The sequence below is a fragment of the Emys orbicularis genome, chromosome 2, assembly GCF_028017835.1.
Source record: "Emys orbicularis isolate rEmyOrb1 chromosome 2, rEmyOrb1.hap1, whole genome shotgun sequence".
Classification (NCBI taxonomy): domain Eukaryota; kingdom Metazoa; phylum Chordata; order Testudines; family Emydidae; genus Emys; species Emys orbicularis.
In genome coordinates this window covers 184658813-184730901 of record NC_088684.1, presented here as the reverse complement: position 1 = coordinate 184730901, position 72089 = coordinate 184658813, and the positions used below count along the sequence as shown (strand labels likewise).

The following is a 72089-nucleotide window of genomic DNA, read 5'->3' as shown; positions in this document are numbered from 1 at the left end:
CAAAAGTTTGAGAACCACTGCCCTAGATTATGCAATGGGTGCATTCAGTAACGCGGATATATACTTTGAGCTTTAGCAAAGCATTGCCCAAACTAATTATATTGCAGTACTGTCAAATCACAAGAGATGCTACATATACAGCAAAGAACTTCCTTGTATCTTGTTTTTCAGCACCTTGACCTTCATTGTTCACTTCTAATACTAATGCACTATTACTTTTGTTATCCGAAGAAGTGAGGTTTTTACCCACGAAAGCTTATGCCCAAATAAATCTGTTAGTCTTTAAGGTGCCACCAGACTCCTTGTTGTTTTTGTAGATACAGACTAACACGGCTACCCCCTGATACTATTACTTTTGTTATGCCTCTTCTAAAAATACTTAAAATCATGGCATTCTCAATATGTGATTTTAAAGAATTTTATTAGTGCATGACCTTCAGCACTGCACAGAAATTCACCCATGTCCAAAAAACAAGAATATGCAGCTTTAGAAAATCACTACATCCAAATTAATTCAATTTAAATGTCAACTGGCTAATCAAAAGCTTGACAGACACATTTTGATCACACAAAGATGTACACTGTAGGCATACATTTCAAAGATTTAATAAAAAAAAGTCTCCCTCAAAATGTCAGTTTAAAATCATTTGTCCTCAACTTTTAAAATACGCATAGAAACCTCTATTTTGCCTAACCTCTCGTGCTTTCTCTAAGGTCTAGTGCTTCAAACTGCTGAGTGCCTTCTTCAAGGGGCTCAACGGCCTTAACTCCACTAAAGTGAGTGGGAAATGAGTGCAAAATGCCTCACAGGATCCTGCCCACTCTATAACAGCCCTCAGAACTCACTTAATTGGTAAAGACAGTGTGTCACTGCCGATTAATGCACTTCCTTTCACTTTGAGCACCTGAGCTGAATCTAATCTACATGAATGACCAAAACTCAATCTAATCTGACAGTGGTGAAATTATTAGGCATTTTATGTGCATTCTCAGTTCCTTTGCTAGTGTATAGATCCCTTCCAAGCTTTCCAAAGTAGAGTTCAAACGATATTCACTTGTTCTTTAGCAAAATTATACAGAAAGCACTTGTAATAATAGGGTGAAAGGTGATGAAGCCAATTATATCTTCTGTGTTTATACTGGCATTTAACTTAATTTTTGCTAGAGGAAATAATCTATCATTCTGCCAAAAGTGTGCTGGAGGAAGGAAGGAATGGGGGGAGAGGAAGAATGTTTAGACAGTACCAAAAAAGACCTTCTCTAATCTTTAATAATGGGCTCCCTTTTGCTAAGTAGGGGTACAATCCTGCTCACGAGATGAAATCATTTGCAGAAGTCCACATTTGTAAGGTGCTGCTGTGCATATAAAGCCAGTGCAAGTAAGCAGTTTCAGCTTCTCTCCCCCAGGCTGCTCTAACTTCACCAAGGAATTGGCCTTGCCCAGAGCAGCCTTTCAAGTCAAGGCAGCACCACTCTGACAAAGTTACCCTTTCTCTCCTCCCTGCTCAGCTTTGCTGAGTTATCGTCAGTCGCAGATGAAGATCTGGGACATTAACTTTATCCAGTATAAAGAAATGAGTATTTCGTCACACCACAACAATCCCAAATAAATATTACTCTTTCCACTAGTAATCTCAATATACAACACAACAATATTTTGAAAGAGAAACAGTATTTACATAGATACATATTAATTACTCATATTGATCAGATTCAAATGCAATGCCACATTTGCATGTAATTGTACCATAAAATCAATCCTATCCCACTTTCTTATTAAACTACATGTACATCATACCCATTAGAAGTACTTCACTGAAACTTCCAGCGGAGCAGGGGCGGGAAGAGGCGGGGTTGGGGGCGGAGCAGTTGCGTGGAGCCCCCCCTGCGGGAACTCCCAGCCCTGCGGCACCCCCCCCCTGAGGCAGCTCCCCGCCCTCCCCTCCGCCCGGGGAGCCCCCCCTGCGGCAGCTTCCAGCCCTGCGGCAGCTCCCCGCCCCCCATCCACTCTGCAGTGCCCCCCCCACGGCAGCTCCCCACCCCCCCTCCACCCGGGCAGCCCCCCCGTGGCAGCTCCCCGCCCCAGCTCACCTCCACTCCGCCTTCTCCCCTGAGCACGCCGGTGTCGCTCCACTTCTCCCACCTCACAGGCTTGCTGCGCCAAACAGCTGATTAGTGCGGCAAGCCTGGGAGGGGAGGAGAATTAGAGCGGGGGCGGCGTACTCAGGGGAGAAGGCGGAGCAGAGGTGAGCTGGGGTGGGGAGCGGTTCCCCTGCATGCCCCCCATTACTTGCTGCGGGCAGCCGTCCCCGCACCCTCCTGCCCCAGCTCACCTCCACTCCACCGCCTCCCCTGAGCGCGCTTTTTGGTGCCCCCAACCACTTGGTACCCTAGGCGGCCGCCTAGTTCGCCTAGTGGTTGCATCGGCCCTGCTTCTGGCTCATAGTGTGGAGAAACCTCTCAGAGTCCAAGTGAGCACATGGCAGGCAAATCAGGCAGAAATGCCAAAGCTGAAGAAAATGAAATGGCTACCAAAGCAGACATTCTGGAGATGACCTCTGAGTTTAAGGCCATGAGAGATGATCTGATGACCAAGCTTCTCACAGTACAGAAGGAAGTTGCTGACTTGGAAGACAGTCTCACGATGCTAGAGACTGGCCTAAGAGAAGCAAGTGATCAATAAACAGAGCTGCAGAGCTGCACGGTACTGATGGAGCAAAGAGAGAGAGGGAGAGAGAAATGCATCTTAAACTAGATGATTTAGAAAACAGATCAGGAAGAAACAACATCAGAATTAAGGAGCTGCCTGAAAATGCTGAAGGAGGAAACCCAATCTGGTATGTAAAACCTGTAACTGTGGAGTTGCTACAGCTGGGCTCTCTGGAAGAGGTAAAAGTGGAGAGAGCACATAGAGCGCTGCTCCCCCAACCTGGGCCTCAAAATAATAAACCCAGAGACCTAATTGTAAAATTGCATGATTATCAAAAGAAAAAAATGTAATTATGAAAAAAGCCAGAGAGCATTCAGAGCTCATACTCAAAGGCCACAAGCTGCGAATTTTCCATGACCTTTCTGCCCTAACTTTAAAAAAAGAGAAAAGAGCTGGGGGAAATTTCAGCAGCACTCAGGAGGGCAGATATCCACTACAGGTGGGGATTCCCATTTAAACTCTCATTCAGCTTTCAAAATCAGTATTATAAAATAAGAGACTGTAGGAAAAAGGGAAAAATACACTCCTGTCACTTGGGCTAGAAATCCAAATCCCAGATGTACAAGAAGACTCTCCAGAGGTAGTAACTAGAGATAAGCTGTTGAAAAACTGCTGGCAAATGGTGAAAACCTGAAAAAAGAAGACAGGAAAAGAAAAGACAAAGACTCTAGAAACCATACTGGCAATGGCAGAGGTGAAGCTGACCAAGAGAACTCAGATACCTGAGTAGTAATCCAAATACTAATCAGAAGGGACTTCTTGGGAGTCACCAGGAATGAACAACTAGACAGTAGTATGACCTTTACTGTAATTGGTGTGATCATTTATGTGCACCCACCTACTGACAAGGGAGCACTTCCGCCGGACAACCTGCCGCCAAGGAGTGCGGCCGCCAGACAACCAGCCGCCGAAAAGCGGCAACGCCAAGAAGCATCGCTGCCAAAATGCCTCTGCTTCTTGGCGGCATTTCAGCGGTGACGCTTCTTGATGACGCCGGTTCTTGGCGGCATTTTGGCGTCGATGCTTCTCGATGACGCCACTTCTCGGCGGCATTTCGGCGGCTGGTCGTCCAGCGCCCGCCACACTCTTCTGGGAACATGAATATGCTATTGCAACAGAAAGGTTGGGGACCGCTGACCTTTCCTAGAGGAAATCAAGGACTATAAGAGTGGAGTGGGGGAATGATTTCAAGGTTGGAGGGGACTGGAGAAAGAGAGGGAGAGGAAGGAGCATTTAGGATGTCTGTGTAAACCCTCCCTATAACTCAAATGACCAGATGGCAATCCATCCCTTAGGGGGAGGGTCAAGGTCCCATAGGTAGAGAACATACCTCCTTTGGATTGCAAGAAAAGCAGTCCAAGTGCTTATGGGGAGAAAACAAGGGTTTAGAGTTGAGCAAAGCAGAGTTGTTTGGGTACTGTTTTACGTGTTATGTTAGTACTTCATTTGTGGAGTTAGACTAAGGGGAATGCAGAAGAGTGGAGGAAACTGGGGAGGCAGGGGTGAAATAACACAAGTAGCAGCTATGGAAGTTTACAAACAGAAACCAGCCATATTCAGGCACCCATAGTGCATGCAGCATAATTAGAAACAAGAGAGACATGGGCAACACAAGCGTTCATGTAATCAAACATCTAAAGAATCACAATAATTTCAGGTTTTTCAATAAGATAAATAGTTTCTCTGAATGTCTCTTTCTTTAAAAGTAATACCTTTGAATGTCAAAGGGCTAAATAATGTCATCAAAAGGGGGGGGGGGAAATCCCTGGTAGAATTAAAAAAAAACATTCCCAGATTATTCTACTTCACAAAACTCATTTTCAGCAGGGGCAAATTATGCACATGAAAGGTAACTGATTTCAACAGACATATTTTGCTTCAGTTAAAGAAAAGAAAAGAGGAGTGGGCATAATATTTGCTAAGCATGAACCTTTTCAGATTAAAGGTCAAATTAAGGATGAGGACGATTTAAATTGCTGAAAGGCACAATTTCTGGTTTATTAATAAAAGTGAGATCAGTGTATGCTTGTAACCCAAAGCAAAAAAAACCCACTTTTTTAAAGGAATTCTTTAAAACACTGCAACACTTTGGGGAAAGGGAAATTATACTTGGAGGAGACTTCAATTGGATACCAACTCCTTATGGGGACTGATCTGATAAAGACATGGGGCATAAGGAAGCAGGCACAGCATTGACTTCCTGTGCCAACAATTCAGTCTTTCAGATTGCTGGAGAAAATGGCACACAGGGGAAAGAGATTACATATTTTATTCACACCCTCATCAGTTATATATTAGAATAGATTTACTGTTAATCTCTGAATCCTTAATGAAGCAGACAAGATCTGCAGAAATTGGCAACATTATGCACCACTGGAAATATTTGATGACTGGGTTGGGTCCCAAAGATTATTTTATTGGAAAATGAACTGCTTGCTTCTCCATTTAGGGGTCAGTTAATAAGCAAAGCCTTCAATTGAAGGGGGGGGGGGGAGAAAGCTCAAGAAAAAACAAGACTAGAACAGGAGACAAAGATTACAAGACATTCATAAAAACACAGGTTCAGAAAAAATATAACAGTTAACTAGTATTAGAGGGAAGTTGAATATGTTGATGACAGATGCCACTGAAAAAGATATACAAAGCAAAAGTTTTATGAAAAAGCAAATAAAAGTGATAGGATATTGGCTCAAAAGCTTAAAGGGATTCAAGAGCAACATATTATTCAGCAAAAGGTAGTTACACACCCTCATGAAATATGTGCTACTTTTTCTGCTTCTTATAAAAATCTTTGGCAATATTAACTTGTTTAAAGTTCTACACTAGTTGCAATAAAAATACCACAATCATAATATGAAAGCAATTGACAAAGTAGTGTAATGATAGCAGAACCCATGTAACAAGTAAAGCTGGGTGAACTACTCAAGTGAACAATTTATTCAGTAAATGTAATCGTTTTTCTGTTAGGGAACTATCTAAGAACATTTAGATTTTTATCAATTTATTCCTTATTCAGAATTATTCAACAATTGGTTTATATGAACATTTCAGTGTATGGATTGCTTGCAAAGTATTCACGATCACTTAAAGAATCTGATGTTCAAAGTAACTATAATTTGCAGTGTGACTGGTTAGCTACTTTATTTTTTCCCCCTCACAGAGCTTTCACAATGGCTATGTAAACATGTCTAGCATGAAAAAATGAATAGCACACTTCTTTCTACAAAATAATTTGCAACTAAATATTTGTTTGTATGAATGTTTGCAGAAAGCAAATTCATAGTTATTAGAATGCAGATAAAATTCTAGATGGGGAATATAGAAAATATTAGCTTATGAGAAAGTTAAAATAATTATATAGACTTTCCATATTAAATTGACCAGTAAATAATTGATTTAATATAGGGTTCCACCAGGGCAGTGGCAGGGTGGTAGCTGCATCATTACCCAGTATGCATTAGACATGCATCTCATTTAAGATGACGTTTTACCCTTACACTTTTATTTTTTAAGCAAGGGAGAAACTCAATTTCTTCTTAACAGATTTTAATTTTTTTATGTATTTTAAATGTAGTTTAATTTTGTTGACATAGTATTTTGGTGAAACTTGCTGGGCATACTGTCCATACAATTTCTACAAGCAAAAGGCAACCATTACAGAACATTTTCATTAACTGTATTGATAAAGAGGAAATAGGCTAAATCGTCTTAGTTAGAAAAGTAAAGTCACAACTTTAGTAGGTTAATAGTAGACAAGTAATTCTACTAACCACTACATAGTATCTACATAGAACAAGCTTTTCGAATTCTTTCTTGTTAGTCAACTTTGATGTGCCAAAGTTGTCAAATTTTAAAATACATTCAAAATAGGACATAGACTACTATGAAAATGGTACAAAAAGCTTTTCTAGTGAACTCATTTTCTATACTATTTTTTCTGAAAGTCTAGAGATGGAGTTTTCAAAGCTTATAACATGAAGCTTGCATTGAAAAGTAGATATTATGTGGATGTACTTTTATAATGTTAAAGGCATTTCAGTAGTCATCTATAATCCAAAATTCAAATACCTATTTTAAAAGTACTTGTCACTATATTAAACAAAGGTACTACAATGCTTGCAGCGAACAAATTGCAGGAGTTTGCACTGCCGGCTCTGCAAAGTAATCAAAGCCACTAAGTATTTGTAAGGAATGATGTACAAAATACCACAAGATCTCACAAGCTGCACTGCAGGAATCCAATGCTTTTTAGTTGATAGTGCTGTAAATTTAAGAACTTCAATCTTTTCTCCTTTTGCAGAGCCCATATAAAAATGTGTTGAATATTGTAGTCTAACCATATACACATTTTAAAAAAAGAATGTTTAGCATTTTATATCTTGCACCATCCCATTAAAAAACACAACAGTACATCCTACTTCAGCATGTTATCAGGGACTGACAAATTAATGAAAATTAGTTGTCTGATGCCAGCTCCTGTAAATTGTAGATGTGAAATAACGACATATAGTTATGATTTCTTTTATAGGCATTCCTATGGTATTCATCACTTTAAATTCTGAACATGTCATCTAGTGAATTAGTCCAACAAAATCCCTATGAGATAGGGAAATATTATCCCCATTTAAAAGATATGGAAAGAAAGGTGGAAAGATGTTGGGGTTATAGTCACAGCTCCCAGTCAAGCACCCCCTCTTGGCCACTCACCAGACTGCTGTGAGGGAATCCAGCTGCTGGATCTAGTGTGTTTAACCTCCGGAGTCTGAACAGAGTCCATACACTATCCCTACCTTGGGGCCTCTAGGCACACTCTTGGGGTGCAGATTGTTTGTCTAGCACCCCATACAGAGTTGCAACCATGCAGCTCGCTGCCCAGCCCCTAGAACTAGTGGTGACTCTCCCCAGAGTTTAAAAACTCCCTTTGCCAGAACTCCAGCCAAGTGAGTATTCTGGGCCCAGAGTTTACCTCTGGGGCACATGGTAGTTGCAATACATGGAATGCACAGACACTTTGCACAGGATTCTAGCACCGTTGCTCTTAACTTAATCACACAAGAAACACACAATCTATATAAAATAATAAACCCTATATGCACTTCCCTGCCTCAGTTTCTTCACCACTCTAGAACATTCTTTGAGCTGGGGTGAGGGTCCTCTGGGGCCATCCAACGACCTTCTGCTGAACGGCATGGATTGTGTTCTAAAACATGGAGCCTTCTCTGAGCTTAGCTGGTCCATTCCTGCTCCTGCCCAAAACTTTCTGCATAGCTCTCTGTGTTCCACCATAAGTCTTTTTTTAACTCCTCGTTTGTCATCACCTCTGCCCAGTTTGGGAATTTTCCACCCTTTTCAACTTCCCTCTTTCCGGCAGACAAGTTGGGGGAAGTATCGTCTCCAGGCTCCACCAACCCATTGTCATTCTGGTATTTCCACCTGAAAACTGAACAGGTGGACACTGTGTTCTAAAACCTCACCACTGTCCTTGGTCTGCAGGGATGTGACTTGCCAGAAGTGGTAGGATACACAGACCTGGAAGCATTCCATGAAATGGCAATTTTCATAGTAACAATGGAATGTCATAATAACAATCAGAGTTCATACGTTGTACAATCAGGTGCCCCAAATCATCACAGTTATAAAGCCAGAAACAGAACTAGATCTCCTGAATACAGTCCAGGACCTTAACCACAAAGCTGCTCTTTCATCTTTTGTGGCAAATTTGTAAAGATGTAACACCAACAAATACGTTGAAAGTGTGTAACTAAGGCCTTGTCTAAACACAAAAATTGTACCAATTTAACTAAAACCATTTAAAAAAATCAACTTAACCAGGTGGAAATTCCCTTGTGGTCACATTACATCAGTTTATCACATTACACCTGGTTTATCAATTAAACTTAATTCAGTAATCAATACCAAAACCAATCAACTGCTCAGAGGCACCACTGAATGTTGCAACACTGGCCCATCAGGAAGAGTGTGGTGTGAATGTTAAATGCCAGTTCATAAACAAATTATCATCTACTGGACAGAGGTGATCTGCTACTGCCAAAAAAACAGCTGAGGCACCAATAAAGAGCCAACAGAAGACTTCCTCCTTCTGGGAGTAGCAGGTATTAGGAGTTAATGGAACTAAGCTCCACTTATAATGTCTCAACTGTATAGTGTGGCTTGATCTATGGGAGGATGCATACCACCTGATGCCACTGAAGGAGTCCTGGAGGTGCTCCAGTCATTGGAGATTGCAGTACTCATGTCTACAAGGATTTCTGGCCCTGTAACATGCAGATTGCCGGCAGCAGAGGGAGAAGCTACGGCGCAGGGAATACAAAATTATGTGGGGCTATTTCTGTTCTGCTCCACAGAGAGGTTGCACATAGGACTGTCTGCACATGCTTCTTGTAACCTTCAGCCCCCAAAGTTCATGTAGCATACATATGGAGAATGTACACAGCAGGGTTTCTTCTGTGGGTTTATTTCAGATCAGATGCACATGCTTCCTCTTACACTGCTTTCCATCTAGCAAGAAGTATGTAAGAAGCACCTCCAAGCCTGGTGCTAGTGGACAACAGGTAGGAGGAGAAAGCGTTTTGAGTCTGGAAATTGGTTATCTGAACCTGTTTGGTTTGTGTATTCTGAGCCTGAGACTTTGCTACACTACCAAGTTTTGTTGCCAAAAACTGCCTTTTGGCAACAAAACAATGAGAGCGTGCACACTGCAATGCTACTTTTGTCGGGAAAACGCCCGGTTTCGGCGACAAAAAACGTCCACCCCTATGAGAGACTTTTTTCTTTTCCCCTCCCTTTATTGTTGACAAAGAGCCAGTGTAGACACTGCTGTTTGTTTTGTCGACAGAACTGGCTTCCTCCAGTATCCCACAATGCCTGCCCTGATTGCTCTGCTCAGTGTTTTGATCTCTGCTGCCCTGCAGGCCTGTGCCCCTCCCCTTTCAAAGCTCCAAGAAGTATCTGACAGCTGAGTGTGCTGCTAGGTTTGGTGAACAAAGAGCAAATAATTGGAATGCTCCTGTTCTGCCCTGCGCTAGAAACACAGCGGCAGGCAGACTGCTGTGGCAGGGAGAGGGGTGGAGAGACTGCTGCGCTGCTTTGACATTCCTCAGCATGGGGAGCTACTCATGATGCCTCTCCCGGCAGCTGAGGAGCCTGTGGGAGAACCTGAAGGGAATCCTGCCATGATGCACAGCGATCAGCTCTGCCTTCCCACAATACTGCACTGTGGGATACATACCCACAGTGCATTGCTCACACTGTCGATGATGGTGCCCACAATGTGGACATGATCTGTCGACATGAACACCCTTTGGCGATTTTTGATTTGTCGACTTTTGGGCATCGACATAAGTTTTGTGGACAAAACTTGGTAGTATAGACAAAGCCGGAGAGTGCTGGGTGCAAGAGGGTTCATAGCTATGTGTATGTGGAGAGGTGGTTCTGAGCTTTGGAGAGGTTAAGTAGCAAGGGGGAAGCAGGGCTGGCCTTACCATGAGGTGAACTGAGGTGGCCGCCTCAGGTGCCAGACTGTGGGGGAGTACCACTAGGACCCAGGGTGTAGAAAATTGTGTCTGCTGCTGGTGCATATGTATTCTCTGTGCTCTAGATGCACAGAGATGGTGGAGTGCTGTGCTGGAGGAAGGAGGGCACAAGAGACATAACAGGCAGACAGGAGAAAAGGTGAGAGGGAATAACAGAAAGGTGCAGAAGCTGCAGGGAGAGAGAGGAGGAGGAGCCTCTTATGTACCTTTCTAGCACCCCCAGAAGCCTGGACTGATTAACACCAGCTTCTCAGGGAGCTTCCTGTTTCCTGCTGCTTCCCTGAACCCATTTGAGGAGAACAGGCAGTCAACTGAAGTAGTAGGAGCCAGTTAGGCCCTTAAGACACTGATATCTTCCCTCACTCAGGCTCTGCTACCAGCCTGCTTATTTGTCCTCTTCAACTGAGTGTTGAGAGCCACTATAGCTGGCACAGAAGAGCAGTCATGAGTGAAAGAAGAAAACGCCCCTCTGGGGCAGCATTCAGAAAAAGAAAGAAAACAAAGGAAGCTTTTCTATCTAAGCAGGAAGGAGCTCTCCTGAGATACATAGACACAAATGTTCACGGTGAGCCTTCCGACCCAGTGAGGATGTGAGTGGTGAGGAGATGCCTGATCTTCCAGTTAGTCAGAGTGCAGGTGACCTGGCAGCTACTGCAGCATCCATATCTCCATCTCAAATGGATGTAACCATGCACATTCCTGAAGAAAAGTGTAGATCAGAGAAGAGTGTGGTGGAGGCGCACGAAACAGCTGCTGCTGAGTTCCTTAAGTCAAGATGATCCAGGACCATGGACCCACTTGAGCTGTAGCCTGAGGGACTTCCTTGTACTGCACAGGCCACAGCAAGTGAAACACTTCATGTTCCCCAGAGACAATGAAAATAGAAGTTTCCATCCAACGCATTACTGGTGTGAAATCCCCAATGGTGACAAAGTGGAGAGGCCATGGCTTCTGTACTCAAAAACCCAGAATGCTGCCTACTGTTTTTGTTGCAAACTCTTCCAGTCAAATGTTCCAGCCACATTGGGTTCTACAGGAACAAAGGACTGGAAAAATCTGGCTAGAAATCTGGCATGCCATGAGAAGGCAGCAAATCACCAGAGAGCATTCCATAGGTGGAAAGAGCTTGAGATGAGACTAAGGTTAAAGGCCATCATAGATGATCAGCATCAAGAGAAGATTGCATCAGAGTCTCTCTACTGGCAAAATGTTCTGAAAAGGCTCATTGCCATTGTGAGAATGCTTGCTACCCAAAACCTAGCACTGCATGGCACTTCAGATCAGCTGCATGTGCCAAACAATGGAAACTTCCTTAAAATTGTGGAGCTGATGGCTGAGTTTGATGCTGTACTCCAGGAGCATCTAAGAAGAGTCACCACCCAAGAAATGTACACACACCACTACCTTGGAAAAACAATTCAAAATGAGATCATACAGTTACTGGCAACAAAAGTCAAACAGAAGATTGTGGCAGATCTGAAGTCAGCAAGATATTACTCTGTTATTCTGGACTGCACACCTGACATCAGCTACACGGAACAAATGACTTTAATGGTGCGTTTTGTAACAACAGAACCTAGTGAAAATGTCCCTACAATGGTGACTGTCAGAGAGCATTTTCTAGAATTTATTGACACTGATGGTACTACAGGAGTTGGTATGACAAATGTGCTTAAAAAGCTGGAAGATACGGGAATTGCGATAGCTGACATGAGAGGTCAGGGCTACAATAAGGGTGCCAACATGGGAGGAAAGAACAGAGGAGTGCAGACACAGATCTGAGAGTTAAACCCTCAAGCTTTTTTTGTCCCATGCAGTTCTCATTCATTGAAATTGGTGGTCAGTGATACAGCATCAGCTTCTAGTGACGCTGCTGAATTTTTTAATGTAATTCAAAGCATCTATGTATTTTTCTCTGCATCAACTCATCGATGGCAAATTTTGAAGCAACATATGGGAACATCCTCTCTGACACTGAAACTGTAAGGATTTTTATCTTTCTAGGCCGATCTGATCAGAAGATCCTGGGGAGCCTTACAGTTTACCTCCTGCTGAGTCCCCCTTTTAAGCCCATCTATCAGAGCTGACCCCAAATGAATAACACACGCACAAATGTAAAACAACCAACAACACTTTATTTGCTAAGGGGAGAGAAAGGAAGGGAAAGGGGAATGGATTAATGATTCTGGAGATTCGGAATAATACACAGGCACTTATAATACAAGATGTTCTTCTACCTTTACAGACATCAGCAATAAAGGGGCTGCAGGATCCACATGACAGAAGCCAGCGATGAACACCGACCGTGGACGACAGATGAAATAGACAGGTACGTATCCCTATCTTAACTCCCACCCTAACCCGCTTTGCGTCGTCCTGAGTGCGCGATTGATCTAACTAATCGGACCAGGTCCGTGTATGCAAGTTTGCTTTCCCAAAACAACAAACAAACAACCCCAACTTAATTAGTAAGTAACTATTGCAGGCCAATAGCCAGTGCCAAGATTGTACCGCACTACGAGAGAGAGCTAGACACCTGAACCTCTGACAGCTCAAAAGCTCGGAGCCAGGGCCCCTGGCCCCTCCCCTCATAGCTCTTTATAGGGAGCTGTTGTTGGGCAAGGTCAGATTCCTGCTCTTTCCATTTTCCCGCCTTTTCCGAGGAACAAGAACCTGACCCAAAATGGAGGTTGCCTTGTCCTTTTACCAAAACAAAATGGCCTTTTGATTTACAGAACTTATGTTAACTTTTATACATAATACTTTGGCAAACATGTAAACTGAAATTAACAAAACCACTGAGTGCCACACGATGGGAAAGTCGAGTGGAGGTGATAAAGCCTATCAAACACCAAATTGGGAAGATAGATGATGCCATAGTTGCCATTATGGAGGATAATGCTATGACAGGAACTGTTTGTGGGAGAACAGTGGCAGAGGGAAATGGAATCACCAGAAACATACATAACTTCAAATTTTTGTGTGGCTTAGTGTTGTGGCATGACATACTGTTTGAAATAAATGTTGTAAGCAAGAGATTCTAAGGTGTTGACCTTGATATATCTGGAGCAATGGAACAACTGGACAAAGCAAAGTCAGACCTACAGTCTTACCAGTCAGATAAGGGATTTCAAAACGTTCTGAAGAGTGCACAGAAGTTGGCAGAGGAACTTCACACTGAAGCTATTTTCCCATCCATTCAAGAATACAAGAGTCACTGAAGAAGACATTTTGATTACGAGGCATGGGATAATCCCATAAGAGACCCCAAACAACAATTCAAAGTTGAATTCTTTAACCAGGTGCTAGATTGTGCAATACAGTCAGTTGAAGAACATTTCATGCAGCTCAAGGAACACAGCAGTACATTTGGGATGTATGATATTCCAAGACTCCTCACTATACCTGAAGACCCACACCAGCAATGCAGGGCACTAGAGACATTGTTGACACATGATGACATGCGCGATATTGATGCGAGTGATTTAGGTCAGTGGTTCTCAAACTAGGGCCACCGCTTGTTCAGGGAAAGCCCCTGGCGGGCCGGGCCGGTTTGTTTACCTGCCATGTCCGCAGGTTTGGCCGATTGCAGCTCCTACTGGCCGCGGTTCGCCGCTCCAGGCCAATGGGGGCTGCAGGAAGCGGCGCGGGCCGGGGGACGTGCTGGCCGCCCTTCCTGCAGCCCCCATTGGCCTGGAGCGGTGAACCGCGGCCAGTGGGAGCCGCGATTGGCCAAACCTGTGGATGCGGCAGGTAAACAAACCAGCCCAGCCCGCCAGGGGCTTTCCCTGAACAAGCGGCGGCCCTAGTTTGAGAACCACTGATTTAGGTGATTAACTGAAAGCCCTTTCAAGATACATTTCAGCAGGATCAACTCCAAAGGCTGTTCTGGAATATATGTGCACAAATAAGATGGCCACCCTCTTTCCAAATGCTTTTGTTGCTCTGCGCATACTTCTAACACTTCCTGTAACAGTTTCCAGTGGAGTACGCAGCTTCTCCAAGCTGAAGTTAATAAAAACACATCTACACTCCACAATGACACAGGAGTGGCTGGTCGGCCTTGCAAGCATCTCAGTAGAGCATGAGCTGGCCCAGACTGTGGACCTTCAGGAAGCAGTTCAAATCTTGGCAACCAAGAAGGCATGGAAAGCACCACTTTGATTATTCAAACAGATAAAAATGCCAGTGTTTACTATGCAGACAAGAAAAGTTACATTTGCTGTTCAGGTGTTTGAAAGTTAAGTGTTACTTAAAATTTCTGAACAAGGCATTTTGTTAGTTCTCCTTTATTGGGCAGGTAGCAGAGCAGTACCATGAGAGGAGCAGAACAGGAAGAAGGCAGAATTGAGACCTTTCAAAGTTTTGGCCCAAGCGATGGGGCATGGGGGCGTCATTTGAGCTCCCAGCCTCAGGTGCCAAAATGTTGTGGGCCGGCCCTGGGGGGAAGCCTCAGCATGCAGGAAGAATGAGTGTGAGAAGGGATTTCTGAGCCAGTGGGGGTTGGTTTGAGCTGAGGGGGCCTGAAGAATTTCTGAGCTGGGAGAGGGTTGGGTTGAATTGGCAGGGTTGAGTAACGGAGGAAAGGAATTTAATTGACTAGTGAATGAGGGTGAGAATGAGACAACACGGAGAGATGGTAGGATAAAGCCAGATGGGATGGGGGAGAGTTTGTGCCTAGCAGTGTACAGTGAAGGGGTGACAGAGATAAATATTGTTTTCCCTCACCCTGCCTTTTACTCTAAACTCTCCCATTTTTTTTCTTCTGAAAAAAGAGAGAGAGAGAAGCAGCACTCCTGTTCTTCATGGCAGAGCTAGAATTTGAATATAGGTAGTTTTAGTGTCTAAGGCATTGTCTACACTGGCAAGTTTCTGCACAGTAAAGCAGCTTTCTGCGCTGTAACTCCCAAGATGTACACACTGCCAAGCCACTTAGTGCGCAGAAACTGCGCAGTTGTAGTGCTCTAAAAAAACCACTCCAACGAGAGGTGTACAGCATTCTGCGCCGGGGCTACAGCGCTGCAGTACCAGTGTAGACACGGTGGCAATTACAGCGCTGCGATTGGCCTCCGGGAGGTGTCCCACAATGCCTGTTCTCACCTCTCTGGTCATTGATTTGAACTTTACTGCCCTGCCCTCAGGTGACCAACCGTCATCCCCACCCCGTACATTCCTTTGCAGATTTGAAAGTCCTCTTCCTGTTTGCTCAGTGATGCTTGCAGTGGTCTCAGTGCACCTTTCCAGGTGGCCATGCCTGCTCCACGCACCAGGCGATCCCCCACTTGAAGCAATGGCGAGCTGCTGGACCTCATCAGCATTTGGGGAGAGGAGGCTGTGCAGTCCCAGCTGCGCTCCAGCCATAGGAATTATGACACCTACAGACAGATTTCATGATGCATGACAGAAAGGGGCCATGACCGGGACACACTACATTGTAGAGAAAAAGTGAAGGAGCTGCAGAACCCCTACTACAAGGTGTGGGAGGCAAACCACCGCTCCGGTGCTGCGCCCACGAGTTGCCAGTTCTACAAAGAGCTGGACGCGATACTCGGTGGCGACCCCACCTCCACTGCAAAGGCCCCTGTGGATATTTCGTTGGCTCATGTGCCAATTGAGAGTGGTCCGAGCCAGGAGGAGGAAATCTTGGACAAGGATGTGGAGGGGGACCCCGAGGCAGAGGATGACTTGGAGGCCAGAGATGCATGCAGCCAGGAGCTCTTTTCTACTCCGGAAGAGCCTACCCAGTCACAGCAGTCGGATCTTGGCGAAGCGCAAACAGGAGAGGAGGCCCCTGGTAAGTGGATCTGATTTTGGGAATTGCTGAAGTTAGTTGTTGGGGGCAGGAAGGTTGCAGAAAGCAGGCTTGTCTCCCACCACATGCCTAGTCTGAGAGGCGGAACAGGTTGCTGATTGACTCCCTCACCTTACGGGAATCTCCCTCCGAGAGCTCCAGGAAACTCTCGTGGAGATACTGGGCAATCCGCTGCCGCAGTTTCCTTGGCAGAGCTGCTTTGTTTCTTGCCCCATTAACGGTAACTTTCCCACACCACAGTGCTGTCACGGGGGGGAGGGGAGGACTGACCATTGCTGCACACAGGCGAGCCGCATAGGGGCCGGGGAGGAACCCACAGGCTTGGAGACGACCCTACCTTGATTCCCTGCTCACCCTCAGCAGCGAGATATCTTCCATAATGATCACATCCTGTGGAAAGTGTGGGGACAGGAATGATTATCAGGCCCCCTCTACAGTGCTGGCTCTCCCCAAGAGCCACGTGCCCAGTGTACAGCAGGGTCAGGGAAGAGTGATTTACCCTGCCCCTGTGGCTACTCACCATTTTGGGCGTCTTGCAGCTCATGTGTGCTTGCCTGGGGGTCAGCCAGTTAATGACAGGTGTGAGAGTACTGGCTGTGTTTTAAAGCACTGAATCAGTGTTGTCTGTGTCGCAAACAATACTGCTTCTGTAAAATGTTGCGTTTAAACTTCACAGAGATGACCTTGGGAGCCCAGCCTCCCTCTTTGTTATAGGCGGCACAACGGCTGCGCAGAATTAGAAAGCGGCCAAGAAGAACTAAGGAGGACTTTCTCCATGAGGTTATGATGCACTCCGCCGCTGAGAAACAGGAATTGAAGGAGTGGCAGGACAGCAAGAAGGGGGACTGAAAGGAGAACGCGGCACACCAGAAAGAAACCACGGAGTGGCTCTTAAATGTTATGGAGCGCCAAGTGCACACGCTCCAGGCAATACTAGCTCTTCAAACGGAGCAGCTCCACGCCTGCCCTCACCTGCAGCTGCTGTCGCAAAACTCTTTCCCATGCGCCCCCCAGACACCGCCAACAGACTGTTATCAACTTCCTGGCTCCACTCTCTACCTGCATCATTCCACTACTCTCTCCTCACAGTTCAGCACTGTGGACTCCCACTGCACTCAACCCCCATCCCTCTGCAGTTTGGCCCTGCTGAAGTATAGCACCCGCAACACTGTACTCCAAAGGAGAAGGCTGGGTAGATCCCTGGACATACACAAATCTGTAGCCGTCCCGGGACCCCTCCTTCTCTTGAGACCTTCCCTTCCTCCTCCCTGCTGATGTATTTTTTCATTTGACTCTCTCCTCCAATTGTTGTCTTTTAATAAAAGAATTGTGTTGGTTTGAAAGTAATCTTTATTCTATTAAGTGAAAGCAAAAAGAGCACTGCAAAGCAACATAAAATTATGTTAAGCCCCCTTCTTACATCATGTGCACCAATCACCTCCTAGCATTACAAGCACTGCAATCCTGAACATAGCAACAAATATTAGCAGCTTTCAGCTTCAAATTGCTGCCTCAAGGCATCCCTGATCGTTATGGCCCCGCCCTGTGCCCTTCTAATAGCCCTGGTCTCTAGCTGTTCAAACTCAGCATCTAGGCAGTGAGCCTCTGCGGTCCAGCCCTGAGTGAAGCTTTCACCCTTCCCTTCACAAATATTATGGAGCGTACAGCAAACAGCTATAAGCGTAGGAATATTGTCATCGGCCAGGTCCAGCTTCCCATAGAGGCATCGCCAGCGGGCTTTTAAACAGCGAAATGCATACTCCACAGTCATTCTGCACTTGCTCAGCCTGTTGTTGAAGAGCTCCATGATGCTGTCAAGTTGCCCCGTGTATGGCTTCATAAGCCACGGCATTAAGGGGTAGGCGGGGTCTCTGAGGATCACAATGGGCATTTCAACTTCCCCTACCGTGATCTTCTGGTCCGGGAAGAAAGTCCCTGCTTGCAGCTTCTTGAACAGGCCAGCGTTCCGAAAGATGCATGCGTCATGCACCTTTCTGGACCAGCCTGTGTTAATGTCTGTGAACGCCCACGGTTATCCACAAGCATATGGAGAACCATTGAGAAATACTCCTTGCGATTAATGTACTCAGGGGCTAGGTGGTCTGGTGCCAGAATTGGAATGTATGTGCCATCTAGCACCCCTCCGCAGTTAGGGAAGACCATTTGTGCAACGCAATCCACAATGTCACGCGCGTTGCCCAGAGTCACGGTCTTTCGGGGCAGGATGCGATTAATGGTCCTGCACACTTCCATCAACACGACTCCAACAGTCGATTTTCCCACTCTGAACTGGTTAGCGACCAATCGGTAGCAGTCTGGACTAGCCAGTTTCACAGTGCAATCGCCACGCGCTTCTCCAGTGATAGGGCGCCTCTCATTCTCGTGTCTTTGCGCCGCAGGGCTGGGGCAAGCTCATCACACAGTCCCATGAATGTAGCTTTCCTCATGCAAAAGTTCTGCAGCTACTGCTTGTCATCTCAGATGTGCATCACGATGTGATCCCACCACTCAGTGCTTGTTTCCCGAGCCCAAAAGCAGCATTCCACTGTCAGCACCTCCGTGAATGCCACAAGCAATCTCGTGTCATAGCTACTACAGGTGGTGAAATCAATGTCGCACTTGTTTTATCTTTTTAGTTTAAGGAATAACTCCACTGCCACTCATGACGTGTTGGTCAGAGCGAGCAGCATACTGGTCAGCAGTTCGGGATCCATTCCTGCAGCCCAAAAGAGGCAGGGCATGCAGTACACAAACCGTTGAAAGACAACGCCAAATGCGGACGGAAGCACAGGGATTGCTGGGATGTGAAGCAATGCATCACGGGGCATTGGGACCCAGGAAGCCCCACGACCCCCTCCGCCTTCCCACAAGTCTCAGTGGCAAAAGAGAAAGAGGTGTTCTGTGGGATAGTTGCCCAGAGTGCACCACTCCGAATACCACTGCAAGTGTGAATACGCTATTGCGCAGGCAGCTGTCAGTGTGAACACACACTGCGGTTTTCCTTCTATGCTCTCTGAGCAGTGCTGTAACTGCCGGTGCTGTAACTTTGGGCTAGTCTACACTGGCAACACTAAAGTGCTGCCAGAGCAGCACTTTAATGTGGCTTGTGTGGTCGCGGCGCTGGGAGAGCTGACCACCTCCATGAGGGGCACGGCTCCCAGCACTGGTGCACTGTCTACACTTTTTTTCACACAGTGCTGTAAATTGCCAATGTAGAAAATCCCTTTGTCAATGTAGACATGCTCTTAATCACAAAACCACCCAGCCTCTCAAATTAAATCATCATCAGGGGCCACCCGAGGTCTTGTCAAAGTTAGGGAAATTTACATCGGTGTAATTGCACTGATATGCAAATTAATAATCTAGACAAGCCCTTAATTAACCACCTATTGAGCTGAATGGGGCAACTCAAACCTTCTAGAGTTTGTTTCGGTGTCCCTGGAAACAAAGGCAGATATTGCTGCATCAATTATACCTGGATCAGATTTTGAAAGCTTTCTTTACAATCATAACAGAAGGCTTTCATTTAAAATAGAGAAATAGTGGAGAACAAGATGGCAGTACCTGGTAGCCAAAACAGCTTGACTTTGCTCAAATTAAGTCCTGACTAGGCCATTCTGCTTCCTCAGGTTTGCAAACAAAAGATTTTCAACCTAATCTTATTGCTCTTTTCATTTAAAGATTTGACAAGGAACAAATTTCCTGTACAGCCATTTCATACTAGATTAACTAGAAATTCATCCTAAAGAATTTCAGGGTTTTTTAATGAGACAAGGTGGGTGATGAGGTAATATCTGCTAATGGGCCAACTTCTGTGGTGAAAGAGACAAGCTTCCTAGCTTACCCATGTATGAGCTGAAGAGGAGAAAGCTTGTCTCTTCCACCAACAGAAGTTGGTCCAATGAATATTACCTCACCTATCTTGTCTCTCTAATACTCTGGGACCAATACAGCTACAACTCCACTGCAAATAAGGTTTTAAATCACAGTTGGAGCCAGATTTTATTTTCCTTTACTCCCAGTGCAATTCCACTGAATAGACAGGGTTATGCAGCTGTTTGTGTAGAATCCTGCCCCGATACACCAACAATTCAGTATTTGTTTCCGATAGGTGAACACAGGACTGGGCATATTTTGTGGATACCTCCTACCCCTAAAAACAGTCCTAGGAGTGAAATACAGAGGCCAGGTCTAAATTTACATCAGTATAATTAGGTCACTCAGGGGTGTGAAAAATCCACACCCTGATTGAGACGGTTAAACCAACCTAACCCCCAGTGCAGACAGCACTATGTTGAGAGAAGGGCTTCTCCCACAGACATAGCTACTGCTGCTCATGGAGGTGGATTAACAACACTGATGGGAGACGTTCTCTTGTCCACAAAGTAGCCACTTCTCTGAAGTGCTACAGGAGCATTTTAAGTGTAGACCTGCCCAGAGGCCACCAGGTACGTGTCAAAGGGCTCCCAGGGCCTTGCATTTCCTCCCACAGACCTATGGTCCCGTTCCCCCATCACAGGCTAGTCCCAGGTCTCCTCTAAAATGAAAACTTGGGCGCCCCGGCCGGGGAACCTGGGATCTGAAGGAAGGAGGCTCCCAACATTCCAACCGCACGTGCTGCTGCCGCCTGCCCAGCCCCCACGGACCGCGGAATGGGCAGGAGGAAGCCGCGCATGCGCAGCGGCTAAACTGGGCCATGGAGCAGCCGGCTGCAAAACCGCAGGGGAGCGAAATCGGCACGCAGCCAGCCGGCCGCACTGCGCATGCCCGCGGGGAGGGGCGGGCAGCCGGATCCGGCCTAGTGGAGGAGGGGGAATGGCCAGTCTGGTCCCAGGGGCAGCGGCTCTCGCCGCCCCGGGAGCGGCCCGCAGCAAGAAGCGTCCGGCGAGCCCGGGCAACGGCAGCGGCCCCGGCCCCAGCAAGAAGAAGAAGGTGGCAGCGGCGCCGAGTGGCCCCCAGCTAGCAGTGAGTGCGCGTGGTGAGGACTGGCGAGGGTGGAGTGCGCATGTGCAGCGGGAAGGGGGGAACGGGAGGAGTGCGCATGTGCGGGGAGGGATAGCCCCCCCCCATCCCCGAGCCTGCCTCTCCCAGTGCCCTGACCCGCCTCCCACCCTGGGCGGGCGCTCCCACCCCACTGGTGCCCTTGAGCCCCATAAGCCTGCGTGGCCTAGCAGGCAGATCACTGGATCAGGACTCTAGAGCTAGGTTCTATTCCTGCCTCTGCCACCAGCCTCCGGGGTAAGCATGGCACCTTTGTGCCTCAGTTTCCCCATTTGTGAAATGGGGATAATGACACTGACCTCCTTTGTAAAGAACTTTGAGACCTATTCTCATACAGTCCTAGAGCATCTCAGCACAAAAAAACCAAGGCATATATTCCCCAATATACGTGGGTGAGTGCAGAAATGGAGGACACAGTAATGCAAATAGGGCTTTGCAATGGAAATGCTCACACCTGAGCTAGGCTAAGCCAGATCCCAATCACCTGGGTTAACTGTGTATTGTAGCCATAGCTTAAGGGATGTAACCTCACATAGGTGCAATAGAGGCATGTTTAAAACCAATTTATATGCATCTAGGTCACTAAAAGGTGTAATCATGTTAGAACTTCCAATCAGACCCTGCTTTGGAGAAGTTAGGTTTAAGCATGATTGCTGCAAACCCAGAATCCTGTACTATGCTCAAGGACTTGTCTTCAGCCTAATAATATAATTCAAATAATTGGCCCTTCCTTGAGTCCCACCACATACAAATCTCTTAACTCAAGTATGATGGTGCTTTTAACTCAAGATGGCCAGTTGGGATACATGTTGAATTAGCACAACTCATCAGTTGCTAATACAGTTGCTCTTTGCATCTTGAGTGTTATTTCATAGTGTGGGCTGCTCTCACTTGAGTTAAACTAACACAAGAGGAGTTAACTCTGCAGTGAAGATGCCTATTACATAGTGGTGTAGCATCATGCATCTCTTGAGCTATGCCTACCAAATGAGGAGTGGGGCCAATGGAGCATGCAAGTCTTTACATGTGAATGTTGAAAAGTTGAGTCTCAGTAGGCTTTGTGTGTATATAGTGTATATCCTCAATGATTTCTATTCCCTTTTCAGGAGGCATAACAGTGTCTAGAGCTAGTCAAAAAACAGGAAAAGTTTCCATGACAAAAGTTGGTCCTTATTTTTCATAGAAAAGTATCTACTTACCACTAGAGCTAATCAAAGAAGTGTGAATCACAGCTTCTAAGTGAGCAATGCTGACAATAAGGTTGCTTATTTTCACAAAAGCCATGAGATCGATGGGGAGATCTCTTGAATTCCCAGCAAATCCTCTGACCCTGTAACTTGAAGATCACCATCCTTGTTCCCCTCTGTATGACAACAAGCCCTCCCTCAACTGGACAGCATCTCTGCAACTCCTATGAGTTCAGCTTGTGGTGTTTATAGATCTTCCTTTCCCCTTCTGTGGTATTATCAACAAGCAGAGAGTTATTTGGCCAACCGTTATTTGTAACACTGGCTATTAGCTAAAATAATGTTAAAAATGATTGCCAACCATTATCACATTTGACAACCATTTTCAAGAGCTGTTGTGGTTAGCAATTTGGATGTTCAAGGATGGTAAGGGCTAAGTGTATATTTTATATGTTGATAACTTGTTTATAAGAAACAATCTATTTTTATGTTTGAGATATATTCTTTGTCAATAGACAGCTGCTAGTAAAGTGAAAGAATCCTTCATTTCCTACCCTAAATTGGGTTGTAGTATTTTGTGCTAAGCAGCTTTTGCATTCCTCCCTTGAGGTGGCTGCATTGCACTAGTGGATGAAGTAATTTCTCTACACAGCGTATGAAGTACTATATATAAAAGTATGCTATTGACTTCAGTGGTGCAGGGTTTGTTCCAAAAAGTCACAACTAAGCTCAGGAGCTTAGGCGCTGCCAAAAGCATGCTTAACCCCCTGGAATGAAGAAAATCTGCTGTCGGTTTCCTGGTCCTCTGGCCATCAAACACACACATGGTGTTGACTAGCTGTGGAGAATGCCACATTCTTTGTACCTTAGAGAGAAGAAGAGACACCCTGATGCAGGGCTTTTAAAACAGAAATAAAGTTGGTCTGTATATTTTTAGAGAGTTAGAAACACTCATCAAATGGCATGTTCTTCAGCAATAACTTTTTCTACCCATACCCCATAAATTCCTACAATTTTTAGTTACACAGCTACCAAAGTATTCATGCATAAACTGATTTATGACAAGATGAAACACTTAATAAATCCAGTCTCTAATTTAATCATAATGCAGCCCGTCATCAACCAGCTCTCACTCTACTTCATGAGTATCCCTCTGATCAAGTAGCTCAACCAGTCAGCGACTAGTTTATCCACAAACATTGTAAACCTGTCTGTACTTTTTATGAATAAGTTGCTTGCTGACTAGCTGGTAATTGTGGGACTTTTTTTAAACTTAACTGAATTAAATTCACCTGTCCAACAGTCTATGTAGCTATACCTTTTATACAATCCAGTTTTAAAACAAGTTTTGTGAGAATGCTTAGTACTCTTCATACCATTCACTTTCCAAGTTAACCTCTTTTGACCTTATTTTTTAAAACTTTGCATGCTAAGCATATCATTAGTCATATGTCTCAATATGGAATGTTTTTTCTTGTAAAGAAATAGACACTATGAAACAGATGGAGAAAAATAGAGTTAACATTCCCCAGTTTAAATCACCAAATTATAGTCAATAATACATACATTACACACTTATGTAAAAGTCTGCAGGATTGGGGCTCTAGATTGCAAGTTCTTAGGGTAGGGAAGTGCCTTCTTATATCTTTTTAAAGCACCCAGCACACTTTTGCAAATTGTGTAATTACTGATGCACAGGACCTTGTGCTTGGCCCTTGTCACTGTAGATGTGTTTCACATGTAATGCTTAGTCTGCACTTTCCCCCACATCTGTGGATCAGTCTCCATGAAGTTAAACAAAAACTGTTTTTGTGGTGCCCCACAAGACTTATTTTCCCTTTGCATGCTTTAGAGTAGTAGCTTCTACAGTGCTTGAACTGGGAAGAATGTTGGTATGGTTGAAATATAGATTTCAAACAAAAAAAGGGAGTAAGGAAAGCAGTGAGAGCAAATGAAGTTTTGTTTATAAATTTTTTTATCAACTTTGCCTGGTAAAATAATTGGTTAATGGGAAAGTAGATTTGTATGCTGTTGTGCAGTGGTTCTCAAACTTTTGTACTGGTGACCCCTTCCACGCAGCAAGTCTCTAAGTACGCCCCCCCCTTATAAATTAAAAACCCTTTTTTAATATTTAACACTATTATAAATGCTAAAGATGAAGCAGGGTTTGGGGTGGAGGCTGACCGCTCGTGACCCCCTGAGGGGTCCCAACCCCCAGTTTGAGAACCCCTCCTCTTGTGCATCCTGGTAGAAAGACCAGGTTTCTTGCTACGTATCAATGCAGCTCTTTACTGGACTTGGACTATATTTACCCAACACATAACCTAGTGTATACATTGAGAACTTACCTTTAATTCATCTATGTCTCACAAACATGAACAACAAAATATTGTTCACTGTTTGTGAAAGGTATTGGGTCATGTTTGTTTTGGAAGGCCACAGTACATAATGCTCTTCAGTCATGTCTGCAATAAGAGACACAGCCCCTTTGGAAATAATGCCTGTATTTACCAAATGCAGAATTAAAAATGAATTTACAGGAGAACGTGATTGCAGTTTGATTACATCACTTTTATTAGTCTTACACAATTATTCCTCCCATACTGTTGTTCCATTGAAAAATACTTCAATCTTGCTGGAGTTCAGTATTTTCAATATTGAGGATTAATGCGCATATGAAGTAGTGATGGAAATTAGTAGAAAACCGTTGATTTTATTATTGATTGATATAGCACCATTCATTTAGGGATTGTCTACAAGAGGATTTTTTTTGTTTGTTTGTTTTTTGTTGTTGTTGCTGAAAGGATTTCCACTGTTGCTCCAGTTGTTTCAGCTCCATCAGAACCAATGGGAGCCCTAGTGTGCTCTGAGCAGCTAGTGCAGGGGTAGGCAACCTATGGCACGTGTGCCGAAGGTGGCACGCAAGCTGATTGTCAGTGGCACTCACGCTGCCCAGGTCCTGGCCACCGGTCCGGGGGGCTCTGCATTTTAATGTAATTTTAAATGAAGCTGCTTAAACATTTTAAAAAGCTTACTTACTTTACATACAACAATAGTTTAGTTATATATTATAGACTTATAGAAAGAGACCTTCTAAAAACGTTAACATGTAATACTGGCACGTGAAACCTTAAATTAGAGTGAATAAATGAAGACTTGGCACACCACTTCTGAAAAGTTGCCGACCCCTGAGCTAGTGTCTTTTTAAGCGCAATGGCCTGGATACATAAAGGTACTTAAGTGTTGCAACACCTAACTTTTAGGCGTCTGGAAAATTACTGGGATTCACAAAGCCTGAGTTAGGTGTCTGGGCTTCATACAATGCCTGGGGACAGATAAGCACCTTGGAATGGGATCCACAAAAGCTAGTGTGCTAGGCATGGAGCAACCTAAGCTAACCAAGCAGATATGCTAATTAGAGGGGTGTATCCTAAGCCACATACTTTGACAGAATTTGGCACCTAAATGTGGAGTGCAGGTAGGTGCCTAGCTCTGTTTGCAATCTGCAGCCAGGAACCCTCTCCTGGAGCTAGGCAGTTTAGGTGCCTGCCCAACTGCACACAAAACGGCCTATAGGAGGAGATCTCCCTAACCTGAGAGATGATAGATCAATGTTCAAATCCCTCCTCATCAGGTAGAGCAGGGGATTTGAACTGGGGTCTCCCACATCTCAGGTGAGTACTCTAACCACTGGGCTAAAGGTTATAAGGGAGGGCCTCCTCCCTTCCTTGGCCATCTTGTGTGGAGTTAGGCAGCCTTTGAGTACGCCTAGTGGATTAGACCCCGCACATGATTTAGGTGGAGTTGTGCTGGGGATTAAGTGGGAGGTAAGCATCTGGACATCCAGAGTGAGGCAACAGTATACATGCTCAGAAGCAGAAACATAGGTGACTAGGGAACTTTTACTGAAAAAGCTTAGGTGCTGAGTGAATTTAGTCACCTGCAGGGTTGGGCGGCCACGGAACAGGAGTTTTTTGGATCACAGTTGCACCTAAAAATGGGACTTAGGCACTTAAGTCTGGGGGATAGACTTCTAAGTCTGTTGTACACAAAAGTATATGCTGCATTGTACAGCAGGATGTATTTGCTAATCAGAAAACAAAGAACAGAATGCCTGCCCTGAAGAGCTAACAAGCTAAAAGGCAAAATGTGACAGTGCAGGTAACCGAGGGATAGGGAAAACATTATCTTCTGTAGGTTTGTCAGAAGACATTTGCAGATGATTGACAGAAGATGGAAAGTGCTATTTAAGTGCTAAATATTATCATATGGAAGGGTTGTGGTGTACCGTTAGTTGAAAGGCTGCTCCAGGCATAGTAACATACAATAAGGTGAGTTTTAAATAAATGCTTCGTTTTGAAAATGATAGCACAGTTTGTCCTATGCTTTGGATACATAGAAAACCCTTCATAAAATTTCATGGCAGAGCTTTCCTGCACTTTTTTCTCTATGCATCGGCATATGTAGTTTCTCTTCCTATTTTTAATGTTGTTGTAAGTCTTGATATAGTTTATTTTAATCTTCATTTTGAAAACTGTTTTCTCCAGTGTTTCAATGGCATTTAAGAATTGGTTACATAAATGACTTGATATGATGTTTGTCTCAAACAGTGAATGTAGTTAATGGGAACCTCCTTGTTTTTATATAATTAATCATGTAATAAACACTTTATTTTATTTAATATGTCAAGTGCCTATAACAAAAGTAACTAGGAGTCGTACAATAGTATTAAAACATATACAAGTCAAAATGACAATATCATTCCCTTACTACAGGGTTGTCTCACCCAAACAATCAAACAAATAGATTAAACCCCAAGATAAACACAAAATATTGTTCATGTTAAAACATGACTGAACAAAGATGATTATGAAATTAGGTATCTGATAGACAGTCATATTTTCTAAACCTCAATATCAGGGCCTTTAAAAATACATATATATGAATTACAATTATGTACCAAGAGCCTGTTCCACTGTGACCGCTTTCCCTCTGACTTCAATGGAACAGAATTGGACCCTAAACCATTTACCAAATATAATAATAAAAAAATGCTATTTTCTCAAAGCCATAAAAATATCCTCACTGTAAATAGGAAACTATCAAATACATTTTAATGTAATTTTGTTTTTAAAAATTTCATGTTCAAGCTAACTTTAATTCCCTGAAAAATGAGATTAGAGAGGAAAAGTTGAACTATCCTTAACTACAGAAGTAGTGAGTGCCACCATAGCTATCATGTTCTGGTTGAGTACCCCTTACAGCAGGGGCGGGCAAACTTTTTGGCCTGAGGGCCGCATCGGGTTTCGTAAATTGTATGGAGGGCCGGTTAGGGGAGGGGGTCGTGGCCCGGCCCCCACCTCCTATCCGCCTCTCCAGGACTCCTGCCCCATCCAACCCCCTCCCCCCCCGTTCCCCGACGGCCCCTCTAGAACCCCTGCCCCATCCACAACCCTCACTCCCTGTCCCCTGACTGCCCCCGGATCCCCGCCACCCCATCCAACCCCCCCCTCCTTCCTGACTTCCCCCCCGGGACTCCTGCCCCCATTCAACCCCCTGTTTCCTCCCCAACCACCATCCACACCCCCGCCCCTGACCACCACCCGGAACTTCCCTGCCCTCTATCCAACCCCCACTCCCTGCCCCCTTATCGTGCTGCCTGGAGCACCAGTGGCTGGCGGCACTACAGCCACACCGCCCGGCTGGAGCTGGGCCATGCTGCCGCCGCCACCACACAGCACAGAGCACCGGATCAGGTCGGGCTCTGCAGCTGCGCTGCCCCAGGAGCTCAAAGCCCCACTGCCCAGAGCATTGCATCGGCGGCGGAGCGAGTGAGCTGAGGCTGTGGGGGAAGGGGGCGAGCCTCCCGGGCCAGGAGATCGGGGGCCAGGCAGGATGGTCCAGCAGGCCGAATGTGGCCCACGGGCCGTAGTTTGCCCACCCCTGCCTTACAGCATGCGCTGCATTGTAATGAGTTCCCACTAGGCAACTAAAAATTAATCACTCATTTAAATTAAATGAACTCGAAAAAGTTAAGGTCTCCAAACTTATTCTAATTAGCGTAACATTGTCTTCTATAAGATTTGTTGTGGCAAAAATAACAGTTCTCCTCTATAGTTGGAAATTTAAAATAAAAAACAACAAAACATGTTTCTGAACAACCCATTGCCATGATAGTGATTAGGGAACCAGAAATAATACAATCATGTGAGTGTGTAAATAATTATGTAGTTGTTGATTTAAAAAAAAAAAACCTGTCGTATCATTATGCTCTAGAGCCTAAACTTTCATTTTCTGCCCTGAAGGTTGCTAAGATAACTGTAAAAATGTGAATTTAATATAACTGATGAACCAATGTCTATCTCAGGCCTGGTCTGTGCTAATAAGCTAGGTCAACCCAGCTGTGTCACTCGGGTGTGAAAAATCCCCACCCCTGCACTACATAGTTAAGCTGACCCAAGTCCCTGTGTAGATAGCACTAAGTCGACAGAAGAATTCTTCTGCTGACCTAGCTACCGTCTCTCGGAAAAGTGGATTATCTGTGCCAATGGAATAACCCTCCCCGTCATTGCAGGCAGTTTCTACACTGAAGCGCTACAATGGCGCAGCTGCAGCTGTGCCACTGTATTGTTTCAAATGTAGACAAGCCCTAAATCTGCAGGCAGCCTGAAGCAATACCTTTTGGAAGATATGAAGTGTCCCCATGGGATGTTAACTCAAATCTGCTTAAGTCAATTTAAATATCTATCTTGCTGGATGTAGTGGCGATATTGGGGATATTGGTTAGCTAGTTACTGCTATGAGCTGCTGGGATGAGGAATTCAATTTCCCTCTCTCAAATTCAATCACGTTCACATCTGTCCAGAAGGAAGGAAGTATGGAGGAGATGCATCACCTCATTAGTACCAAAAGCTTCAAGGACCTTTTGAAGTAAAGCCTAGGCTTTCACTGGGCTTTAACTCAACCAGTTTAGCACAAATTACCTTGTTTTAGCTAGAGTTTTAGACAATATTAGTTAGATTGAGCTAGCTAACATACTCTATCATCACATCTTTAAAACCTAGTCAAGGCAAGGCCCTGGAACGCCTTGCAAAGTTAGGTGTTGCAACAAAGCAGACAGCAAACAGCTAAATATTAAATATGAGTATTAAATACCAGCAAGTTCTTTTATTGCTCTCCCAAAGACTAGCTTTATTTCCTAGGGGTCCAGAAATGAGAACCAGGACTGTTCTTAGATATTTGTTGATGTATAATCCATCCAATTTCTTAAAGAACCAGCATCCCTCCACATCCTTGGTGAAAGGAAGATTATGTTTATAACACACAATTAACAAACAAAAATAACAGGAGTACTTGTGGCACCTTAGAGACTAACAAATTTATTAGAGCATAAGCTTTCGTGGGCTACAACCCACTTCTTCGGATGCATATAGAGTGAAACATATATTGAGGAGATATATATACACACATACAGAGAGCATGAACAGGTGGGAGTTGTCTTACCAAGTCTGAGAGGCCAATTAAGTAAGAGAAAAAAAACTTTTGAAGTGATAATCAAGATAGCCCAGTACAGACAGTTTGATAAGAAGCAAGTGTGAGAATACTTACAAGGGGAGATAGATTCAATGTTTGTAATGGCTCAGCCATTCCCAATCCCTATTTAGCCCTGAGTTGATTGTGTCTAGTTTGCATATCAATTCCAGCTCAGCAGTCTCTCGTTGGAGTCTGTTTTTGAAGTTTTTCTGTTTTAAGATAGCCATCCGCAGGTCTGTCAAAGAATGGCCAGACAGGTTAAAGTGTTCTCCCACTGGTTTTTGAGTATTATGATTCCTGATGTCAGATTTGTGTCCATTAATTCTTTTGCGTAGAGACTGTCCGGTTTGGCCAATGTACATGGCAGAGGGGCATTGCTGGCACATGATGGCATATATCACATTGGTAGATGTGCAGGTGAACGAGCCCCTGATGGTATGGCTGATGTGATTAGGCCCTATGATGGTGTCACTTGAATAGATATGTGGACAGAGTTGGCATCGGGCTTTGTTACAAGGATAGGTTCCTGGGTCAGTGTTTTTGTTCAGTGATGTGTGGTTGCTGGTGAGTATTTGCTTTAGGTTGGGGGGTTGTCTGTAAGCGAGGACAGGTCTGTCTCCCAAGATCTGTGAGAGTAAAGGATCATCTTTCAGGATAGGTTGTAGATCTCTGATGATGCGCTGGAGAGGTTTTAGTTGGGGGCTGAAGGTGACAGCTAGTGGTGTTCTGTTATTTTCTTTGTTGGCCCTGTCTTGTAGGAGGTGACTTCTGGGTACTCGTCTGGCTCTGTCAATCTGTTTTTTCACTGCAGCAGGTGGGTATTGTAGTTTTAAGAATGCTTGATAGAGATCTTGTAGGTGCTTGTCTCTATCTGAGGGATTGGAGCAAATGCGGTTATATCTTAGAGCTTGGCTGTAGACAATGGATCGTGTGGTGTGTCCTGGATGGAAGCTGGAGGCATGTAGGTAAGTGTAGCGGTCAGTAGGTTTCCGGTACAGGGTGGTATTTATGTGACCATCGCTTATTAGCACAGTAGTGTCCAGGAAATGTACCGCTTGTGTGGATTGATCTAGGCTGAGGTTGATGGTGGGATGGAAATTATTGAAATCATGGTGGAATTCCTCAAGGGCTTCTTTTCCATGGGTCCAGATGATGAAGATGTCATCAATGTAGCGCAAGTAGAGTAGGGGCGTTAGGGGACGAGAGCTAAGGAAGCATTGTTCTAAGTCAGCCATAAAAATGTTGGCATACTGTGGGGCCATGCGGGTACCCATAGCAGTGCCGCTGACTTGAAGGTATATATTGTCCCCAAATGTGAAATAGTTGTGGGTGAGGACAAAGTCACAGAGTTCAGCCACCAGGTTAGCTGTGACATTATCGGGGATACTGTTCCTGATAGCTTGTAGTCCATCTGTGTGTGGAATATTGGTGTAGAGGGCTTCTACGTCCATAGTGGCCAGGATGGTGTTTTCTGGAAAATCACCGATGGATTCTAGTTTCCTCAGGAAGTCAGTAGTATCTCGAAGATAGCTAGGAGTGCTGGTAGCGTAGGGTCTGAGGAGAGAGTCCACATAACCAGACAAGCCTGATGTTAGGGTGCCAATGCCTGAGATGATGGGGCGTCCAGGATTTCCAGGTTTATGGATCTTGGGTAGCAAATAGAATGTCCCTGGTCGGGGTTCTAGGCATGTGTCTGTACAGATTTGTTCCTGTGCTTTGTCAGGGAGTTTTTTTTAGCAGATGGTGTAGTTTCTTTAGGTAATCCTCAGTGGGATCAGAGGATAATGGCCTGTAGAATGTGGTGTTTGAGAGCTGTCTAGCAGCCTCTTGGTCATATTCCAATTTATTCATGATGACGACAGCACCTCCTTTGTCAGCCTTTTTGATAATGATGTCAGGGTTGTTTCTGAGGCTGTAGATGGCGTTGTGTTCAGCATGGCTGAGGTTATGGGGCAAGTGATGTTGCTTATCCACAATTTCAGCCTTTGCACGTTGACGGAAGCAATCTATGTAGAAATCCAGTCTGTTGTTTCGACCGTCCGGAGGAGTCCACGCAGAATCCTTTTGTTTGTAGTGCTGGTAGAGGGGATTCTGTGGGTTAGTATGCTGTTCAGAGGTATGTTGGAAATATTCTTTGAGTCGGAGACGTCGAAAGTAGGATTCTAGGTCACCGCAGAACTGTATCATGTTCGTGGGTCTGGAGGGACAAAAGGAGAGGCCCCGAGATAGGACAGACTCTTCTGCTGGGGCTAAGAGTATAGCTGGAAAGGTTAACAATATTGCTGGGTGGGTTAAGGGAACTACTGTTGTGGCTCCTTGTGCCTGTAGCAGTTTAGATAGTTTAGTGTCCTTTTTCCTTTGTAGAGAGGCAAAGTTTGTCTTGTAAATGGCTTGTCTAGTTTTTGTAAAGTCTATCCATGAGGAAGTTTGTGTGGAAGGTTGGTTTCTTATGAGAGTATCCAGTTTTGAGAGCTCATTCTTAATCTTTCCCTGTTTGTTGTATAGGATGCTGATCAGGTGGTTTCGCAGTTTCTTTGAGAGTGTGTGACATAGTCTCTCAGCATAGTCTGTGTGATATGTAGATTGTAATGGATTTTTTACCTTTAGTCCTTTTGGTATGATGTCCATCTGCTTGCATTTGGAAAGGAAGATGATGTCTGTCTGTATCTGTACGAGTTTTTTCATGAAGTTGATGGAATTAACAAACACTTATCAGTAATGTTTATAACATCTGGCCAAGATTATAATATACATGTTTTAATTCAGCTTTATAGAAGGAGAATAATTTTTAAAACTCGTCATTTTAAAAGGGAGACTATTAAGGCTGGGAGGTCTAAAAATGGATTTTGCTTGACGTTTGTCACATATTGAAGGATTTAGAGTATCTGTAATCACAAAAGTATGTGTATTTCCAAATCAACCTATGCCAATCCCAGAGAAATGCTACCCTCACCCCCCCCCCCATGTGATTTGATTTGAGATTCAGAGTAAACACAGATGTGCTCCCACCCTTCTTTCTACATCATAGCACATGTGTATTGATTTTACTATGGATCTCAGTAAATTGGTGTCAGATTTTTCACCCCCTTTCTTCTCCCAGCATAAGGTTTAAAATAATTTACTTTAGCTAATGGGCATGCAACATCTTTTAAAAATCTATGCAGGATCTAGCAACTGCTGCACTTCATTTCATGATGTATAACAAAAATACAAGAGACTCAGAAAAGGACAAGGAGAATGATTGGATGCTTCTGTCAGAAGGAGATAATACTACTTTACTAGGATTATTTGATTTTGAAAGAGAAGTGTAAGAGGAGATATGACAGTGATACAGTATAGAAAATTTGATTCAAACACTTCACACATTAGCAAGATAGCTCACCTAAGATGTGACGCTCATAAAAATGGTCATGTTAGAATCAAATTAGCTGTTTAAAATGGTTAAGGTAAACAAGACTCAATTAGGAATAACGTGACTATCTAGATACTGCAGCTTTATACATCTGAACTGCTCTTTTACACACTTCAGTACATGTTACAAGCTTGCACTAGATAGCATTTCAGTTTTTGCTTCAGAAAAGTGATAGACATTATGTAAACATGTTAATGTTGGGGTATGGAATTTAATAGAAATTTTAATTTTGTAGTTTAACAGGGTTTTGAACTTAATTGTTTTGTATTAAGAAGCAAACAAAGCAGAGACTTGTCCATTGGGTTATTCATTTTGTGATTACATTCCATGTATATTTACAGGTGCTAAATTATCTGTAGGAGTGGCTCTCTCTTTGTTCTCTGGAGATAGAGAATTATTGGACAGTTATAAGGAAAAACTAATAATAAACTGAATATAAAGGACAGTGTTTTTAAAAAACGGTGACAAAATTATAAGCTAATAACATCCTGGAGGCCAGTTAATCACTCCCATTTCTGTTGTCCCATAATAAAAAGGAAACATTCTGTTAAATATAAATTTAAAACAGATAAAAATAAATAGTTTTTCTGAATACTGGATAAGTAAGCTGTGGCAGAAAGGTCCACATATTCTATCATTTTAGAAAGACCAAATATCTGTAGTTACATTGCTATGAAAATTTTTACAAAGGCTTTCTGTCCTCATGCTTCAGGGCATAAACTGTCAGCTGCATCCAGGAAGAAATTTTCTCCCCACTTGCCTTAGTATTGTACAATGGATGGGAAACATTTTGTGGATCTTTTTAAATCTTCCTCTGAGACATTATAGGCCAGAGACAGGATCCCAAACTAGCTGAATCATTGGTTTCTTTCAGTATGGCAAATCCTATGTATCTATGCCTTCATATTAATGGGGGGGGGGGGGAGAGAGACTGTTTGGTCTCTCATATGTGCATCATATTTCACCAATTTTCATCAAACAGAGAAAATATTATGCAGAGAATTCCCCAGGCTCTCACATGCACACCTTCCTGATGCATGAACTATGTAAAAATCTGAGTTTTGTTTAAATGCCATCACTTAAAAAATATCTGCAGTTCTGAGGGATAAATTTTTCAATGTGGGACAACTTCAACTTAGATAAATTTTGTAGATTTCCTGCCTTGATAATGATTGTCTACTTATGGCACTAACTATGGAGCTGTCCGGGTGCTAATCACATATCTCTGACACTACTGAGCAGTTGGGGAAACCGCTTACTCAAAGTTTCCCTGTCTTTGAGGAAGTGAAACCATGGGAAAAAGTTAACATAGTTTTGGAAGGTGGAGAAAGGACAGAAGAGGGACCAGGCCCTCAGATAGCTGTCTGAAAGTCCCTGCAGAGACTAGCACAGTAATTAATACACTGCATGGTAGTCATACAGTTTATATCACTGCTCATGCCCAACAGTGATATCCTCAATTTTAAAACATGTTGGTTTCTAACAATCTGTAACAGCTTCGATATGTATTACCATAGCTGCTTCTAACTGTAGTGAGTTGGATAGTGTCCTCACAGCACAATAAACTAAAAATTAACAAACTGGGATGGGATGAAAACAATTAGATGTCTAGACATTCAAAATGTTCGGGCCCCAAATTTAGCTCATCTTTTAACGTTAGAATTAGAAATGTTCTGAGTCTACCAAGGCGTGTCTTCAGTTGATAGTTCTGGACTGAATAAATGAAGATAAACTGTTAGTTTAGCTCTCAATTGTAAATTAATTACCCTCAGGTAAACTAAACATCCTGATGGGGAGTCTGAGTTGAAGTGGGAAGACAAAGTGATATACATTCCTGTCAAACTTCATTTGCTGCACCCACTGCCTGCCATTCTGTCCTCTTTACCCATACTCCTCCTATCCACTCTTTAAAAAGGAGGGCAGTGGTGAATTGATTTGCACTTGGTAGTGAGCTATGACCCAATTCTCCCCTCCTCCAGGTAAGTCTGGCCTGCGTGGATCCAGGTTACACAATGTCAAGTGGGTACAATGTCCTTTATCACTGCATAACATAAGCTTTAGCCATAAGTTTAATAGCTATGTATTCACAAAAGGACTTGGCTGATTCATATTTCTGCCATATCAAATCAATTTGGGATTTACCAATTCTGTTTTTTTTAACTCAAAATTGTTCTCAATCCCCAATATAGGGTACTGTATTACATAAAAAAAGAACAGAATTTGAAGTAGCCACTATTTTTATATAGTATACAACAGCTAGGAACTACAACATTTTTTAAAAGGTCCCGGTTTGGGGGCTGTCTAGCTCCATAGTCTTTATAGCTGTAAATGCTCTAATTCACAATCTGAGCATATCCTCAATTTTTTTTTTTAAAATTGCCATGCTAAATATTTTATTGTGGGAGCTTTCCTACAAGATCCCATAAAACCTCTCACAAAATCCCTTGGTTTTCTCTCACCTGCACTCTTGAAACTGATACAAATACTTCACTAGTTCTGATGCAATGGAACAGCCAGTCTTTTCACAACTATCTTTTATATTCTGTCCTGCAAAAGAGGCAATCAGGATGTAAAACATATTCGAAAACCAGGACTGTCTAGCTGTTTTCAGGATATGTGGCAATTCTTCAAACTCAACCAAAAATATTGAGGTGCATTTTATTGCTACTCAAGCCTTACATCTTATTAAAGCAGCATATCCTGGAGATATTATCAGAAAACACATCTCAAAGTGGCATTTGATTGTATAAAGGAAGTAAAGTAGTTCACAACAGATGCCTGTGTGACTCTGTTCTCTTCTAAACTAGAATTTGCTTGGTGTCTATTTCTGTTCACTTAGCAACTTACTCATTATCCTGGAAAATTTAGGTCTCCTGAAGGTATTGCACCCACAGGTTTGCTGAGTACAGTCTCCATGCTACTCGGAGAAGAGAAGCCCGGATTAAGGCCTACTGAGGGAGGGGAGGTTACAATATTTGGTGAATGTACAAAAAGTCTCTCCCTCCCAGTAACACGAGCTTTCTTTACATAATCTCTAGCCCTAAGATTAGAAAATATAAAAATGGATGTGTAGTTCCTTTTATTGTCCTCTTACAAGTATCTTTTGGGTATCTGGTGGGGTTATTCATCCCTGATGTGGTGCACCTTTGGCAAGCTCTTTTGAAGCTTGTGTTACTTATCAGTCAGAAGAATTAGTATATGATGTGGAACTCAAGGGCAGCACTGTTTTTTTTGTTTTTCTGTAAATTGCTTTAAGAATGAAATGCTTCATATGTCACAATTGATTTTGGGGTGGTGGGGATGGTGGAGAATGTTTTGGGCATCTTATGGGTGTTGCAGAGTTTGTTCCTGTGCAGGAATGATGGAATCTACTGCTTAGGGTACGTTTAAACTGCAAAAAATCCACCGCAGTATTGAGTCTCAGAGCCCAGATCAACTGACTCAGGCCCAAGCTACAGGGCTAAAAATAGGTTGGGCTAGAGCCACCCCCCTCACTGGGTTTCAGAATCTGGACTCCAGCCTGAGCGGGAACATCTACACTGATATTTTTAGCCTCATAGCACAAGCCCATGTCAGTTGATCCAGGCTCAGAGACTCATTGCCGTTTGGGTTTTTTTGTTTGTTTGTGGGCTTTTTTGCAATGTAGACGTACACAAAATTACCCTAGGACAGGGGCGGGTAAACTTTTTGGCCTGAGGGCCACATCAGGTTTCCAAAATTGTATGGAGGGCCAGTTAGCGGAGGTTGTGCCTCCCCAAACAGCCAGGCGTGGCCCGGCCCCGCCCCCTATCTGACCCCTCCTGCTTCTTGCCCCCGACAGATGCCCCGGGACACCTGCCCCATCGAACCCCCCTGTTCCCTGTCCCCTGACCACCCCCAGAACCCCTGCCGCCCCATCCAACCCCCCTCTCATTCCTGACTGCCCCCCCCCCGGGACCCCTGTCCCCATTCAACCCCCCTGTTCCCTGCCCTCTGACCACCCTGACCCCTATCCACACCCCTGACCACCACCCCAAACTACCCTGCCCTTTATCCAACCCCGCCCTGCTCCCTGCCCCCTTACCGCGCTGCCTGGAGCACCGGTGGCTGGCGGCGCTACAGTCATGCCGCCTGGCTGGAGCCGGCCACGCCACAGCGCAGCGCAGAGCACAGGTCAGGCCAGGCTCTGCAGCTGCGCTGCCCCAGGAGCTCGCAGCCCCGCCACCCAGAGCATTGCACTAGCGGGGGAGGGGGAACCGCAGGGGCGGGGCTGGGGGCGAGCCTCCTGGGGCAGGAGGATCCCGCGGGCCATAGTTTGCCCACCTATGCCCTAGGATATAATGCTAAAACTCCACTGAGTCATGCTGGCAGGGGGTACAGTTAGCTCCCAACAGGACGGGAAAGGGGTGGGAGTGTGTGTCTTGCTAGAGTGAAAAGGGAGCTAGGACAGAAGGAAAGCCTAAAAAACAGGTAAGGTAGGAAAGGGCCTGTGGGTCATGTTATTTTATTGTAATTGAATTACTAGGTAAGCTAAAATCATGGAAGAGGTTAAGTTTGGACACTAGCTCAAGGTCCATGTGCTCTCATAGGAATTTGGTAAGACGTATATAGCAGTTACTACTGGAGACTAATTGGTTGCTGATTTCAGGAAGGGTATAATCAAGAGAACTGGTTGAAAAAAATTAACTCTTTTTCTATCAAAAAATATGATTTAGTTGAAACAGATGTTTTGGGGAAAGAATCTCGGTTTTGACCAAACATCTGTTGGGAAGGTTTCTTGGGTCCAGGAGGAAAGCTGGGGGGGGGGGGGGGGGGGGAGAGAGAGAGAGAGAGAGAGAGAGAATGAGCACCATCTGAGAATATCCAAATAGTTAGTTGATTAGGGCTCTCTACCTAATTTGGAGCAGGGACTCCCACATTCCAGGTAAGTGCCCTAGTCCCATGGCTATTAGCTACTTTGAGGTGGCTCGCTCTCTTGATGAAAAATTTCAACAGGTCTCATTTTCATTCTGCATTGGAACTAACCAATGTCAAAACCTCAGATTTTCATGACATTGATTTTTTTTGTTTTCTACCCAGTCCTAATAATCAATACTCTTCTGCTTTCTCTTTCCTTATCTCTCTCTACTGCTATCTTACATAAAGCTTTTTAGTGGGCAGATGGACTATGATATTAGAGTTAGTGTTCTCTCTCTTCTCTTTTCTTGGTTGCAATCCATTATTTGATATCCCCTCTGAGAAATGTTATGACATTGAGGGCACATCAACAATTTGTGATCCTCCTTTTCTTCCTGTACCTTGTTTCCTTAAAAGAACTGCAGTATGTAAAATGATAGATTTAAACAGTTTTATTATGGAATTTAGCCTCTAAGTCCTTGATTAGACTAGAACAGTGAAATTTGTTTTTTGTTCACAGAAACATACAGTCAGATATATTTAGTCCTAATTTATTAATTGAATAATTTTTAATCACTAAGATAACTCCTTATGCTTTTATTTTTTGAATGTAACAATTCAGGAGAAATTATATTTTCTTCAAAGAACCCTAACTATTCTGTCTACTGGGCTCAGTCTTACTCCTGGTAATGTATGTCGTAACATATACTTTACTTTTTTCTTCTACATGTCCCAAGTTTTTTAACTGTAGAGCTTCTTTAGTATGCTATTCAGCTCCTGCATTTGCCTCTGAGTTACAATTTTCGTAATAAAGAAAACTGTCAAATGTTATAAACAAGAAATAGTCCCAACCCACCAAATGAAATCTAAAAGTGAGAGATCTTTTGCAGTCATTTAAGCTGAAGGGAGGTTTGTGGCAAATGCAAATTGAATCAAGCTTTCCTGGGATTGTGGGAAGCTATCCACAGTTGCTTCCCAATTACATTTTATTGAGGCTTTTCCCTCCTAGAAAATGGTGTTTTCTTAAAATATCTGTAAGTTATAAGAACTTTGTTCAGCATAGTGCTTGAACGTTTTTAAATGGAAAAATACATTTGACATCTGAAATCTATTGAGAAGAAACCAAAGCTTTTATTAAAGCATGTCAGTCTGTTTCTGTGTTTGAAAGTTTAATAATTTAAAAAAAAAAAAAAAGTAAATTCAAGGGGTTTGTTTGTTTGTTTTGTTTTGTTTTTTAAATAAGCTGTACCAGTGAAAAAGGATTTCTTGTGTCATGAAATTTATGGCTCTTTTTCCTTTAGGTTTTGAGAGATTGAGGACTAGAAATGTAATTAAAATCTTATTCTCTCTTTGGCTGCATTTTTAATTTTAAATTCATACCCTTATGCAGTTTAATAGAGCTTTGCTTTAGGGCATTTTATACCTCCATCTAAGTGACTAAAGTAATTAGTATTTTATACATGTTGGTCAAGTATTTTGTGACTTAAAGCACAAGTGTAGGTGAATGTTAGTGATTTGAAGCTCAGTCAGTGATGGGACACTAAATGAGTATGTTGCCCTTTAATCAAGAGCACTTGGAGTCTATGGTGTTCAGATGCTCTACAGAGAACATAGAAAAGCTATCCATCACTTTGTGACAGTTCAATCTTTTAGTGGATGAGTAAAATTTTAGTCAGTCTTTCTCAGGCAGATGGAATATGAAATGTTTCAAGCCATTTCAAAACAGAAAAGTTTGAAGGAATACGGTACAGATCGTTTTCTCTACAGTGTGTAACCTTTTTTCACTTTATTTATATTGCAATTTAATATATTCAGGCATCAGCAATGAAAGATATGTTAAGCTTTTTTCCTCCATAAATGAAGCATCCACTTCAATAACTATAGTATTCCAATAAGAGTCTAAGGGGGGAAGTGGGAGGGACAATTACCTCTCCATAGCTAAGGCAGCGGTCAGCTTCCAATATAAAGCCTATTTTAGCCTCCCAGTAACTTTGGCTTGGAAAAATGGTTTGGCTTGAATATTGCCATATTTCTCTGAAGGCAAAGGAGATTGTTTATAGAAAGTCTGGAGGAAATTGGTCAAACTGCTTTTCAGTTATAGGTCACTTAGAAAAGAAAACTAATCGGATTTGTCTCCTTGTTACTAACCCTTCATCTTTTCTTTCTAACTAGTGCATCGGCTGTATTTGAAGAAAATAGCTTGTAATTAAGCAAGAGTATTATTTTTTGTTGTGAGTTTTTGGGGCACAGTTCTACTCCCAATGAAATTTTTGCCTTTAATGTCAATCAATGGGAGTATGATCAGGCAGTGTGAGCCCTGATTCTCCATCTTATTTACAGGTTTCAGAGTAGCAGCCGTGTTAGTCTGTATCCGCAAAAATAACAGGAGTACTTGTGGCACCTTAGAGACTAACAAATTTATTAGAGCATAAGCTTTCGTGGGCTACAACCCACTTCTTCGGATGCATATGCATATGCATCCGAAGAAGTGGGTTGTAGCCCACGAAAGCTTATGCTCTAATAAATTTGTTAGTCTCTAAGGTGCCACAAGTACTCCTGTTATTTTTGCATCTTATTTACGTTGAGGTGGCAACAGTGAAACACCATTAACTTAAATGGATTTACTCCTAATTTATACTGTATGCATGAGCATATTGCCCATACTACTGGCTGGTTGCAGTTTATAAGAATATTGTTCGGCCATGTACTTAGTACCCATTGCCAGCCTCTACCCACTGCCATGTACTTAGTACCCACTGCTGCCCTCTACTTCAGAGGTGGCTACACTTATGAGGTTCTTTATTAATTTAGTACACTTCTACCCCGATATACCGCGACCCGATATAACACGAATTCGGATATAACGCGGTAAAGCAGCGCTCCGGGGGGGCGGGGCTGCGCACTCCGGCGGATTAAAGCAAGTTTGATATAACGCGGTTTCACCTATAATGCAATAAGATTTTTTGGCTCCCGAGGACAGCATTATATCAGGGTAGAGGTGTATATAATGTTCTTCAGTATCCTTCAGAACAAAACTTGCTGTATAAATGCAGTATTTTCTCCTGGTATGTTAACAGTCTCAAGCAGAGATCTCTGGTTCTCAGTTCTTTTCCTCACCCAAAATAAGCACATGAAATCCTTTGATCCTCTTGAAAGGAGAGTGCTCTTAAAAAGCCAATGTATGCCAGAAGTCTGAAAAAGAAAAGGTTGGGGGAATTGCATCAGGTTTCCTTTTCCAATAGGGAGGAAGGAGAAATCTTTTCTGCTGAACCCAAGAACCAGTAACATTCAACCAGCTGGGGAAGACTTGTTTTGTCTGTGCATTATTATTTATTTGTATTACTGTAGTACCTAAGAGCCCTAGTAATGGACCAGGACCCCATGCTACTGAATAAATCTTTAGAGTTATCCCCTTTTCTGTCACAAAAATGAATAGCTGGTGTTAATCTTGACTCTCAGGAGGGAGTGCTTCTATCCCATCCTGATGCTGTTACTGAGACTTCAGTGCATTTGTTTTGTGGAATCAACTATTCTAAATTTTCCTACCACCAACATTGCAAAGCTATCATTTTATCTAAGAATAAAGCCCATCTAATTGTGACAAACTCGCCTCCACATCATCTCCAGTGACATATAGTGCTAATTTTCCTCTTTTGGAGTATTGGTGCTCAACTTTTCAGTATCTGAAGTCACTTCACCACTCAGAGTTAAAGGAATTAAATATTCAGAAAGCAAAAAAATCTGTAGCAAGCTTGTTATAAAGTGAGAGCTAATATATTAAAACAGCTTAATAAATGTTACAGTATGATTAGTATTAGTTGGTATTCAGGGAAATATCTGACATTCAAAGTCTATTCCCTGTTTTGAGAAGTCCGCTGCAATCGTTGTTGCTACCACCCAGTGACATTCTTTGGTGGTGTATTTCAATGTGCATTTTTCAGTTACCTTAATTTGCTACCAGTGAAAATACAGATTTAACCCATCCCTCAGTTTTTAATTACCATGTTGCTCCCTGGCCAGTTACTATTATCGTTATATTGTAATCAGGATGTCACAGGATGTTATGCAATCCTGTAAAGAATGTGACAAGTTGAGTATCACAGCTTTGAAGTGTAACCTATACTCCAAAGATGCTATAGATAACACTGCTCTACAGCCAAAATGCTTCTGAAATAAATGTAGTCAAACTTTACTAATTCTGGGTCACTGAGAACGAAAATGATGCTTAAAATTGTTGATTGGCTCTAGTTTTCAAGATATGCTATTGGGTCAGTATATACGACCCTTGACTTGGGAATGGCGGAGGATAAGTGAGTTATAAAGGGAAGGGATCTCAATTTAAACCAGAAATGACTAAAATACATCGTTGACTGGATCTATGAATAAACCTATGACTGGGTTTGGACAGTACTTGCTTTTTAGGCAAAACAATGAATGATGCAATCTGAAGCTGGTATTGCGTCATACATGATATGAATTGCATCATGTTATTCCTAGAAGTCATGGATGATGCAATCATAACGAAGCTTACATCACTCTGCTGAACAAATTGCCCTATATCAGCTCTAGAAATCATACAGTGTCGTGCTCTCTTATTTGTCAGTGTTTGATTTTGCAAAGGGACACATTTCGGTTTAGCCAAAGTGAGCAGAGATGCCTCGTACTTGTGTGAACAGTGCGGATAACTTCTGCTATGTTTGTGGTGAAGTGACTTTTGCATCACAAAAGCGCAGTATAACCACTATGGTTAAGGAAGCCTATCACCTTTATTTTGGCTGCAAAATTGGAGATCAGGACGAGAGGTGGGCCCCACACATATGCTGCAACACTTGTGCAACGAATCTTCGCCAGTGGTTGAACAGGAAAAGGAAATCTATGCCTTTTGCAGTGCCAATGATTTGGAGAGAGCCAACAGATCATACCAGCAATTGTTACTTCTGCATGGTGTCTCCAGTTGGGAAAGGTGTGTCAAAGAAGAAAAAGTGGACTGTGCATTATCCAAACATTCCATCAGCTATACGCCCAGTACCCCACGGAGAAGGACTGCCGGTTCCTGATGCACCAGAATCATTCTCACTTGAGTCAGACGAGGAAGAGGAAGAGGATGAAACTTCTGGTCCTGAACCATCAATGTCACAGGATCCACATTTTCTCCCATCCTCCTCCTCTGAACCACACCTCATAACACAAGGTGAACTGAATGACCTTGTCAGGGATTTGGAACTACCCAAGAGTAAGGCAGAGCTGTTGGGCTCCAGACTACAGCAGTGGAATCTCCTGGCAGGTGATGTTAGGGTTTCCATGTTCCGTGACCGTCAAAAGGATCTTGTCCCATTCTTCTTCATGGAAGGTGATCTTGTAGCCTGCAACAACATCGATGGTGTGATGGCAGCCCTCAACATCGTTCACGATCCAGATGAGTGGAGACTGTTCATTGATTCATCGAAGACGAGTCTTAAAGCTGTTTTACTGCAGAATGGCAATGTTTTGCCATCAATTCCAGTTGGTCATGCAGTCCATATGAAGGAAACCTATGACAACATGAAACAACTTTTGAGGTGCATAAACTATGACCAACATCAGTGGCAGCTTTGTGGCGATTTGAAGGTTGTTGCTCTCTTGCTTGGTCTGCAGACTGGATACACAAAGAACTGCTGTTTTCTCTGCCAATGGGATAGTCGTGCAAGAGATTCCCACTACATCAAGAAAGATTGGCCACTCCGACAGTCATTGGAGCCTGGGAGGAAAAGTATTCAGCATCCACCACTTGTTGAATCAAGGAAGATTTTGTTACCACCCTTACACATCAAGCTGGGTCTGATGAAGAACTTTGTCAAGGTCATTGACAAAACACAAGCAGCTTTCAAGTACCTCCGTGGAAAATTTCCAAGGTTAAGTGAAGCTAAGATAAAGGAAGGTGTCTTTGTTGGTCCTCAGATTCGTGAACTTCTTCGAGATGATGCATTTGACCATGCGCTGCGTAGCAAGGAAAAGACGGAATGGAAAGCCTTCCAGTTAGTGGCAATAAATTTTCTCAGAAACAAGAAGGCAGACAACTACAGGTTGTTGGTGGAAAACCTCCTCAAGGCATAGAAAAGCCTTGGTTGCAACAGGTCACTAGAGATACATTTTTTGCACTCTCATCTAGATTTTTTTCCACCGAACTGCGGAGCGGTGAGCGGCGAGCGATTTCACCAGGACATTGCAACAATGGAGAAACGCTATCAGGGCAAATGGAGCCCATCAATGCTTGCAGACTATTGCTGGACAGTGACAAGAGATGCTCCATTTAATGAATACAAGAGACAAGCCAAGAAGCGCCGAGTAGACACTGAATAGGACTAAACTATGTATATAATAGTTTTTTGCCTTTTGTTTCATAATAAATTTTATTTATATAACCCTTTTGCTGATTTTTAAAGTGTTACATAAACAGGACAGGTGAAATATTATCATGTAAAGCAACCATAAACACATGAAAAGACCTAGGTTTACAATTTATGATTAAAACTCTACTATCTATACAATATACATAGACATAAAATGTAAAAACTTAAATATCTTAGAAACAGTAGCCAATCAGTTGTTTTAATTGTCATATTTGAATTCAGCACATCAAAATACATAATAAATAGCACATTTTATCTCTGTAGCAGACGACTTCTCAAAAATTGTTGACCAGTGTAATCAAATGGCTCACAGGAAGTGGACAATATCGAGTCAAGAATTGCTGAAAACAAAATCAATGAACTTCAGAATTCCAGTGCAGAATTTCCTGATTGAAAGAGAAGTATTGGAGTCAGCTATCTAAAAACTACTGTAATAACCAAAGAGACAAGGTGGGTGAGATAATATCTTTTATTGGACCAGCTTCTGTTGATGAGAGAGACAAGCTTTTGAGCCATAGGGTGGCTTATCTCTCTTGCCAACAGAAGTTGGTCCAATAAAAAATATTACCTCATCCGCCTTGTCTCTCTAATATCCTGGGACTGACACGGCTACAGCTATACCGCATACAGTAATAACCAAAGACAGATTATCAACCCTTCATTATACAGAGGTCAGAGACAAGTCTGCCCTCTGCAGGCCCAATCATGAGCTCACTGAAGTCTGTGGCAATTTTGCCATTGCTTTCTAGGGCCTGATCCAGCATCAAAGCTCCTTTACTGTTCATGCTGGTTGTCTACATGAGGCAAAATCATAATACTCAAAGTATTACACAATAAGAACTATTATGAAAACAAAAATACTATATAGAAGATTTTTATTTATAACTGAAGTACTCAACATAAGATCTATGGTAAAAATTGGCTAAAAATAATGTTTATAGTATTTTTTTTCTTCATAAACAGTTCCCATCTCTTTCTTTCTTCTTATAGAGTTTAATATTAGGTCAAAGTTTCACAAACAAAACTTTGATTTGATTTGGAATTTTTATCCTCAAGTACTCCCATTTGGAATTGCAGTTTTTGAGGTACTGTTTGGAACAGCCAGCAGAAGGGGGCATAAGATCAGATAAATTACCTACAATAGTGTATACATGCAGTTTCTTTCCAATCCCTATCACCAATTTCCTTGTGTTAGCAGTAGGATGCCAGCATTGAATGGGTGTGATAGCTGTTGCTGTAAAAAAACAAAAACAAAAAACACCTTTAAATATTTATTTCACAAAATACTACAATAATGTTGAAACCAAATTATAAAACACAAACTAAATGTAGTCCAAATGGGTTGGGAAATGACATTGTCAGCATAAATCAGTTATTCCAATATGGAATTTTCATCCCCTTTTTAAAAGTTAGAGAATTATGTAGTTTCACTGAAGAAATACTTAAAATGCAGACAAGCAATTTCACAGCAAACTAATTAGACTTGGAACTCAGTCCTCCCCCCCCCCCCAACCCACATTGCTGATTCCACCTCAAAACAGCCAAAACAAAGAGTTGTGCTTCCATGTTCTACAAGTTTCTGCTGTCCTCTCCCAAAATTAAACCAGATGGATGAAGAAATCTTTGGGGATGAGATGTGAAATATAATACATCAGAGGCAGGGAATCTGGAACAAAATATGTAGAAAATGAATAAATCTATCAAAACCTAGGACTGAAACTAATGTGCCAGTAGGCAGCTTTCCCAGCCTGCTCTACCAGTACAATCCAGATGTTATCTAGAGTCCAAACTAGACTCATTCCTGGGGTTTGGCTTTATTAACAAAGAAACCAACATTAAGGTAGCAAAACTCAGCTCAGATCTGCTCCCCAGACTTGTCTGCTTCTGTGGCCCATTTGTTGGGAGTGCTCTGCCTATGCCAGAGGCCCTCTTCGTCCAGACTCTTACCTCTCCTTTATCCAAGAGGGGTAGTTATTCACCTTCCTCACTGGGCAGCAGTCCATCCCTATTCATCAAAGCACTCAAACCATAATTAAGTCCCACCAAATAAGGATGGATTTAAGCATGTGCTTAAATGCTCTGCTGAACTGGGGCCCAAGTCAGAAAAACCTACCTAATCCTTTCCCAGCAGGATCAACATCTGCTAATGTTAGGTTGTTTCAGGCAAACACTGTCAGCCTATTACAATATTATTTTTTATTATATTTATGACAAAGTACTTGCTATTTTTAGGTTATTATAGTCCAAATGCTGGGTGAATAGTGAAGTAAACTGGGGAGAAGGTGTGAATTTAGCCACTGGGTGATATAGGGTTAGCAGCACACATTGAGCAGGATCTCTCTCTTTGAGATATACACTTCCTCATTGTGCTGATGGAAAACCTGGACATCTAATGAAACAGACTGAAAGGAGCTTTATGAGAACCAAGCCCACTCTTAATTCTGGTTTTACTAACATTAGAAAGTGAGCAATTAATTTCTTTACTGCCCCAAACTCTAAATCCAAACAGAGCTACACCACTGAGAGACTTGTTTCACAAATGTTAGAATGGGAGAGGATACCTTTACTGAGCACTAATTATCCTTTGAGGTTTTTCAGGTTCTTAGCAGTGGTTTGTTCTTGTTTATCATTATCTTATTCAATATCAAGTTGCATAGGTATTATAATAGAAAAACAGGATCATATTAGTTAAAATTAATTTGAATGTTTATTTCGCCTCTTGAAACTTAAAAAAATAGTCTGAAACAATAAGTGATGTTTGTGATTTAAATCACTGACATTTTGAAGCACATTTTGAAACAATTTTTAGAATTGTTGAAAATATTTGACTTCGTAGTTAAAATGCTGAGGATTTTAAGTCAGAATTTATACTGAAAAGGGAGCTGAAAGGCTTTCTAGTTAGAGGAATTCAGGTGATAGTAGCGTAGACAATTTTTCTAAGAATGTAACCTATTCTGGAAACGGTATTTCAATGAAACTCCTTTACATTCTTCCAGAAAGACAAGAACATTACATTAAATACCCCTCTTCCATCCCAGTACTGCTGTAAGTTAAAGTTTTAATACAAGCAATGATGACTGTTCATTGTATGAGATTGTCATGTCTTGCAAGCATGTTTTTATCTCACAGTTACCGGGACTTTAGGTTTTGATCATCATTCTCAGTCTAGCTTGCTGTAGCATTAGTTAGTCTGATACTAAAAACCTGTAATTTCTTAAGGGTTTGATCCTGCAAACGTGCTGGGTGTAGTATTTGCAACTGTGAGTGAAAATCCCATTTATGTCAACCACTAGACCCAATAGTGTTTGTAATATTAGGCCCAATTCCCTGATTCTGCAATTGAAGTCAAGCAGGTGAACTCCTGTGTTCATGTAGAGAGCCCCACTGAATCCAATGGGGCTCTGCCCAGATCTGGTTGCAGAATCAGGGCTTATGTTTGTAATAATACCCTCTTTCCTCCATCTGATGTCCTCTGAATATTTTTAATTGCTTTGACTTTAAATATTGGACCAGTGCTTATTATGTTTAGATTATATTATTCAAAATGACTTTGTTTCAGTTTCCTTTGATTTTATTTTTAAACATAGTTAAATGCTCAAAATTGAAAGCGTTTCACTTGACCTAAAACAGTTTTTTTGAGATTTTTCAGATATGCCAGCAAACTGAAACATCAATTATTTATGCAGCTCTAACTATAATCCACTAACAAAAACATACAAAATTGAAAGAAAACAGGAGTTTGTTAAAAGAGTGCTGACTCCTTCAGTTAAAGACTTTGCAGTGACACAAAATGACAGATAAAAGATGCTGTTGCAGGATATTAATTATTTATTCATCAAAAATCATTTTGTATCTTCAGTCCCAGCTTTCTGAAGAAAAACTCTAGAGTAATGCTTACTCCTTAAACCTGAAATACTAGCTTCTAAAATTATGTGCTGAGAGTATAAATACTTGTAAGAATATGGCATTGTTTTTGGCCAACGTAAGAAAGAGAGATTGAGACCTAGCAACTCACTAGCATTACCAATTAAGGACTGAGAGGACTGGGACTCATTCTCTTCACTGCTCCATAAATACACATAAAAGCTTGTGCTTTTCTCTTCTGTTTCTGGATTAATTCCTCTCCAATGACATAGTCCTAGTCTATTAGTGCAGTGGTTCTCAAAGCCGGTCCGCCGCTTGTTCAGGGAAAGCCCCTGGCGGGCCGGGCCGGTTTGTTTATCTGCCGCGTCCGCAGGTTCGGCTGATCGGGGCTCCTACTGGCCGCGGTTTGCCGCTCCGGGCCAATGGGAGCTGCGGGAAGCGGCGTGGGCCGGGGGATGTGCTGGCCGCCCTTCCTGCAGCCCCCATTGTCCTGGAGCGGCGAACCATGGCCAGTGGGAGCCGCGATCGGACTAACCTGTGGACGCAGCAGGTAAACAAACCAGCCCGGCCCACCAAGGGATTTCCCTGAACAAGCGGCGGACCGGCTTTGAGAACCACTGTATTAGTGGTTCTACTTGCACTGTCCTTAGTGGGGGCAGAACTGGGTTTAGGCCATGGACTTTAATGGAAGTAGAATTGACATTGTAATGATATTTCCAGTTCTACAGGTTCATCAACTGAGACCTTGTGTAATTTTGAAAAATAAAATGTCATAAATGTTGAATTTTTAATTTCATTAGAATATTTAATTTCAGTGTTACTTGTTGAATGCATTTTTACTCAACATGCTCAGATTTTTCTTTCATGAATCTGTTTGATTGATTAGTTAAATAGACTAAAGACGTAAGTTCCTAACTCTTAAAAACTTACATTGGGTCTGTGTCATATTACAACTGTGAAAAATATAGACATTCGAACAATCAGTAATAAAGATATTACAGTCCTTTGATTTATGTTGTTATAGAAGAATTCTGAAAATATCATGGATTGACTGAGTAACCAACAAAAAAGTATGGGACATGATTGGAACTCAGCAAACAATAGTCAGAAATCTTAAGAAAAGAATTATTTGATTTGCACGGCATATTTTAAGAGGTTCAGCCGGCAATGCGTGTTTATGGGGAGTGGAAGGGCAAGTTGATGGCAGAAAAACATACGGCAAAAAAAGATCTTGGACGAATGATGTGGTATCCTGGGTGGATAAAAGGGATTATTCATCCACAAAGAACTTAGCAGATCATTGTACAGAATGGGCTACCATGGTTGCAAACCTCCAGGAAAGGAGATGCCACAAAAGAAGCAGGGAAAGAAAAAAAAAAAATCCATCACTGACAGTGAGTGATATATTTCCCCAAATAAGTGTGCCACTTGCAGAGTTAGGTCCTAAGCTTGTAATTGCTTATGCATGTGGTTGTCTAAGCATGCAACTAAGCCCTTCGTAATTACATGCATAAAGATTTGCTGGATCACAGCCTGATATATATATATATATATATATATATATATATATATATATATATATATTATTTTCTAGGTGCATTTGTGTAATTCACTAACACTAATGAGCCTTGCATACCATCTAAAAGAACATGTATCGACATGGAATGTCTTGCAATGTATGTCTTCTATGGAAGGAGTTTTTATAGTCTGAGCACAATCAGCGTATGGGCAAGATATGGAAATACTTGTCAGCCTGTTCTATAAGTGCTGTTAGCTTTTTACCTAGTCCTTTTGGTCTTCAAGAAAGAAGATTTAGGGAGTGAAATGCTGGGACCATTAAAGCTAGTAGCAAATTCCCACTGATTTCAATATGGCCAGAATTTCACCTAGGAATTTTTGTGTATTTATTATTTGCTATATTTCTGTCACTTGTGATACAGACTGAATAGAAACTTAACAGGGCACTGTCAAGATTAAAAAAAAAAAAAAAAAGCTATGTATCAGCCTTGTAAAATTATCACAAAAAGTGGCTAGCCTAAACACAAATTTCCTTGTTCTTATAATCATGACTTTAAAAAAAAAAAAACATGCCCATCCCCTTTCTTCCCCTGCTCCCCCAAAACTAAATTCATATCCAGTGGGCATGTGGAATTTTGCAAGGCTCATATATTTTTGAACGGATGCAAAGGTCTTTAATTAGTTTTTTCTCAGTCCTTACTTGGATATGATTCCCACTGACGTCAGAAATAGAGGAAAAGTTTATTTAGAACCTCTGGAATAAGCCCACTGTAAGTTCTGAAGTTCTTTCCTGTGTTGATATTGACACTTTATTAATACCAAACATTCTGAAACAAATATTATGTACTTTTGTCCATTTATGTGCTCTCTTCCCGTTTATTCAGGTTGTTTTCAGTGACATTAAAACAAAACCGATGGCATTTCTATTTAGTAGACTTTGGTAACCCCTGTCCCCTCTGCCTTTCTCCCAATTTTAATCTTTTTAGCTACCAAATTTTAAGTATTGGTCCTTATTTGCCTGACAGTGTCCCCTTTAATGCTACATCTACTAATGGCAGGTAACATTTTCAAAGTTTAAAAAAGGCTTACTTCCCAAGAAATGGATTAAAAAGTTATTGTTCACAAAGAAAACTGTTCACTTTCTTTTAAATATATTCAGATTAACAAATAAGCAATGAGAGTGTGTTTGTTCTGCAGAGTGTAGGTGCAGAGACCATGAATGAAAATAAATTTATGACTGTGGATCCCAATACCGGGCCAATGGAAGCCGCCATCAAACCATTGCCATTTAAGGATCCAAACTTCATTGTAAGTATTTTAACAATTAGAAATTCTCGAACTTTAAATGAAATAGTAACTAAGATACTATATTACTACATTGCTAATATTCCTACTAACAAAGTAAGATTAGGAGCCACATCAAGGGTCCATATCATACCATCAATTTTAAAGAAATTCAGCTTCAAAATCCATGCCAGGATATGGCCAAAGTGTGCATTAAATTACAGAACATGAAAATGACACTAGTTCAGAGGCAACACTTCTTATATTCAGTCCTGACCCAACGCCAAAAAAGCACTGCTGCTAGATCAAGGTACCTGTAATGTTTTTATGGTCTGGTATCTCGCAAGCCACCAAGGTTAGAAATGAACAATTTATACCATTGTAAATCTGGGAATCCAATCCGTTCAAGTGCATGAGGCATTTGTTCCTAAGCCCAGTCAGGTTGCAAAATAATGGGACTAAACATCAATCATGTCGTTAGTGATTGCCATTATGCTCCCCCTCAGTAATTTCATTTCCAACATAATGTTAGCGGCCATTCTCTCAATTATTAGAGCTAGAAACAAATACTTACTACTCTCTAAAATCTTGGCATTCCAGCTTTCAAGTGGTGGAAACTCTAGCAATTTGTGAAGTACAGGCTGCTAAAATAACGTCAGAATTAAATTGTGGATAGAAGCATAGCAAGATGATAATAGCTAATAATGTGATTGTGGTAGGGTTTTTGTTTGTTTTGTTTTAATATCTGCTATCTTGCTACTTGCTGGGGCTCAGACCCCGTTGGCAGACTCTACCAAATGTTCTTTGGACCAGTAACCTTTTCAGAGTGCTAGTCCTAAACCATTGCTCAAAAAGAAAGATTTGATCCTTGTAATTTAATTCTGTATGAATCAGATGCAACCATCCCACAGAATAAAGCCTGAGTACTCAGGCTTTGTGTAGTTTGCTAAGCAGGGGTTTGGCAGGGGTATGAAATTTGCCCCAGTCTCTCAGGCTCTGCATTTAGACCACTATAGCCTTTGCTCCTCTGAACTCTCCTCTAAGCACCAGCCTCTTTGGATTGCATGGTTTATGCAGAAGCCTCTCACGTGCCCAGAGCCTCTCCACATAGCTTGAGTACAGGATTTGGGTAGTGCAGATGCATTGTGCTGGCCCTCCATGTCTCAGGTGAATTTCACCACGTCTGAATTGAAACTGCTGATATCCACAGGCATGAAATCTGAGGTATGTACAGAATCTAGTACCACTGTTGCAGAATTAGTTGTAAAATTGTACTGAAAACTACCACAGAATTGTCTCACACTTGAAACACAAATTAATCAGAGGGAAATTCTAGGAGCTTATTCTGAACTCACATCTCCATGAGCTGCGATTAACAATTCTGCTGACCTTTAAAATAATTTTATCTTAATTTAATCTCATTGCGAAGAAAATAAAGTCAAATAACTTTTAAAAGTATGCCAAAAACTGAGAAACTTTTAGTTCGCTGTACAAGAGAGAATTTTTGGTTGCAAATTTAAAAATAAAAAGCAGGAAGGAAGAAGTTGCCCATTAATTGTTAATCCCCAAATATCTGGATTTAAGTCCTGATGCTGCAGGGTGCTGTGCAACTGAATGGATCAAAGGGTTGATAATGGGATCTAGAGCCTTTCTCCCATAAGTCACCAGCTCACATGCAGCTGAGTTAATTTGCACTTGAGAGTTGTTGCCATTTGATTGCTATCATGTAAGATGAGACTCACTCCAGGTCCTAGCAGACTTAAGTTCATATCAGTATAGTTGTTGGCAGTCTCTGCAGGAAGATCCAGGATAGAGAGTACTTTTCTGTATCACTCATTCAAACTCCTAGAGGTGATCCCTCCAGAACAAATTGGAGGCACATTCATAGAACAGTACAGAGAGCCTTGTACTATCTTTGCCACTACTGTACCTTTCCTGTCAATAAAGCTATCAGCCCAATACCTTTTACAAGAAATACACAAGTGCATTAGGCCCAAATCCTGCGTTTGGGTCTCTGTGGGTAGGCCTAGGAAGAAAACCCTGTCAATTTCTAAGGCACCCCATACAGGTGTAAGGATCCATCTGCATAGATCCACAGGCAGGATCAGGGCCTTCTCAAGCCTATAGCACTGAAATTGTGCTGATCTTGCTTATGTAAATCCAATTTATAGCACTTTCCGGCTATTTAAGTAAAGTATAATCAGCAAGTATCGTTGTTACACCACCCATCCCCGTTGGTATTTTTAAACATTTGGAAACGCTCTCAGTCCCATTCTCAATCCCTCGATCTGTTCAGATGCCAGAAGGTGCAGAGCACCTTGCAACATCAGGCCTTAAATCCAGATATTTAAATCTTGCTTTAGTGGATTTAAAAGCAAAATATACCATGAAAAAAAAAGATAGTGTTCTGTTTTTTCTTCCTTTTATTAAAGCAAAAATAAACATATTCTTCACAGTGTAATAATTAGTGTATTTCCAGTTTGGTTGAGTCTTGCCCCTGGCTTTAGATCACGTCATAAGTGCCAGCAATAGGCCAAATAGATAACTTTAAACGTGATGAGGTAGGGGAAAAATCCATGTAATGAATCTGAATTACAAATGTGTTGGGATGGAAATGGCTGTGGTATCTGTCAATAGTCTCTCTCTTTCAGTGCTATCTAGGTTACCATGGTGTTACTCATATAACTAAATGTTCCATCCAATTTCCATTTTGGATAGTCATTGCCCCCCCCCCCCCCCCCCAAAAAAAAGTTCATGAGCATCCTCCCTGAATACAGTATCTTACAGTCAGCTCTATGGAAAAATCTTTTAACAGTGAATCCTATTCATCTACTTTACCATTCCCACCTCCTCCCATTCTCAAGCACTTTACACGCCAATTTATAAAATACAGCCAAAATGTGTTTGCAGAACTTTGTGAGAGTTTTGATAAGGCTGATGTGGTAGGTAGTAATTATTAACAGAGATAACACTTCTAGCTATAAGAATTTTTTTTTTTTGAAGTAAAACTGAGAAGCTGAGTCCTTTCATCGTTTAGAAGTAGTACAGTATGTTGTATATCTTCTTCCTCTTGAGGGACATAAATAAATTACTCCATAGCAATCACATTTGATAACTGAAATTACTGTTATAATAACTATAGCAAGGCTTCCTTTAGTATAGCTTTCAAAATGCAAAATAATCTTTCCAGTACAACATTCTATTACTCCTTTTCTATTCTGCTGTCTTCTTTCATTTGAAAGAAAAATAAGATTTCCACCAGGCTTCTTATAGCATTGATTACATTTTACAGGATCAGTTGTATTTTTGCACAATCACTTTTCACTTACTGGAAATACAGCTGCACCTGTAATTTTGTATATGCCATGCAAAAGAGAATTTAGACGTAATCACAATTTAGATGCAACCCCATAGTAAACAGTTTTAATATGATGGGAAATGCATACAAGTGCTGAATCCTGTAATCTCAGACTAACCCTAACCAGACTGATTTTCTGTTTCCATGTAAAAAGCAGATTTTAATTTCCTTTGGTTAATCCCAAACATAGTAGTTTTGACACAGTTCAAAAAAAATCTTTGTTTTTCTTGCAACTGAAATTAAAGTGTACAGTGTGTTAGACTATTGATTAAATAAGTGAGCATGATAAATGGTTCAGGACAAGATGAGGCATATCGCAAAGGCTATGAAATAAAAATGTCATATTTTGAAATAGTCATCTTTATTTTTTCTTAAACACTATGTTTTAATTCTAGCACTCTGGCATTGGTGGAGCAGCAGCTGGCAAGAAGAACAGAACTTGGAAGAACCTAAAACAAATTCTTGCTTCTGAAAGGGCATTGCCATGGCAACTCAATGATCCTAGTTGTAAGCTGCTTAGATGCTTTGCATGTATTTATAAATAATAAAATCCACACAAATTACTTTCTTTTAAAATGAACCTAAATTTTATCTGTGCATGCAGTATTCTGACTGAACAAATTCCAGTGATCTATTTAAGAACAGCCTGACCCCACAACCAAATGGAGAGGAACATGGAGCGTGTAATTGGGAATGGTGTTAGAAAGTTTGTGCCTGTTTGAGAGAGGCAAGTTTGTGAGGAAAATAAATCTACGAGAACCAAGTCCTGAGTTGCTTACTCAGGTCAAGATTCTGTCACCTTTATTCATGTTGAGTGGTACTCTATGAGTAGCCCCATGTCTGCCTTAATCTACTCATGGAGTAAAGAATTGCTCAACATGAATAAGAGAGGCAGAATCTACCCCTCAGTTTTTATCTGGGCAGGCTATAAGAAATCAAAAAGCACCTCAGGAATTGAGTATGTTTGCATTTTTTAATATTTTATTTATCAGCCTGTCAGGGTATATCTACACTGCAAAGAAACCCCTGTGGCAACAAGTCTTAGAGCCTGGTCAACTGACTCGGGCTTGCGCCATGGGGCTGAAAATAGCAGTGTAGATGTTCCTGCTTAGACTGGAGTCTGGGCTTTGAAACCCGACGAGAGGGGTGGATCTCAAAGCCTGGGCTCCAGCCTGAAAATACACTGCTATTTTTAGACCCGTAGCGCAAGCCCAAGTTAGTTGATCCAGCCTCTGAGACTTTTTTGGTAGTGTTTTGTCCAAAAATAACTTGCCATTTTTAAAAGGGTTTTCGAGACTACTATTATAGAAAAATGCAGACTACTGTGTGTTCCTGGCTATTATAACTGACAAACTGCTGATGTTGCTATTTCCACTACATTCTGTTTGTAAAAGTAAATGTACACATTTTAAAAAAAGATAGAAAAACGAATGTAATTGCATATTTTAAAACAGCTGCCTATGGCATTAATATCTTTTGAATTATTGCCTTATAGCGCACATGACGATTAAAGGATCTGATCTGCTAAATTGGAATCCTTCATCCATAAAATCTGAATCAGATGCATGTGGAGGGAAAGAAGCAAGCAATGTACAAGATATTTTTGTACATATCAGTACTTTGTCGAGTTAGGGTTTTGTTTTGTTTTTTTAAACTAATGAAACATACCAAGATGTGTCTGAATAAACGTTTGCATACAAGAGCAATGCTATTACTGTCTAAGGGACACCAAAAAAATAGCAATTTCTATCATTTCATTTAAGTATTCAGACAATTTTCTAGGTCATTGGCCAGGCTTAAAGTGGCACATGCTTAAAGATTTATCTGATTTAAAAGATTACTTTGCTTTTTTGGATTACAGTATTTCAAAGCTTCAGTCTTGAGCAATGTTTGGTGGTCTTAACGTACAGCAGGCATAGTGACTATTCTTGCAGATATAATATCTCTGACTGTAGAGGAAATATTGTCATTAAGACTTACATGAAACCATGGTGTTTGTAATGCAGCACAAATAGCTCTCTTGCATTTTTCTTCCTTTAGGGGCCAATCCTGCTCACCTTACCCCTGTCAGTAAGGCGAGCAGGTTGAGGGCCTTAGTGTACAAAGAAAGCAAGCTAAATGCTTTCAGTTAATTCTGTTTCATGTTTCTTTGCCTCTGTCATAACTATAAAGGGAAGGGTAACAGCTCTCCTGTGTACAGTACTAAAATCCCTCCTGGTCAGAGACTCCAAAATCCTTTTACCTGTAAAGGGTTAAGAAGCTCGGGTAACCTGGCTGACACCTGACCCAGAGGACCAATAAGGGGACAAGATACTTTCAAATCTTGGGGGGGGGGGGGGAAGGCTTTTGTGTGTGCTCTTTGTTTTAAGGGGTTGTTCGCTCTTGGGACTGAGAGGGACCAGACATCAATCCAGGTTCTCCCCATCTTTCTAAACAAGTCTCTCTTATTTTCAAAATTGTAAGTAAAAGCCAGGCAAGGCGTCTTAGATTTACTTTGTTTTCTCAACTTGTAAATGTACCTTTTACTAGAGTGCTTATCTTTGTTTGCTATACTTTGAACCTAAGACAGAGGGGGTTCCTCTGAGCTCTTTAAGTTTGATTACCCTGTAAAGTTATTTTCCATACTGATTTTACAGAGATGATTTTTACCTTTTTCTTTAATTAAAAGCCTTCTTTTTAAGAACCTGATTGATTTCTCCTTGTTTTAAGATCCAAAGGGGGTTTGGATCTGTATTCACCAGGAGTTGGTGAAAGGAAGGAGGGGGGAAGGGTCAATTTCTCCTTGTTTTAAGATCCAAGGAGTGTGGATTCACCAGGGAATTGGTGAAAAGTCTCTCAAGGCTACCCAGGGAAGGGAATTAGCTTTGGGATGGTGGCAGCGGACCAGAACTAAGCTGGTAGTTAAGCTTAGGAGTCCTCATGCAGGCCCCCACTCTTGTACCCTAAAGTTCAAAGTGGGGATACAGCCTTGACATGGTGGCACAGCGGTGGAGATCGTTTTAAACCCAAAAGCCAGTAAGATTTTTTTTTTTCCTTCTAGCTGCTTGGAAAGCAGAGCTGAAGGTAGATGCATATCTTATCTCTCCTTGCCTGAAGGCAGAGGTGTTAAGTTTTTTTAACAAGGTCCTTTGTTAAGAGAAGTGTTCAAATAAGCAAACAAACTTGACTGGTAAAAGGAATTTACAAGCTGAATTGTTTTTTTTTTCTTTTTACATCCTCGGGAGTAGCTTGTTAGAAAGTCTCTGTTAACTCAGCAGCAGCCAGAGCTAAGTACATCCCAGTTTCAGTCAACTGCAGAGGGGTGTGACCCAGCACAAGAAAACCAGGAAAATGACTACCAAAGAAGAAAAAGCTAAAGAGGAGGCCCACAAGAGAGCTATGGAGCTGAAAGAAAAAGAGATAGAGCTGAGAGACAGAGAAGAGAAAGCCAAAGAGGGCGCCCACAAGAGAGAGATGGAGCTGAGAGACAGAGAAGAGAAAGCCAAAGAGGAGGCCCACAAGAGAGAAATGGAGCTGGAAAAAGCCAAACAGGAGGCCCATGAAAGAGAAGAAAAAGCCAAACAGGAGGCCCATAAAAGAGAGATGGAGCTGAAAGAAAAAGAGATGGAACTGGAAGCAGCAAGGACTAGGCAGGGTGCATCAGACCATCCTAACAACTCCTCTCCAGGTACCACTTCCCATCCCAGGAAATTCCCCACCTACAAGGCAGGCAATGATACTGAGGCCTTCTTAGAAAATTTTGAAAGGGCCTGCCTTGGATACAACATCCCTCCAACCCAGTACATGGTAGAGCTGAGGCCGCAGCTCAGTGGACCCTTAGCAGAGGTGGCGGCTGAAATGCCTAAGGAACACATGAACAGTTATGAACTTTTTAAAAACAAGGCCAGAATCAGAATGGGGCTAACACCTGAGCATGCCTGTCGGCGGTTCAGAGCCCTAAGGTGGAAACCTGATGTGTCATTTACCCGGCATGCCTACCACATTGGGAAAAATTGGGATGCCTGGATATCAGGAGCAAATGTTAAATCTACGGAAGAGTTGCCCTTCCTATTGCAAATGGAGCAGTTTTTAGAGGGTGTTCCTGAGGAAATAGAAAGGTACATCCTAGATGGGAAGCCCAAAACTGTAACCGAGGCGGGGGAGATTGGAGCCAAATGGGTGGAGGTGACAGAAAAGAAAAAAGCTAGTAGCAGTTGGAGCGAATATCAGAAGGGGCAAGCCGAAACAAAACCTTATCACCGGGGACAACCCAAGGCCCCACCCACATCCCAAGGGAAACCCCAGACGCCTTCTCACCCCACCACACCAGTCTCCATCAACCAACATCGCCCCGGTGATACCTTAGCAGGGCAATGTTTTAAATGTAATGAACTGGGGCATATAAAGGCTCACTGCCCCAAGAACCCCAACCGATTACAGTTCATTACACCCCAATCACACCAAAGATCCCCAGACCCAGATGCCTCTCTCATACCCTCGGAGCGAAGGGAAACCTTGAGAGTGGGCGGAAAGAAGGTTATCGCTTGGAGGGACACTGGGGCACAAGTGTCAACTATCCACCAATCCCTAGTGGACCCCAAACTCATCAACCCTGAGGCTACAGTGACAATTCAACCCTTCGTGTCACAGTCTGTAACCTTGCCTACAGCCCAGTTGCATGTCCAGTACAAGGGCTGGTCAGGAATGTGGACTTTTGCAGTCTATGACAATTATCCCATTCCCATGCTGCTGGGGGAAGACTTGGCCAACCATGTGAAGCTAGCCAAGAGGGTGGGAATAGTCACCCGCAGCCAGGCTAAGCAAGCTTTCACCCCCATCCCTGTTCCTGAGCCGTCCACCAGGGCCCCATCTGTGTTACCAGAGACCCAAACAACGGTGGTGGAACCGGATCCCCTGCCAACGACTGCAACAGCCGTAGTGGATCCAATCCCAGAGACCCAGCCAAAGCCAGTCCCAGAACCGGAACTGGCAACGCACCCAGCACCAGAACCATTGCCAGCACTGAGTCCAGCGCTTGCAAGCCCGTCTACAACTCCAATGCCAGAGGGCACCAGCGAGTCTGAACTGGTGGAAGCAGCAGATAACCCTACCCAAGAGGCTCAGCCAGAGCCTGAAATACCACATAGTGCACCAGCGGACAGCGGTTCACAGTCAATGGAAACAGCCCCAGCACCTGCATCGCTTCCAGAGGGACCAAGCCTCAGTCCACAGTCCAAGGAGGAACTGATGTCTCCAGCATCAAGGGAACAGTTCCAGGCCGAGCAGGAAGCAGATGACAGCCTTCAGAAAGCTTGAGCGGCGGCACGGAGCACCCCACCGCCTCTCAGCTCTTCTAACCGATCCCGGTTTGTTGTAGAACAAGGACTTTTATACAAGGAGACTCTTTCTGGTGGGCACCAGGAAGACTGGCATCCTCAAAGACAGTTGGTAGTTCCCACTAAGTATCGGGTAAAGCTCTTGAGCTTAGCCCATGATCATCCCAGTGGCCATTCTGGGGTGAACAGAACCAAAGACCGGTTGGGGAAGTCCTTCCACTGGGAGGGAATGGGCAAGGACGTTGCTAATTATGTCCGGTCTTGTGAGGTGTGCCAACGAGTGGGAAAGCCCCAAGACCAGGTTAAAGCCCCTCTCCAGCCCCTACCCATAATTGAGGTCCCATTTCAGCGAGTAGCTGTGGATATTCTGGGTCCTTTCCCAAAAAAGACACCCAGAGGAAAGCAGTACGTACTGACTTTCATGGATTTTGCTACCCGATGGCCGGAAGCTGTACCCTTAAGCAACACCAGGTCTAACAGTGTGTGCCAGGCATTAGCAGACATTTTTGCCAGGGTAGGGTGGCCCTCCGACATACTTACAGATTCGGGAACTAATTTCCTGGCAGGGAACATGAAAAACCTGTGGGAAGCTCATGGGGTGAATCACTTGGTTGCCACCTCTCATCACCATCAAACCAATGGTCTGGTGGAGAGGTTTAATGGAACTTTGGGGGCCATGATACGTAAATTCGTAAATGAACACTCCAATGATTGGGACCTAGTGTTGCAGCAGTTGCTTTTTGCCTACAGGGCTGTACCACATCCCAGTTTAGGGTTTTCACCATTTGAACTTGTGTATGGCCGTGAGGTTAAGGGGCCATTACAGTTGGTGAAGCAGCAATGGGAGGGGTTTACGCCTTCTCCAGGAACTAACATTCTAGACTTTGTAAGCAACCTACAAAGCACCCTCCGACACTCTTTAGCCCTTGCTAAAGAAAACCTAAAGGATGCTCAGGAAGAGCAAAAGGCCTGGTATAAACATTCCAGAGAACGGTCCTTCAAAGTAGGAGACCAAGTCATGGTCTTAAAGGCGCTCCAGGCCCATAAAATGGAAGCGTCGTGGGAAGGACCATTCACGGTCCAGGAGCGCCTAGGAGCTGTTAACTATCTCATAGCCTCCCCCACCTCCAACATAAAGCCTAAGGTATACCATGTTAATTCTCTTAAGCCCTTTTATTCCAGAGAATTAAACGTTTGCCAGTTTACAGCCCAGGAAACAGATGACGCGGAGTGGCCTGAAGGTGTCTACTACGAAGGAGAAAGGAATGGTGGCGTGGAAGAGGTGAACCTCTCCACGACCCTGGGACGTCTGCAGCGACAGCAGATCAAGGAGCTGTGCACAAGCTTTGCACCGATTTTCTCAGCCACTCCAGGACGGACCGAACGGGCATACCACTCCATTGACACAGGTAATGCTCACCCAATTAGAACCCCACCCTACCGGGAGTCACCTCATGCCCAAACTGCTATACAAAGGGAGATCCAGGACATGCTACAGATGGGTATAATCCGCCCCTCTACCAGTGCATGGGCATCTCCAGTGGTTCTAGTTCCCAAACCAGATGGGGAAATACGCTTTTGCGTGGACTACCGTAAGCTAAATGCTGTAACTCGTCCTGACAACTATCCAATGCCACGCACAGATGAGCTATTGGAAAAATTGGGACATGCCCAATTCATCTCTACTTTAGACTTAACCAAAGGGTACTGGCAAGTACCACTAGATGAACCCGCTAAGGAAAGGTCAGCCTTCGTCACCCAGGCAGGGGTGTATGAATTCAATGTACTTCCTTTCGGGTTGCGAAATGCACCCGCCACCTTCCAAAGACTTGTAGATGGTCTCCTAGCGGGATTGGGAGAATCTGCAGTTGCCTACCTCGATGATGTGGCCATTTTTTCTGATTCATGGACAGAACACCTGGAGCACCTGAAAAAAGTCTTCGAGCGCATCCGGCAGGCAGGACTAACTGTTAAGGCTAAAAAGTGTCAAATAGGCCAAAACAGAGTGACGTACCTGGGGCACCAGGTGGGTCAAGGAACTATAAATCCCCTACAGGCCAAAGTGGATGCTATCCAAAAGTGGCCGGTTCCAAAGTCAAAGAAACAGGTCCAATCCTTTTTAGGCTTGGCCGGATATTATAGGCGATTTGTACCACACTACAGCCAAATCGCCGCCCCGCTGACAGACCTAACCAGAAAGAAACAGCCAAATGCAGTTCAGTGGACTGATAAGTGTCAAAAGGCCTTTAACCAGCTTAAGGCAACACTCATGTCTGACCCTGTGCTAAGGGCCCCAGACTTTGACAAACCGTTCCTAGTAACCACAGATGCTTCCGAGCGAGGCGTGGGAGCAGTTTTAATGCAGGAAGGACCAGATCAAGAATTCCATCCTGTCGTGTTTCTCAGCAAGAAACTGAGAGGGAAAGCCACTGGTCAATCAGCGAAAAGGAATGCTACGCCATTGTGTACGCGCTGGAAAAGCTACGCCCATATGTTTGGGGACGGCGCTTCCAACTACAAACAGACCATGCTGCGCTACAGTGGCTTCATTCCGCCAAGGGAAATAACAAAAAACTTCTTCGGTGGAGTTTAGCTCTCCAAGATTTTGATTTTGAAATACAACACATTTCGGGAGCTTCTAACAAAGTGGCTGATGCACTCTCCCGGGAAAGTTTCCCAGAGTTAACTGGTTAACAATTGTTCTTGTAATGAAACATATTGTTAGTTTTTATATAATCAGTAGTATGTCTAAAGGTACATGTGTCTTGTTAACTTTGTTTTCTCCTAGAACTCCAGGAAGAAATCACAGCCAGTGTGGAACCGAACGTCCAACACTGTCTGTGATTTGGGGGGCGTGTCATAGCTATAAAGGGAAGGGTAACAGCTCTCCTGTGTACAGTACTAAAATCCCTCCTGGTCAGAGACTCCAAAATCCTTTTACCTGTAAAGGGTTAAGAAGCTCGGGTAACCTGGCTGACACCTGACCCAGAGGACCAATAAGGGGACAAGATACTTTCAAATCTTGGGGGGGGAAAAGGCTTTTGTGTGTGCTCTTTGTTTTAAGGGGTTGTTCGCTCTTGGGACTGAGAGGGACCAGACATCAATCCAGGTTCTCCCCATCTTTCTAAACAAGTCTCTCTTATTTTCAAAATTGTAAGTAAAAGCCAGGCAAGGCGTCTTAGATTTACTTTGTTTTCTCAACTTGTAAATGTACCTTTTACTAGAGTGCTTATCTTTGTTTGCTATACTTTGAACCTAAGACAGAGGGGGTTCCTCTGAGCTCTTTAAGTTTGATTACCCTGTAAAGTTATTTTCCATACTGATTTTACAGAGATGATTTTTACCTTTTTCTTTAATTAAAAGCCTTCTTTTTAAGAACCTGATTGATTTCTCCTTGTTTTAAGATCCAAAGGGGGTTTGGATCTGTATTCACCAGGAGTTGGTGAAAGGAAGGAGGGGGGAAGGGTCAATTTCTCCTTGTTTTAAGATCCAAGGAGTGTGGATCTGTATTCACCAGGGAATTGGTGAAAAGTCTCTCAAGGCTACCCAGGGAAGGGAATTAGCTTTGGGATGGTGGCAGCGGACCAGAACTAAGCTGGTAGTTAAGCTTAGGAGTCCTCATGCAGGCCCCCACTCTTGTACCCTAAAGTTCAAAGTGGGGATACAGCCTTGACAGCCTCACTGTTGCTAGTCAATAGAAATTTAATTTAGTAAAATAATTGTTTTTCAACAAGTGTTTATCTTTTCAAGTGTTATTTTTATTTAAAAAAAAACAACCCACAGATGTGACCCTGAAAAGATAGAATGCAGAAGTTAATATCTTCCTTTCTCTCTTTGACATACTTTTAGACTTTAATATCGAAGCTCCTCCTTCCTTTAAACCAGCCAAGAAATACTCTGATATTTCAGGACTTCCTGTAAGTATTTTTTTAAACTTATCTAAATTAGCATCTCATTACCTCCTATCTGCCCCCCTCCCCATCCACATACACCTGGCCACCCCCGGACCGCTGCTGCCCCATCCAACCCCTCCTCTCATTCCTGACGGCCCCTGCCCCATTCAACCACTCCTCCCTGTCCCCTGCCTGCCCCCTGCCGCCCCATCCAACCCCCCCCTCCTTCCTGACTGCCCCCCCGGGACCCCTGTCCCCATTCAACCCCGTTCCCCCTGACCACCACCCCGAACTCCCCTGCCCTCTATCCAACCCCCCCTGCTCCGTGCCCCCTTACTGCACTGCCTGGAGCACCGGTGGCTGGCGGCGCTACAGCTGCGCCGCCCGGCTGGAGTCGGGCCACGCCACGGCCACCACGCAGCTCAGAGCACCAGGTCAGGCCGGGCTCTGCAGCTACACTGCCCCAGGAGCTCACAGCCCCGCTACCCAGAGCATTGTGCCGGCGGCAGAGCGAGCTGAGGCTCCGGGTGAGGGGGGACAGCGAGGGAGGGGCCTGGGGCGAGCCTCCCGGGCCAGGAGCTCAGGGGCCGGGCAGGACGGTCCTGCGGGCCGGATGTGGCCTGCAGGCCGTAGTTTGCTCACCTCTGATTTAAAGCCAAACCCTGAGCTAAATTGCCTCTGTATCACATAGCTCCCAAAACCTAGGTGAACTCCATGGCTAAAGATCCAAAGCAGATTAAGAGTCTTGCCCCTTGAGATAGCTGCACAAGTTCCCCTATCCTGCTTCTTCCCAGGGGTAGAGTCTGGTTCCCCCGACCCACACACGCTATAGGTGGAGCTGGTAGCTCACATTTCCCATTACAGGAAAGGACCCTGTTTTCAGTTGCTTATAATTTTTCCAAACTTCACCATTCAGACTAAAACTTTCTATGTCCAGTGTCTGTCTCCAGCTCATTATTCTTAGTCTTATTTGGAAACATGACTCAACAGTTGCAGAGAATAAGATTAGGGAAAAATATGTTGTTTGGCTCACTTTCAAAAAAATTCTACAACTGTTTCATTGAGAAGCTCTCATGCCCCTATGATTTGGAGTAGTAACTTGAAATTTGGCAGTAGGGTAGCCTTTGTGTCAGGGATATACCTTTTGCTGCTGTTATGAAAAAAACACCCACATGTGGCCAAATTATAAGACTTTAAAAAATGTCAGTTCACATATGTTCAGTAGAGACTTGTTAGAATTTGGCAGCTAAATTCTCCATCTGCACTGAGCATAGTTAATGCAGTTGCATGCTGTCCTGGAGAACTGGATTTTACTTTTGCCTCTGCTACAGATTTCCTATGTGATATTAGTCAAGTCACTTAAATTATATTTTTAAATTAACTGTGTGGTTCCTCAATTTCTGGATACCGAACTTTAAGCATGTAGGATGTGATTTGTGGAATTGCTGAGCTGAGTATAGAAAAACTGCAACTGAAGACAATAGAAGTTTTGCTTTGAACATGGAAAGTGCCATATAATACTAAATACTCTGAAAAATCAGGTCCTGGGCATCTCAAACTGGGAACCCAAAATTGATGGACACTTTTGACCTTAATCTCTCTGTGCCTCAGTTTCCCATCCCTAAAGCTAGGATAGTAATACTTCACTACCTCACAAGGATGTTGTGAACATAAATTCATTGTTTGAATCACTCAGATACTGTAGTGATGAATGTCATAGAAGAGTGCATGGGGAAATTAATAATTCTGTGTTCAGAACAGGGTTAAAGTAGTGTGCAGTAAACAAGGCGGAGGGCCACACATTGAAAAATGAGGAGAAAACAAAGCATTGAATAGTTGCTCATTAAGTGAGCACCATCCATTCTGGGCACTGAATGCTGCAGGAGTGCTGAGATAAAAATAGAATGTGATCATGTAATTAAAGATTGTATCATAATGCATACACACAAGGGAGCTGGAATTAAGCTTGTATGAACAACATTAATTCAGGCATTTCCTAACTTTTGAGAGCTTTACTTTGCAACCTTAATTTTCTTTTAACATCTTTTTTTTAATTTATATATATATATATATATATATATATATATATATATATATATATATATATATATATATATATATATATATATATATATATATATATATATATATATATATATAGGCAGGCAGTTGGTGGATGTCATCAGAGGAGACAATATGTCTCCCAAGAGATCCTTCATCTCTGAGTGAGTGATACCTGCCACTTGGATCTCAGCTGGCAACTCCTAAATCTAGAGGGTCGATCAGACCACTGATTCAAACACATGCCTTTCTCCCCTGTCATTTGGGACTTAGCTCGCCCACCCAATAAAACCTCTCCCCTTCAGCCAGTTTGCGTTTTTAACTAGAGTATTATATATATTATGGTAGCACCCAGGATCCCCAAGGAATGATCAGGGTTCAGTTGTACAAAGTGCCACATAAACAAGTAATCCAGAAGTCTCTCATTCGATAGGAAAGACAGGGCGCAACAGGTGGCTGAAATAGACAAATGGGGGATTGTTTGTATTATTGTTACCTCACCCTCCCAAACAGATTTTAGCAGAAAAACAGGATGCAACTAGTGTCTTCATCCCCCTCCCCTCCCCTTACAATTGCTTTGCAGGTTTTAACAGTAGCCCTAATTGGGGTTACTTGGGTTGCAGTAACATCTCTGGCCTAGCACAGGGGAGGGCTGCTGAGGGAGCTTAATTGCATAAGCCTTTTCCACTTCCACCTCCCAAAGCAGCTCTATAATTCCCTTCCACATTGGCCTTGACCCTCTTCAGAATTGGTCAGTTAGTGAGCACATGGATTAGAGAGGCTACTATTTCCCACTGCTACATAAAGATATGTCAGAGTTTGGCTCTTAATTAGCCAGAGGAGACCAAATTTAACCTGGGGAAGCCTGTAGGTTTCCTACTGACTTCAGCAGGCTCTTCCCTTCTTTTTCCCCATCCCCCACTGTCAATGAGCTATGTAAATGTAACTACTCTAGCATGATCCAGATAACCTTTCTCTGATGACTGCATTCAGCACTGCTTTTTTTCTTTTCTCTTTTGGCTCTTTCAATTTTTCATCTGAATTCATCTTGGGACAAATTTCCTATTTTGCTTATGGCTGGAAGGTTTCTCTTGACTGATAAAAATATCCTGCTTAACAACCTTTCTTATTAAGATAGGAGACGATGTGTCCTTTAAATTGCTGAGTCAGAATTGGTTCATAAGAAGCACGACATTTATTCTTAAAATCACTTCCTAATGGGAAGATACAGTACGTAAGGGAATATTTTAGAAGTCTAGTCCAAAAAATGTCCCCCTGTTCTCTGTGAGAAATCTGATAGCATTTGTATGAGAACATTTCCTGTGAGGAGTGCAGGATTCCCCAAGAAATGTTATGTACAATAAATTCTTTAGCATTACTCATGCAAGGAAGTATTAAATGGTCTGTCTTATATAAAATGAGGAGTGCATTAAAACTCTCCCATCAGTACATCAGCAGTTATGTTAAATACCACAACTGAATTCTGTTGATTCTTGTCTCTCTCTGTGTGGTAACACAGATGGAATTATATCCCTTAATGTTCTAATAAGGCAGCCAATTTATAGTTTTAATGCGGCATATGCTAAAAGTTCAAAAAGAATTGTATTTATGGATTGCATTTGCATTTCTAGACACATAAGCTCTTCTGTTGAAACTTAGAAGGTAGGCCTTTGGTCATATTAACATATAGAACAAAGTAATTTAATCTAACAGAAAAAATTACTCAAATGCTTGAACTTCTGCCTTTTCTGAAAACATATCAGCTTTGGTGCTGTAGAAACAGACTAAGATAATTACATACTTCAAAACATGATAAAGTATCTGTGGCCTTTGACTTAGTTTACAAAATGTGGAGGACTTTTTCCTTGCAAAATTGCATTGCTCTGCTTTCTATCTGGTTTAATTATTGCAGAAATATTTGAAAAAGTTTTAATCAGATTGCTTCTAACATAATTTATCTGAAAATCACTAGATGGTAATTACATCTAGTATATAGTAATATCTTGACCTCCAGTGTGAAGTGTAAGACTGGTAGAGGATCCTCTCAGGGTCACAATTTTTTAACAAACGTTTAATGAAATGCAATAAATAAGTAGATATGATTTAGCTGAAAAACTTATTGCTATTGTCCGTTAAAAATCAACACGTTTGCTTAGATTTTCTTACACACCTTGAGCCAAACTCGTAGAACTTTGGTGTACCTACAACTATATACCCAGAATAACTGTGTTGACTACATCAGGGATGATATTGGCCCTTCATTAAGTCCTACATTTGCTATTTTCTGAAAGGTAAAATATTTTCCATGTTTAGTTAATGTTTTGTGACGTTGTAAAAAAAAATAGAATGCTGTATGGCAAAAGTCCTCAATATACTCTGCTACATAACTCTTACCAGCCCTGGCTGTTGACTATCCTATAGCCACGTACTGAGTTTTCACTTTAGAGTGCCCTCCAAATTTTTCCGCCATGGAGAACATTTCCTTCCCACCATGGACCTGGCAGGGGGTTCAACACTACACCCTGAATCTGGGGGGTCCTGTGCTCTTCTGCAGTGCTTCCTGTCCCCTGGTTCCTTTGGTAGTATGCTTCTTAAGGAAAGCAAACTTCCAGTGCCTCAGCCTTCCACCATCCCAAATCTCTTGTCAGGGAGAGCAAGGAAGGAAGGTCTCAGATCACTGCTGGGTATGACATAAGATAATACGAACAGGGTCAACAGTTATTTCAGATGGGCCTAGGGTGGAGAGAACAATAGCATGGAGATTAGCTTTTCTCTTGGTTCTACCCAATGTGCTGAGCCTGATAGCTAATATATGCTCAAGCTTTTGGGGGCAACAGGGAGGGAGGGATGATGGAGTGGAGCTGGAACCTCACCTAGGAAGCCCTAATCCAAATGTAGCAGAAGTGGAGGATACAAGCTAGACTGGGGTGGGCAGACTTTTTGGCCTGAGGGCCGCATCTGGGTATGGAAATTGTATGGCAGGCCATGAGTGCCCAGTGGGGGAGGGGGACTCTATGGGGTGTAGAATGGGGGGCTCTATAAGGGATGTTACCGAGGTGGGGGCAGAGGGGACTCATGGGGTGTGGCACAGGGGGGGCTCTACAGGGGCATACTGGGGACTCTTAGGGGCCCTGCCGGCAATGACCCCAAGGCGGCCATACGAGGCACTGCCACGTGTGGAGACACCCTAGCTGGGGTAGGTGCGGCCCCTGGGTGGTTTCGAGGCTCTCGAAGGTGGGGCCATAGAAGACCGGGAGGAAATTGGGCGCGCTGCTGCGTGGAAGGCAGGGGGCGGGGGCGGTGTTTCCAATCCCGGAAACAGCATGGTGAAGTCGCACCTGTGCATGTGGCTCTGCATGCCAGAAGATGGTGCTCATCAAGGGAATTGTGAATCAGGGGCTGGGGAGCACCAGACGGAGCGGAGCAAGCCCCCGACCCTGCTCCCCGGCGGGAGCTCGAGGGCTGGATTAAAATGCCTGACAGGCCAGAAGCGGCTCCCAGGCTGTAGTTTGCCCACCCCTGAGCTAGACCAATGTTAGTTGTGTCACTCAGCTACATTATGATGCTGAAAGCAGAAATCTGGAGTAATGCAAAACACTTGAGTTCAAATTTCTTATCAGTTCAGTCACAGAACCAAAAGCTTTTTCTTTACAAAAATCTGCCATTTTAAAGAAAACTAAAGCTACAAACAATCCGACACAAGCAGGGAAATCAAGCCACAGCTTTCAGACCACCCATAATTCAGCCTCTTTGTTGGTAATATATTGGTAACAACCCCATTCTTCGGAGAACTACCTTGTAAAGGACTGTACCAGACACACGGTTGCTAGGGTGATGTTAGAGAGCTGTGGTAGTTTTTTTTTTTTTGCTGTGTAGATTTGTATGTGAAGCTATTTTAGCCCTATTATGTTTAATGCATTTTTGATGTAAAAGCTTTTTCAGGGAACTGTTTAGTTCTCGTAAAAGTTTTGACATGTGAGGGAAGAAAGAGGAAACTACTTTTTGTCACATGGTAACGTCTTATAAATTTCTCGTTGTTACACACATTATTATGGACTCAAGAAATGTGTTTTTGTTGACATTTTTACTGAGATTTCTCTCTGAATGGTATCTCTGCCATTGTTTCTTTTCCAGGCAAATTATACAGATCCACAGAGCAAGCTGAGATTCAGTAGCATTGAAGAATTTGCTTACATTCGGATGCTTCCTTCAGACGTTGTTACAGGTTACCTGGCATTAAGAAAAGCAACGAGTATAGTTCCCTAAGACTTGCAAAATGCCTTTGAGTGACCAGCCATGGATTGGGATAACATTCAGTGTTTTAAATAAAACTCTGATTGTGGCATTGAGATTATTGGGGGGGGGAGGGGGATTGTTACAAATTAATACTCCTATTTATGTCTGAAAGCGGCTGGATTGAAATGTGCATTCGAAAGAATATTTAATTTTGATACATCTGTATATTTGTTAGCTTGCTGACTCTTAAGAATCCTGTTGTAGTCAACAAAAGATCCTGAATGTTTAGGGTGCAGTCCTGGCCCTACTGAAATCCGTCTGAGTTTTGCCAGTTACTTCAATGGGGCCAGGATTTCACCCTTGCTATTGTTAAGTGCACTGATATTTGTCTCAGAAGAAGAATGAGTGATCTGAGCCCAGGAGTAGTGACCAAGAACTCCTGAGTTCTAAACCTGCCTTGCATATGGAGAAGTCACAAACTCTTCGTTTCAGTTTGCCCCCTCTGTAAAATACTTGTCTGAATACTGTTGTGGGGATTAGTTGGTTAATGTCCATTAAGTGTATTGAAAATGAAGATGTCTATTCAAGTGCTAATATGCTAATATTTATATTGCAAACTTAAATATGGGGCAGGGCGCTGGGTGGGGAAACAGATACTGAATAACTTGGGATATTTTAGCTTTCAGATAATCAAGAGAACTGTCAGTGTAATTAAAATTATACACACAAACTATGATACAAGACTCAATCATAATGAATAAGGAAAAGAGGGGTGAACTAAGGTTGCATAAATTCTGGCATTTCCTTAACTTTTGAGTACTTGACTTTGCAACCCTAATAATATTCTTTTTAATGTATTTTTTGGTATGAAATTTCCTAGTTTTTAAAAAAAACAAACTGAAAGAACAAAAATTCCATCATTAGCATCATAGAAACACCCCCATGGTTCATCAACAGGGTTGGAATCTTCTGATTCACCACACTGACCTCGGTCGCAGGAACTAGTGGAGTAACTGATAGCAATAGTGGGTTGGCATCTGCTCTATGGACCAGCACTAGAGGGGTGTTAGATGCTTTGCCAACTGATTTCACAGATATTTGTTCACAGGAGAGGAATGATGAGACTCGGAAATCTTGGATTCCAGTCCAGGTTTTAGAGGGGAGTGTGATCTAGTGGGCACAGTCTGTTCTGCCTGTTCCTCCTCCTAAAGTATGATCCCCTCTGCCTTTTCCCCTCCAACCTGTCTCTGTCTATCTCTTCCCCATGCCTGGCTCCCTGTCCCAGCCTCCTTGCCCCACAAGTCCTCATCTCACCCATTCGGGCATCCAATCCCAGTCTCTCTCCTCAACATCCCCAACGGTTATTTTCTGGTCCGGGAAGTAAGTCCCTTGCTGCAGCCCTTTAAACAGAGTAGTGTTCCTGAAGACGCGAGCATCATGAACCCTTCCCGGCCAGCCCGCGTTGATGTTGGTGAAACGTCCCTTGTGATCCACAAGTGCTTGCAGCACCATTGAAAAGTACCCCTTGCGGTTTATGTACTGGGTACCCTGGTGCTCCGGTGCCAAGATAGGGATGTGGGTTCCATCTATCGCCCCACCACAGTTAGGGAATCCCATTGCAGCAAAGCCATCCACTATGACCTGCACATCTCCCAGAGTCACTAGCTTTTGTAGCAGCACCTCAGTGATTGCTTTGGCTACTTGCATCACAGCAGCCCCCACAGTAGAATTGCCCACTCCAAATTGATTCCTGACTGACCGGTAGCTGTCTGGCGTTGCAAGCTTCCACAGGGCTATTGCCACTCGCTTCTCAACTGTGAGGGCTGCTCCCATCTTGGTATTCTGGTGCTTCAGGGCAGGGGAAAGCAAGTCACAAAGTTCCAAGAAAGTGCCCTTACGCATGCGAAAGTTTCGCAGCCACTGGGAATCGTCCCACATCTGCAACACTATGCGGTCCCACCAGTCTGTGCTTGTTTCCCGGGCCCAGAATCGGCGTTCCACGGCTATAACCTGCCCCATTAACAGCATGATCTCCAAAGCACCGGGTCCCGCGGTTCGATAGAATTCCATGTACATATCCTCATCACT

The 72089-nt window shown here is 42.9% G+C and overlaps 1 protein-coding gene across 1 annotated transcript; it reads left to right on the top strand.

The window, feature by feature from the left end:
* The first annotated feature begins 20890 nt into the window (after window positions 1–20890).
* On the top strand, window positions 20891–70031 carry INO80C (INO80 complex subunit C). Its single transcript, XM_065399970.1, has 5 exons — window positions 20891–21016; window positions 51034–51162; window positions 54892–55003; window positions 63661–63728; window positions 69900–70031. Exons 1-5 carry the CDS (start codon window positions 20891–20893, stop codon window positions 70029–70031), a joined length of 567 nt encoding a protein of 188 aa, XP_065256042.1.
* Window positions 70032–72089: the final 2058 nt, after the last annotated feature.

Coding starts and splice junctions, on each gene's coding strand:
- INO80C (XM_065399970.1), top strand. CDS start 20,891: ATGGCCAGTCTGGTCCCAGGGGCAGCGGCTCTCGCCGCCCCGGGAGCG. Junction 21,017..51,033: donor AGAAGAAGAAGGTGGCAGCG/GCGCCGAGTGGC, acceptor ATAAGCAATGAG/AGTGTGTTTGTTCTGCAGAG. Junction 55,004..63,660: donor GCAACTCAATGATCCTAGTT/GTAAGCTGCTTA, acceptor ACATACTTTTAG/ACTTTAATATCGAAGCTCCT.